This window comes from Pan troglodytes, chromosome 14 (genome assembly GCF_028858775.2).
Source record: "Pan troglodytes isolate AG18354 chromosome 14, NHGRI_mPanTro3-v2.0_pri, whole genome shotgun sequence".
Lineage (NCBI taxonomy): Eukaryota > Metazoa > Chordata > Mammalia > Primates > Hominidae > Pan > Pan troglodytes.
This window is the reverse complement of record NC_072412.2, coordinates 58,185,323-58,257,411: the sequence shown is the minus strand read 5'-3', so window position 1 is coordinate 58,257,411 and position 72,089 is coordinate 58,185,323. Positions and strand designations below refer to the sequence as shown.

The following is a 72,089-nucleotide window of genomic DNA, read 5'->3' as shown; positions in this document are numbered from 1 at the left end:
TCTCAGGGGTAGGCAGAAGAGCTGAATATATTAAATAATCATTTTTTAATTTAAGCTGGTAAAGCATTTGGGAATATCAATGGCGTGAACAATTCTCACAACAAAATAACATTCAAGGCGCCCACCACAGTGACTACTTATGTCTCAACACTTGTTTCTTTCCTTATCATTCCCTCTATTGCTTCAAGCCATAACTTGATGAATATCGGTGCCAGAAAAAAGCAAAACTTATTAAAATTGTGCTGTCAAACTGTTGTGATTTTACTTTGTCATGCATTCGACTGTTTAAAAACAATGTTCCCTCCCCAACCCTTGAGCCCTAAGCTTGGAAACAACACCTGCCTCAGGTTCTTCTGCTTCTTTCTTGCACAAACAAAAGTTTCTCCTGTAATATTGGGGTCTACAAAGATCTAGAAAGGGAAATCTCTTGTTGTTCCCCCTTCCTCTAACTACATGTGGGTTGTCATTACTGTAAACATGTGGCATTTTGAGATTGAAAAATTATAGCGATCAGAATTCTGCCATGCCATGCCCCAGGAGGAGCCCCTGGAAAAGGTCTGAGCAAAAGGCCCTGATCTCTATTAGATTTTTGTTTGTTTATTTTTTTGAGACAGAGACTCGCTCTGTCACCCAGGCTGGAGTGCAGTGGTGCAATCTTGACTCACTGCAACCTCCACCTTCTGGGTTCAAGCGATTCTCCTACCTCAGCCTCCCAAGTAGCTGGGATTATAGGTTTCTGCCACCATGCCCCACTAATTTTTTTATTTTTAGTAGAGATGGGGTTTCACCATGTCAGCCAGGCTGGTCTCAAACTCCTGACCTCAAGTGATTTTCCTGCCTTGGCCTCCCAAAGTGCTGGGATTACAGGCATGAACCACCACGCCCGGCCATCTATTGGGTTTTTACCACATCAAGGACCTGGGCCCTGCAAACGAGCTGAATGGAGGAAATTCGGGAACTCTCGAGGTGATCCTACAAGATCCTAGACCTTGGAAGGTATGGGGCCATCCAGTCTTTTTCAGATGAGAGAAGGCCATTGATCAAGGATGATGGTTTCTTCCCTGGAGACCTGGTGGCCACTGGTGAGTCTAGGCCTTTGTGACCAACTACACTAAACCTACCCTTATGAACCAGCCTCAAGAAGAAGCTGGTGAAAGTGTCTCTGTGAAATCATACTAGGAAATGCTGGGGAAAGAAACAAGCTGTTTGGGGACCTGGCCAGCAGTGGCGCCCAGACTAATTGGTGGCAGAACTTTTGTGAAACTAAAGTAAGGAATTCAGCACTCTATGATCACATTCATTTCCTCCCTCTTGTATTTCTGTATTGTCTGGTTTGGATTTGTTTTTCCAGTGCATTTCCTAATAAGATTTCCTCGGGAAAAGTCCAACTTTACTTCAACTGAACCATGGGCAGAAAGGATGCAGACAGCTGGACCTAAGTAATGAACAAAGATCAGTCCACCTCCCCACGTGGTGCTTGGAGGAGTGGTGACAGAAGCTCAAGTGGAAACAAGATGGCAGGCAGAAGATGGTGGGGTAGCCGGGAGAGAAAGCAAAATGTCAGAACCAGTGGCTAGAGACCCTCCTGGGCTCCTCCTGGGGTGCTCTCTCTCACCCTCTTTAGCTCCTCTAGACACTGACCTACACTGACTGCACTGAAGATCGTGGGCTACCGGCAGGGGAGAGGGAAGAATATTAAGAGCACGGACTTTGCACTCAGACATGCTTGGGCTCAAGCACTCGTGCTGCCACACTTGGCTGTGTAACCTTGAACATGACATTGAATATCCCTAAGCCTCTTTTCTTTTTTTTTTTTTTTTCTTTTTTTTTTCATTTGCTGAAAGAGAGTAACTAAAGTACCACTATTACATGGTGGGTTGTTGCTGGAATGAAATGAGATGACAGATGCAAACGTTGAGTGGAATTGTGTGGCTCAGCCAGCCCATCACCTCTGCCTCTTCTGGGAAAGCATTCCTCTTCTCTTGGGGAATTACCCTTCCTCCCCCAACTTCACCATAGCAATCCAAATGGGAATTGCTGCCTTTTTACATGACCTTGAAGACAGTGACAAATCAAGAGGTGATCACCCATTCCAAGTTATGCCAAGCACGGTACATGCCCCATAACTACCCTCACTGGTCGAGGGATGGGTGTGTGTCCTAAGCAAGTCAATGAGACTCTTCAAAAGGAACCTAGACAGCAGATATTGAAGCCCCTGGCTCCAGTCACCTGGACCTTCTGTAGTTTGGCTATACGCTAATTTGAATTGTGTTTATGGCCCATACAGGCAAAAGAATCTTGTAATAGCCAGAAGTGGGGTATTTAAAGTAACAGAACCTGAAATGTGGAACTGGCTGAATTAAGGTTATGGAGGTTTTAACAAACATCTGCAAATTCTTTAACACTCCTTCCATCAAGAGGTAGAATCTCTGTTCCTTCTTCTTGAAGTTGGGCAGGTCTTGGTGACTGCCTGGATTAACAGAATGTGGTAGAAATGACACTATATGATTTCTGAGGTTAGGAAAGAAACAGCCATGGAGCTTCTGACAGTTTTTCTTGGGATTCTCACTCTGGGAGCCTTCAGTCACCACGGAAGAAATTCAGATCCCCGAGGCTGCCATGTGGACAGACTGCGTGGAGGGGGTTGCCTGAGGAGCCCCAGCTATTGGAGTCTTCCCAGCTCATTTACCACCTTCATGGGTTGAAGTCTTTGCAAGAACCCCTCAGCTTCTGTCTGATACCATGAGTAAAGCCTCCCTTGCTGAGCCCAGTCAACCGCCAGAATCGTGAGCAAAATAAATGATTATAATTGATTTAACCACTGTTTTGGGTGATTTGTTGAACAGCAACAGATAACCAGAATAGCAAGTGAAGGCAGCCAGGACTCCTTCTTTCTGACAGCAATCTTTGGTGAGAGTCAGTTAAGCTCTTTGTTAAATGATTACCTGCCATGTCTGGGGACTCAGCCCACTGAGACTTTAGAGATTTGGGCAAATTGAGAGTACTTAAATATATCATATCATCTATAAATTGCAAGATCCTAAGAAGCTTCTCCTGGAACTGATGAAAAGGAATGAACATCACCAATGATGTGGTTGGGTATACAAGATATACATGAGTTAGACATGACTTTGAAATATTTCAAGATGCTGAGGAAATAAGTAAGCGTGTAATCTTTCCATGGGATAGTTCCATTAAATTGGATGAGACATTTCTGGAAATGCCTTGGAAGGAGTGTGTTTGTGTGTATGTGTGTGTGTGTGTGTGCGTGTACATGCACATTCATACCCAGGCACTGAATAGCCAAGGGTGTGGACTGTAATGGATCTCTTTTTCTCTTTGCCCTGCACTCTTTACTTCTAAATACAACCCTTTCTCTCTCTTCTCCTCAGGTTTACCCTCAGGAGAGCCATCCCTCCTGTCCATTCACTAGAGGATCTGAAGCTGCCATTATCTTAACATTATGGGTTAGGAGGTAAAACCTGGCCCATGCTGGGACTCCCAGAGGTCTTCCCAGGATTGCTCAGACCTGAGCAGGAAGGCAAATAGCGTGGTGAGATGGAGAGAACTTCATGCTCTCCACTTGAATCTGTAATAATGAAAGACCAAATCTGAGAGTGGAAACGGTCCTAGCCTCATGCAGGATGAAGCCAACACAGAAAGAAAAGAGTTGGTGGGAGACCAGAAAAGCCCACGTGGTGCTTGAGTACCTACCTTTGCCACCACTGACTTACATCAGCCAAAAATTCACGGCCAACACTGTTTGATTCAATCATCAGCAATCAACAGAATCTTTTAATACAGTTCCAGGGCCATAGAAAGCACCCAATAAATGCTTTTCAAACCTGTTTTCCACTGTTGTGCTTCAGCAAGAAGGAGAAAAGACAACTATGCATGAGAAATGTGTTCAAACCACACTCCATTAGGGCTCAGTGGGCCACGAAGTCAGCTCACTCCATCAGCCTCCTGTAGAGCCCTTAAAATATAGCAGTGCCCAGATCCCACCCCGGATCCCTGAATGAGAATCTTTAGGGATGGGGCCTAGGTGCCTGTGTATTGTTAAAAATTTCATGGGTGGACTTCTGACTAAGTAAACACAGGTGCTTATCTCCACTCCTTCCTAAAACCCCATAAAATGACAGCAAAAGAATTAAGGAGCTAAAAATATACAAAAGCAAAAAGAACAGGAGTAGAGCCAACAGCAGATGAGAAATGTCAATAACATTTTGTACCATGGAAACTGCATGGAAGAGTCAACAAAGAAAACCGAATCTAAGTGTCCACAGGAAGGCAAACAGAGGCAAGGCTGTTTGCACCACAGGACCCCAGAAAGGCCCAGGAACTGATCATAGGTACTAGGTACCCTGAAAGACAGAGGGGCAAGGTTGGGCTGAAAACAGGAGGATTGGTTACAACCCTGTGCAATAAGCAGTTTGTGCCTCGATAAATGTCCCACCCACATTGCCAGGCCACAGCCCTTCCTTCAATAGGCAGAAGATGAGGTTCACTCTCTAGTGGGGGATCAACAAGCCAGGTGCTGGAATCCAGGACTCAGGCACAGGTGAGAGCAAGATGAGATGTCCCTAAGATTAGGAGATTTAAAATATCGCAGGCTGAATGGAGAGAACCTCCATCTCTCTTCCCTTCCTGCTTCCCCAGTGCTGGAACTAAACTTAAACCCTCAAGACAAGAGCATAGAGAGGAATCCTCCCAGAGAAAATTGATAGGCCCAAGAGAAAGACACACAGGTAAAGATATTTGGGTGTCCCCAGCAAAAAGCCAAATCCCTACCCATTGACCATATCAGATCATGATCCTACCCACGCACTCCAGGCTTCTATTTAGCTTTTCAGGGGCTCACGTTTAGATATGAATGACAGCCAATGATCCCCAACACTTGTGAGGAAAACTACTTCAGGAAAAGAGACCAAAACCGTTACATGGGACAAAGAAGGCTGTAAGAAAAAAGGCAACGCAGGGAGTAAAAGAAAACTTCTTTAAAAACTGTAATTAATATGCTCACAGATAGGAGAAGATATTACAGCAATGAAACTAAAATAAAATGCTATTTTTAAGAACCTTTTGAGAACAAGAAAGATTATGGCAGAATAAAAGAAGTAAAAGATAAAGTCATAAAAAGCTCACAGAAATTAGAATTTTTTAATGGAAAATAAAAGAGAAAAGATGAGTGGCCATTCAAAAAATATTCCAAAAAGTGAAAGCATAGAGGAAAAATTTAACCCCTCCAAAAAAACTACGAGAAAAATTCTTAGAATTAAGAACATGCATTTCTGCTGATTTTATCTCTACAGACTTATATTCACAGAAAATACATGGGGATAATAAAATAATTACTACTTACTGAGAGCTTGCTCTATGCCCAGTGCTTGCTGTGTCTTACCTGCCTTATATTTCATTTAACCTTCATAGTAATCCTATGAAATTGGTGCTATTATTTTTCCTGCTTGCAGATGAAAAAACTAAAACTCAAAAAAGTTAAGTAATTTAGGGGCTACAATTCAACCCGAGACTGCCTGTCCTAACCTATTCTGCCTCCTGCCTGTTAATACAAACTGCATATATGTACACACACACACACACACACATCTTTACCTGTGCTGCCCCTTGCTCTTACCTCTTGGGTAGCTGCTAACCAGTTTTGTTACTTGCTTTCTTTTGTTATTTTACTTTTCAGAAAGACTTAATCCTTTTTGCCACTTCACATTCTCCATTTTTAACTACACTGGCCATTTTCTGCTTTTCATTTGGGAGCTTTGCACTCAGAAATGTGAAAAATAGCTCAGTCCTTGGGCTTGCTGTACCAGCTCATATGGCCCTTTAACCTCACAGTTATTCTTCGGAAGTCAAAATCCCCTAGAAAAGAAAAATCTTCCTTTTGTCCCTATTTGGTTAGGTAAGAGCCTGCTAAGGATAGACTGCAGAGATGCAGAAGAGTTCACATCCCCTGTGAAATGCAAAGACAAGCTGGGAGACAATATTGATAGATCTTGGGATAGGAACAAGACCGCCTTTCACCAAGGACTGCTTTATTTGAAAGTGTGAAGATAATGTCAACAGTGTCTGTCTTGGAGCTCCTTTCTAAAGAAAGGATATGTATTCAGCTGGGCTGAGCCAGCCCTCTCCGAATAAAGGCAGTGACAGAATCTTTCAAGGCACATTGGCTCTTATGTGAACATTATGGTACATTGGCACTGAAAGCTCATAAAATACCTCAAAGGCTACAATGTTACTGCACGGCAAGGAGAGGTTTTTCTTCAAAGATGCACACATGCAATTTCTTCAGTCCTGTCTATCTAGGTATTCTTTCATTTTTTAATTTTATTTATTTATTTATTTATTTTTGAGACAAAGTCTTGCTCTATTGCCCAGGCTGGAGTGCAGTGGTGCGATCTTGGCTCACTATAACCTCTGCCTCCTGGCTTCAAGCAATTCTCCTGCCTCAGCCTCCCGAGTAGCTGGGATTGCAGGCAGGCACCACCACGCCTGGCTAATTTTTTGTATTTTTAGTAGAGACGGGGTTTCACCATGTTGGCCAGGCTGGTCTCGAACTCCTGACCTCCAGTAGTCTGCCCGCCTTGGTCTCCCAAAGTGCTGTGATTACAGGTGTGAGCCACTGCGCCCGCCTGACCTATCTAGGTTTTTTTTTTTTTTTTTTTTTTTTTTTTTGAGGCAGAGTCTCGCTCTGTTGCCTAGGCCGGAGTGCAGTGGCACAATCTCGGCTCACCACAACCTCTGCCTCCCAGGTTCAAGCAATTCTCCTGCCTCAGCCTCCTGAGTAGCTGGGACTACAGGTGTGTGCCACCATGCCCAGCTAATTTTTGTATTTTTAGTAGAGACAGGGTTTCACTATATTGGCCAGGCTGGTCTCAAACTCCTGACCTCGTGATCCGCCCCCCTCGGCCTCCCAACGTGCTGGGATTATAGGCATGAGCCACCACACCTGGCCCTATCTAGGTATTTTTAATGTGTCTGTTTCCATAGTGTGTCAGAGGCTCTTCTGTTCCACAAAAACTGTGTGACTAATGCCAACTTTTTAGCAGGGACCATCTCTTCCAGATTCGCAAAGGGTGAAAGGAATAATGAGGGAACTAGTGTTGGCTCCCTAGTATGTGTCATCACTGAAGCAAATAGAGAAGTTAGAAAACAGACGATATCCACCACCAAAAGGAGAAAAGGTAGGTATAGTGAAGGGTCGACTTTCAAGAGGGGATTGTCTCGTAAGTAGTTGAAAACAATTCCATAGTAACAAGAGAACATCATTTTGCTAAGCCACCAATATAATTATGCCTTTGGCTATTTAAGGGATTATTAAAATCTTGAAAATCACCTGTAGATCAAATTAAACGAATGGCAGCATTCGACAAGATATAAAATCATCAAATCATCCCGAAGTTTATAATACTTAGGGCATTCCACTTAAATATTCTTAAATTAATTTGAAAAAGTTAGGCCAAGCATATTGGCTCATGCCTGTAACCGCAGTACTTTGGGAGGTCAAAGTAAGAGGATCACTTGAGCCCAGGAGTTCCAGACCAGCCTGGGCAAAATAGCAAGACCCTGTCTCTATAAAAAAAAAAAAAAGTTTAAAAATTAACCAGACATAGTGGCACCTGTAGTCCCAGCTATTCTGGACGCTAAGGTGGGAAGATTGCTTGAGCTGGGGTGGTCAAGACTGCAGTGAGCTGTGATCACACTGCATTCCAGCCCAGGGGATAGAATGAGATCCTGTCTCAAAAAGAAACCAAGAAGAAAAAGAAAAAGTTGTTAAAATAATATTTTGCAGAGTACACACTTTTTTTCACATCATTTTGTTTGGAGCTTTAAGATACATTTATGAGATGGATAAGCCTCCTGTTACTCTCCTCATTTTACAAAGAAGGAAACTAGGGCTCAGAAAAGCTAAGAGATTTGTCTGAGGTCACACAACTAGTAAGAACAATGGCTAAATTAGTATAGTGCTTTACAAGACACAAAGAGCTTTTAAATTCATCATATCCTGTGGAACTCTCCCTATAGTCCTGTTAGAACAATGTTTACTAGTAGGCCCATTTCTCAGAAGTAAACTGAGGCTTTGAGAAGTAAGAAAGTTTTCCTTTTTAAGGTCTCACCATTGCTAGGATTGGTCAATTCAATACCCACATCCCAGATTCCAAGTCTCACTCTCTTTCTACTAGAATTCAAATCCAGGTCTACTGACTACGAATCCATTGCACTTTCTGCTAAACCACCTGGCCTTGAAAAGAATAGAGAAATAAATCTTCTTCCCTCTTAACTGACATTTGTTGGGCTGGATATTTTGAAATCCTTAGCATCCTTGGGCTCCATGTTGATTATTTCAGCTCATTGGGTATTAGAGCAATTGTCTACCCAACAGCCCATTTAAACTGATTTACAAATAGAAGATGCCTTAGAAACTATAGAAGTCTTAACATACAGAAGTATAGCTATAGTTTGGATATTTAACCCTCCAAGCCTCATGTTGAAACTTGATTTTCAGTGTTGGAGGTGGGGCCTATTGGAGGTGTTTGGGTTACGTGAGCAGATCCCTCATGAATGGCTTGGTGCTGTCTTCACTTTATTAATTCCTGTGAGAGCTGACTGTTGAAAAGAGCCCGGCATCCCTCTGCGTTTCTCTCTCGCTTCCTCTCTGGCCATGTGATCGCTACACATGGGCTCCCCTTCCCCTTCTGCCGTGAGTGGAAGGAGCCTGAGGCCCTCATCAGAAACAGAGGCCGAGGCCATGCTTTTTTTTTTTTTTTTTTTTTTTTTTTTTGAGGCGGAGTATTGCTCTGTCACCCAGGCTGGAGTGCAGTGGCGTGATCTCGGCTCACTGCAACCTCTGCCTCTCAGTTTCAAGCAATTTTCCTGCCTCAGCCTCCTGAGTAGCTGGGATTACAGGCGCCTGCCACCACGCCTGGCTAATTTTTGTATTTTTAGTAGAGATAGGATTTCACCATGTTGGCCAGGCTGGTCTCGAACTCCTGACCTCAACTGATCCACCCACCTCGGCTTCCCAAAGTGCTGGGATTACAGACAAGAGCCACGGCGCCTGGCCTGGGGCCATGTTTCTTGTACAGCCTGCAGAACTGAAAGTCAAATAAACCTCTTTCTTAAATAAATTACACAGCCTCAATAATTCCTTAATGGCAGCACCGAATGGACTGAGGCAAGTACATTCATATATAGCACAATGTTTGAAATTTTACATTGAAACCAAGACCTATGATTTTAGAAGACCTCAGCATGCTTCGATACGCCATCACTAAGCCCTCCACCAGGTCAATATGTTGAATTGAAAGCATGCAGTAAGGTAGTTTCAAAGCAACACTGAAGCGGCCACCTACAAAATACCCCATTGTCCTGAAGACCCTAAACACTCCTCTTAGAGTAATCTAAATCAAGGTCCAAGTAGGAGACAAGAACGAATCTATTAACAAAGTCCAAAGGTTATTAGTCCTAACATAGCATTCTGTCACTTTTCTTATTTTTTTAATTCAAAGTTAACTTTATTTTGGCATTGATTTTTGTGTCTGGTATAATTTCATTTTTCAAGCAAAATTTAAAGACTGTCATTTCCCCACACTTGCACCCAATGAGAAACAGCTTTGGTGACAACTTTTTTTATTAAAGTTCCTCATGACCAAACAGTAGTGCTTCATTCATCTGAATTGAAAGACAAGGTTGTCAGAAAATCTGTAAACTGTTTCCATACAAATCCCCAAGTACTGTGAATAGTGCCTCTGTCCAACTTTTTTCAGAGGTCTGGCTTCAGCACAAAACTTGGCTCAGTAGGTTTCATAAAACCAATCTTCAGATGCCACAAATGCCCAGTGGGTTTTCTGTTGACTCTGAAAATACCATATACTGTATTTAATCTCTTCATGGGGCACGCTCATTAGTTTAGTTTCCACGTTTCTGATATATTCGAAGGTTCTTACAGGCTCAGGGTATAGTTTTGAGAAATCAAAATGGTTTATTGCTTTTTATGTTTTATACAAAATAATAGGTGCCACTTTTTCTTTTCAACATCTTTACTTTCCTAAACAAAGTGAAGGTAAGGATGAGGGAAAAAAAACTTAATAGTGTGTTACAAAATTCCATCATTTTTCTGTTTTCGTTTCTCTAATTCTCATGTAACTATGTAGATAGTCTTTGAATTAATACCGAATCTCAATGTCAGTGGAAATCTTGGTCCCAAGAGAACTGCCAGGGATTTAAAACAGAAAATAGCTCACATGGTATATGTAGCTGGCATCATTCTGAGAAGCCAGCTTATTAGGGAAGCTTTTATTTGAAATGCAGCACAAAAGGCTGAATTCATCGCTGCAGATGAGATCTTTCTTGGCTTAGCAAGAGAAGGTAGAGCAGGTGCCTATGGTGATTCTCAGATTACGTATTTGATTTTTTTTTTTGCAATTAAATGAAAAGTTAGGAACCTCTTGATTGTTCACATTTGTTTTTGCTACAGCTGCTCCCAGGAGAAACAGTATTTTTGCCATTTGTAAATTGGCAATAACTCCCAGCTTTTCCTTTATGTCGTGGCATATGTTATCAGCAGTTTTCTGTTTCTATGATATTGATATGCTCTTTTTAATCCCTGCTTAAAATTTACTTTTCCTGTGCTTCCATGTGTGAAAGCCCACCAGCTTGCTCCACTCGGCCACTACTGTGCGTCTTCATTTAACTCAGCACCTGTTACATGCTGGCCACTCTCACTGGGCATCTCCACGTGTTAGCTCACTTCTGTGCTCTCAATAATCTTCAGGGATAGGTGTTTTGGTTTTTTTGTTTGTTTGTTTCTTTGAGACAGAGTCTCATTCTGTCGCCCAGGCTGGAGTGCAGTGGTGCAATCTTGGCTCACTGCAACCTCTGCCTCCCAAGTTCAAGTGATTTTCCTGCCTCAGACTCCTGAGTAGCTGGGATTACGGGCATGCGCTACATGTTCAGCTTATTTTTGTATTTTTAGTAGAGACGGGGTTTCACCGTGTTGCCCATAAGGATAAGTTTTGATGTTCTGATTCTACAGATGACAAATCTGACATTCAGAGATATAAAAAGTAACTCGTTGGCCAGGCACAGTGGCTCACACCTGTAATCCCGGCACTTTGGGAGGCCAAGTCAAGCAGATCACTTGAGGCCAGGAGTTCAAGACCAGCCTGGCTAACATGGTGAAACCCCATCTCTACTAAAAATACAAAAAAAATTGGCTGGGCATGGTGGCACATGCCTGTATTCCCAGCTACTTGGGAAGCTGAGACAGGAGAATTGCTCAAACCCGGGAAGCAGAGGTTGTGGTGAGCCGAGATTGCACAACTGCACTCCAGGCTGGGCAACAGAGCCAGACTCCGTCTCAAAAAAAAGAAAAAAAGTAGGCCGGGCTCAGTGGCTCATGCCTGTAATCCCAGAACTTTGGGAGGCCGAGGCGGGCTGATCACCTGAGGTCAGGAGTTCAACATTAGCCTGGGTAACATGGTGAAACCCCATCTGTACTGAAAAAAACTACAGAAATTAGCCAGGAATGGTGGTGCGGTAATCCCAGTTACTCGGGAGGCTGAGGCAGGAGAATTGCTTGAATCCGGGAGGTGGAAGTTGCAGTGAGTCGAGATCGCGCCATTGCACTCCAGCCTGGGCAACAAGAGTGAATCTCTGTCTCACAAAAAAAAAAAAAGTAATTCATCTACAGTCACAAAGCTTGTCCGTGGGAGAATTGGGATTTGACCCCAGGGCTAGTGGACTCCAGAGCCTGGCCAGTCCATGCCAGCATGGTGTTCCTTAGATGATGTGTTACATCTGCCTGGAGCAGTAAAAGAGCTATGAATAACTGACAGCTTCTACATGTGTGTATAAAGGTCACACGGTTCATGAGTTAGACTCAGATTCAGCAGGTCTTTGAGATCATCTCGTTCAAACTTCTACACCCTAATAAGCAATTCCCTGTACAACATTCCAAGTAAAATGTTTCTCAGTCTGTGTTTGAGTTGTTTTTAAATGAAAAAAAATATATAGTAAATGGCTGTGAATATGATCACACTTACATATAAATATTCATCCCATGATTGAGTTTCTGCAGCAACGTTCTATTTGGGAGCAATTGTGCAAACAGCCATGCTCAGGGTGGATCAGAGAATTCCCACCAGCAGAGCCAGGCACCCAGGAGAGACCCAGCAATGAGGTATAATCAAGAATTGCAGTCCTTGTTGTTGTTTATCTGCCTTCCTGGGACTGACAATCTTGAAAGTTGTCCCCAAAAGGGCCAAACAGCATCCTTTTAAGATGGTACAAACAAGATCAACATAACACAAATTCAAAAAGAAGGGGGATCCCTTACAGTCCCACCGGCCAAACTCATCTGTTTCCATTCTTCTTGCTTCCAATCCTTGCCCACATGTAAACACGATTTTTAGAGTTGTAATCAAGTATACTTGCAATTTGCTATTCCACTCTGCATGTTTAACATTATATCATCACATTTTATGATGCTACACAGTCTGCATAATTACAATTTTTAGTGACTATATGGTAGTCCATCAAATTGACACAATGTAATTTACTTAACTACTCACTCTTAAGTTGTTTCTGGTTTTTCTTTATATGAATTACTCCACAATGATCATTTTCATTTTTATTAATTTTTCTCTTCTTTTGGATGATTTCCTTGGAGCCAAAAATCGGTATACTCTGTTGTTGTTGTTGTTGTTGTTGTTGTTGTTGTTGTTGTTGTTGTTGTTTTGAGACGGAGTCTTGCTCTGTCGCCCAGGCTGGAGTGCAGTGGCGCTATCTCGGCGCACTGCAAGCTCCACCTCCTGGGTTTGCGCCATTCTCCTGCCTCAGCCTCCTGAGTAGCTGGGATTATAGGCGCCCAACACCACGCCCGGCTAATTTTTTGTACTTTTAGTAGAGACAGTGTTTCACCGTGTTAGCCAGGATGGTCTTGATCTCCTGACCTTGTGATCCACCCCAGAAAGTGCTGGGATTACAGGCGTGAGCCACCGAGTCTGGTCTGGCAGCTCATTTTCAAATGATCCTGCCCCAGGCTTAGGAGTAGGAACAACAGTTACCTGCAAACTCAGATTCACCTGAAGTACTTCCAAATCTCTGAGCTCACCTGCCAAAAATGCTGCCTCAGGGGAGTCATTTGTGTAAGTTGACATGCCACCTCCCCATCAGCCTCTAGTTACACTGCAACCCACTCTTGAGTGAATGACATATTATTATATCATCTACAAGGTGGACCTGAGGAAGAAGCCACTGGGCTAGGGAGTCAGGGGACCTGGATCCTGGTCTTTGCTATGTTGTTATGGTAACTCCCTTGATCTTGCCCAAATTCAGTTTATTATCTGTACAATGGGGATAGTAATGACTATCTGCCTGTTTGACAAGGTTTCGAGCTTCATGTGAAACCTTGCATGTGAACTCTCTTTGTAAACTCTGATGTACTACAGAGAGGTTGGAGGGGTGAGGGAGAAGAAAGGGGAGGCAGGAAGCTGGTCATATCCCCAGCTGGATGGTGGATGGTAGAAAGCAGAGTCCTAAATGAATAGGATACAGGATAGGTAAATTCTGATGAGTCAGCCTGAAAAGTTGCCTTAGTTTGCTCAGGCTGCTGTTATAACAAAATTCCACAGACTGGGTAGCTTAAACCACAGATGTTTAGATCTCACAGTTCTGGAGGCTATAAAGTTCAATGTCAAGGTGCCAGCAGATTCAGTTCCTGATGAGGGCTCTCTTCCCGGTTTGCAAACAGCCACCTTCTCACTGTGTCCTCATATGGTGGAGAGGGTGGGCTCTGGTTCTCTTTCTCTTCTTACAAAGACATGAATCCCATCATGGGCTCTCCACCCTTGTGATCTCATCTAAACTTAATCATCTCCCAAAGGCCCCACCTCCAAGTACCATCACATTGGGGGTGAGGGCTCAACATATGAATTTTAGAGAGACACAAACATTCGGTCTATAACAAGGGCTAATATTTGAGAACAAAGCACTGATGGAAACAGACCTGAATGGGAGGCTGATTGGGCTTCAAGCACCCAGGACAAGAGGATGCCTGAGGATCCTCTTGGTGGTGAACAAGGTTATGAATCCTGCTTCTGTCACTTTCTAGAGTTGTACAACCTGGACAGGTTACCAACTCTGCTATACCTCAACTACCTCTTCTAATATGGAGACTCATTTATTCACTTGCCAGATATTTATTGAGCAGGTACTGTGTACCAGAAACTGTTCTCAGTGCTGGGGATTATAAAAAGGTGATTAAGACAGACTAAGTCCCTGCCTTTATGAAGCAAACATCCCCATGAGATGTACCAGTGCCCTGTGGGGGTCTCGTGTAATCTACATGGCATGTGCATAGTAAGTGCTCTAGAATTGCTAGCTGCTATTATCATCTATTTCACCATTTTTCCTGGGTCTGGCCCTGTTAAGATGCTACGTGAATAGAACAAATGCATAGAAAGCCGGGGTATTAACCCAGAGGTCCATTCATATATGGCATCTGTTTGTATTTGCTTTGTGGATAGAACTTCCAGGGTCACCCCTGCACTGCTCATCTCACTGGGTAGCCAATATCTGTGCTATTCAACCATTCTCTGGGCTCTCTTCTCCAATGAGTCCAGAAGGGCATCGTTTATTTAGGAAATGACATGTTCCAAGTTATTAATACATTCCAAATATTAAAATTTCAGTCGAAGCACTGGGAAAATCATGGCAGGATCATAATTTAGGGAGGCCAGGTGGCTAATGAATGCTTGGTGCCCAGGAATATCTTGATTCCTCTGCCCCTCTCTCTCAATTAACAAAAGCGCTGATGATCTCGGGGCTGTTTCTGGCCAGCTGGGATAAATCAACCCTCTGGCAGCTGCCCAAATGATGTATTTTAAGGGCACAGGCCATGTGGCTCACGATTGCAAAGCAATTGGGGTCACTGTGTTTGCATATGGATTAACTCACTGTGCAGAGATCCTACCCGCTTACTGTGCCCGCTGTGGGTTGACACTCAATAACTATTCAACAATGATAAAGAGGAGCCAGACCTAATGACCCTTCAGAATGCTCCCCATCTTCATTTCTCTCCATTCCTATTTTTATTACTTTCAGTACAGAGAATTCAGTCGGCTTTCCTATTTTCACAGTCCTAATTCTTCTTAGAAGTTTTCCACATTTGACAGAAAAAGGTATCTGGGTGACTATGGTTGGAAAAAAACATACTGATCGGTTGAAAATTATCGGCCTGGCCCATTCTCCTTGGTGATTCCAAGGCAAGTCACAAAAGTTAGAGTCGTTTTGAATAAACTATTAATTGGATGTGCTGTTCTCTGGGGAAATCCAGGGTAAGTCCCATTGATGGGCTTAGGTGGTAATTGCTCTGTTGTGAACAGTGTCTAGAAGTTCCCGAATAGTCTGTCTCCATTCCCCTGAGCAATCATCTGTGGCACCAAGGAGGTAACTGACTTAGTCCCTATTCAGCCATTCAATAAACATCTACCAACAATCTACTGCATTCAACACACCATGTTAAACATGGGTAAGTTCCTACGATGTAGAAGACAGTCCCCAGCAAGCCAGGAGCTTGCTGTCTTACAAAAGGGATCAGGATCAGGAATTCACAAAATAAACACAACACAGGTCATACAGTTTAGGCAACAACAGTTTCATGATCATTGTGATGTGTGATCACAGGTCCTGGATTTTCTGGGCTCATTCTAATACTTCATTTTCTCTGCCATTATCCCCATGAATCATTGAAATATTCCAAAAATTCCAATAGTCAAAAATCCAAACTACATTTCTCAGACTACCTCTACTATTTGAAAGCAAGACAAAAATCCTCTGTCAAAGCAGAAGTTCTGGTTTTCACCTAAAATGATGGCCACTGGTCACCTAAGTACTCTTACCATAGGTGACTGGCCCATTCATGATTCTGCAGTGGCCGTTTACAAGGAACATGAGCCTCTTCAGCAAGGTCTTCTGTACAATGACTTGGCACATGTTTTCAATGGTCCTTGCCCTGCTTTCTTTTCTTTTCTTTTCCTTTTTTTTGTTTTGTTTTGTTTTGAGATGGAGTTTCGCTCTTGTCACCCAGGCTGGAGTGCAGTGGCATGATCTCAGCTCACTGCAACCTCCGCCTCCCGGGTTCAAGCGATTCTCCTGCCTCAGCCCCCAGAGTAGCTGGGATTACAGGCACCCACAATCACACCCAGCTAATTTTTGTATTTTTAGTAGAGACAGGGTTTTGCCATGTTGGCCATGGCTGGTCTCAAACTCCTGACCTCAAGTGATCCACCCACCTCGGCCTCCCAAAGTGCTGAGATTACAGGCGTGAGCCACCATGCCCAGCCCGCTTTTCTTTTTCTGTATTAATTTACTCCATCTGCCCAACGAACAACAGTAAATAAGACACAGACCTGAACTCCCAGAAGCTTACATGATGGTCTGGTGGGTACAACAGGCAATTAAACAGGCCAAGAGGAAAGCAGGGAAGGGACCAGAGCTTCAGATGTGCTTCAAAGGCATTTGGACTTGACTCTGATGGAACTAGGAGCCACAGAAGGGTCTTGAGCAGAGGTGCGAGTGGATGTGAGTTGCACTTCAGAAAAGGTAATGTTGCTACAGGGTGAAGAGATGAAAAGGAGCAAGACTGAAGAGAGTGAGGAGGTTCTTGTGTCATCCCAGAGACAACTGCCTCATAAAGCTCCCCTGAAAGGGGTTTGAGTTCTTGAGAGCGGAAGGGTGAGATGGAGCCCACAAGCCAAGATACAGTCGCCGTGAGGGGTGCAGGGGCAGAGCATAGCTCCAATTATTTTTACATAGTCTTATATCACTATGCTCTGTGCAGGTCCTGCACACTCTGGTATTTGAGTGTAGACTAATATACTTTTAAAAGGCTCAAAATTTGCTAAACTAAAGGGAAGTAACCCTGTTTTGATGATTCCAAAAGGCAGATAATGAATGAATACCTGGTATTTAGCTTTGGAATATGACATTATTTTTTCTGGAGTGTATCTGTCATCAGTGCAATTTTTTTTTATTTTGCCAATGTAAAAATGTTCCCTGCAGTACCTCCAAATAGGCTAGATGACAGGAAGTAGAAAAGGAAAAGCAAATAGAGCCCGTGAGCCAGTTCATTGGCACAAGGATGTAGGGTCTGTAATAATGCACAAAAAGTTAATTGCCGGGCCAGGCGTGGCGGCTCAGGCCTGTAATCCCAGCACTTTGGGAGGCCAAGGCGGGCAGATCACAAGGTCAGGAGTTCGAGACCAGCCTGACCAACATGGTGAAACCCTGTCTCTACTAAAAATACAAAAATTAGCCAGGCATTGTGGTGCGCACCTGTAACCCCAGCTACTCTGGAGGCTGAGGCAGGAGAATCACTTGAACCTGGGAGGCAGAGGTTGCAGTGAGCTGAGATCGCGCCACTGCACTCCAGCCTGGGAGACAGAGCGAGACTCTGTCTCAAAAAAAAAAAAAGTTAATTGCCTATGACAGCCAGACATCAATGCCCTCTCACCTCCCCTCCATCTAAGTTGTAAACATCAGTATCAACATCTGAAAATTCTAGAGATGCTTCAGCTGCTTGACTGGAGCAATTATGTTAGTGACACAGTAGAATTCCCTTAAAGGCTCTCCTTTATCTTAAACCACTTGTCCCTAAGCACCCCCCTTCTCCTAATCTAAACGCCAGAGTGTTCAGAAAGCAGTAGTGATGGAAAGCTGTATGTAAACGTAACTACAATAACAGTGCCATGAATTGGAGCTCTCCATTGCTCCCTAAACCTTCTGGAAGAGGGAAGCTCTGTATGGATTCCCAGGAGACAAGGGGCTGTTTCTGGTTCTCCACTATCCATTCCAGGACTTTGTTCCAGGCCCCTCTATCTGCAAAATCTCTTCTTCTGACATTCACGCATCCATTCATACCACCTTCTTCTCTCTCTCATCTCTGGCTAGGGAGTTCCACAGAGAACATTCTGCCACTCTCTGTCACAATTTCTGCAACTCCCTCGCAGGTTTTTCGTTTTTTTCCCTGTCGGGTCCCTATCATGCCCACAGCAACTGCTGTGGTATAAATGTTTGTGTCCTCCCTGCCAAATTCATAGGTTGAAACCTAATCCCCAGTGTGGTGGTACTGGGACGAGGGACCTTTGGAAGATGGTGAGTCATACGGGCTCCTAAAATTAGTGTCTTTATAAAGAGGACTGAGGGAGCGTGTTTGCTCCTTCCTCTGTGTGAGATGCAGTGAAAAAGTTCCATCCTGAACCAGAGTCTGGAGCCCTCATTAGACAAAGTCTGCTGGTGCCTTGGTCTTGCACTTCCAAGCCTCCAGAACTGTGACCAGTAAATTTCTATTGCTTATATGTTATCCCATTTAAGGTATTTTGTTATAGCAGCCTGAATGGATGAAAACAGCAACTTCAAAATGCAGGCTAATTTCAACACCTTTCCTTCAATATCCTCAACTCCTAGATGTGTCATCAGCTCCAATCCTTTGTTAGTAAGTCCATACTTTAGACCACATTTTTACGCAAAATTGGTCCACCCCTAAAATCTCAAAGTCTGAGTTCTCCTTCTCTGATTACAACCTTCTTAGTTTCTCCCTCTCCTGTCCCATCCAGACATCATCATCATGCCAGTCCTTCCCTATTCCTGGCTCATGAACCCTTCCTCACTTCGTGGACTTTCCTTCCCAACCCAGATTCTAAAATCACCTAGCCCCTGACTCTCTCTCCTTCTCAAGACAGACTTCAATATCCAATACTCTACAGGGCACGGTGCCTCACGCCTGTAATCTCAGCACTTTGGGAGGCCAAGGCCGGAGAATCACTTGAGGCCAGGAGTTGGAGACCAGCCTGGCCAACATGAAGAAATCCCGTCTCTACTAAAAATACAAAAATTAGCCAGACATGGTGGCATGCACCTGTAGTCCCAGCTACTCAGGAGGCTGAGGCAGGAGAATCGTTTGAATCTGGGAGGCGGAAGTTGCAGTGAGCCAAGATCACGCCACTGCACTGCAGCCTGACAGAGCGAGACACGTCTCAAAAAAAAAAAAAAAAAAATCCAATACCCCCAACATCTTCCAGGTTCCTCTAACCTGCTCTGTTCGTGCTGATGGGGAGTCTTGGCTCCTTCATGTTCTCCAGCCCCAAATGGTCGCTGCTCTTATAAATTCTTTCTTGTATTCCTCATACAACTGATATCAACTTCTCCCACACTCCCTAAGCCCTGCTGGCTCCTCCAGCCTCTTTGTCTCAGCAGATGGTCTTCTCGGCTTATTTACTGGCACTATCAAGTACAACATCTGCACTTGAATTTTCACGGCTCTTCAACTTAACATGTCCAAAACTCATCCAGTGCTTTCTACATCTACTCAGTTGTTTGTGCTTGATACATGAGGTCATCCTGACTTCCTCCCTCACTCACCTCACACTCAGCCAGTCTCCAGAGCGTGTTGATTCTACCTCCAGCATGGATCTGAAATCCTAATGGACTCCTTCGGATTAATATTTCTTCCCATCTATATCACTTACAATTATTCTAGTTCAGACCAACATCATATCTTGCCTGGACCACTGCAAGAGCCTCCCAAAAAGTCTGCCTCTGGGCCAGGTTCATTGGCTTATGCCTGTAATCCTAGCACTTTGAAAGGCCAAGGGAGGAGGATCGATTAAGGCCAGCAGTTCAAGACCAGTCTGGGCAACGTCACGAGACACTGCCTTTACAAAATAAATACATGTGTATATTAATTAATCAGGCATGGTGCATGACTGTAGTTGTAGCTACTCAGGAAGCTGAGGCAGGAGGAACACTTGAGCTCAGGAGTTCAAGGTTACAGTGAGTCTTGATCCCACCGCTGCACTCCGGCCTGAGCAACAGAGCCAGACCCTGGCTTTAAAAAATTAAAATAAGGTCAGGCGCGGTGGCTTACTCCTGTAATCCCAGCACTTTGGGAGGCAAAGGCAGGCAGATTACCTGATGTTAGGAGTTTGAGACCAGCATGGCCAACATGGTGAAACCCTGTCTCTACTAAAAATACAAAAATTAGCTGGGTGTGGTGGCGGGCGCCTGTAATCCCAGCTACTCGGGAGGCTGAGGCAGGATAATTGCTTGAACCCAAGAGGCAGAGGTTACAGTGAGCCGAGATCATGCCACTGTACTCCAGCCTAGGCAACAGAGAGAGACTCTGTCTCAAAAAAATAAAAATTTAAAATTAAAAAAAAAAAAACTACCCCTTCTACTTTGCCCACTCCAGTTTGATTATTCTGCCCCACAGTGGCCAAAATGATATTTTTAAAATGCAAACCAGATCACACCATTCCACTGCTTTAAACCCCTCAATGACTTCCTGATACTGAGAGGAAATTTTTCAAAATTCTTAACATAGCCTAGAAGACTTTATTAGCCAAGGTAACTGTCTCTCTCTGTAGTGTCATCTCTGGCCATTCTTTCTTTTATTCTCTACGATCTAGCTTTCCCTTTTTCCAATGCCAAACTCTACCATTTCATGGCCTTCTAACATGCTGTCCCTCCACATTTCTCACACCCTTTCACCCATCTCCACCTGGAAAATTCCCCTTCTCTCGGTTTTCAACCTAAATGACACTTCTTCAGGTGCTTTCCCCATTTCCCACTCAGGGTAAATTAGATGTTATATGATCTTAGTGTAGCCTATGTTTTTCCCTCATACTGTGTGTTACAAATGCAATGACATCATATTTTGTGATTACCTGCTTAATGACCATGTTTTCCACTATTCTGTAAGCTCATCAAGAGCAGGGGCCATGTCTCATGTGCTCATTACTGTGTACCCAGACCTGGCACAGTGCCTGAGAGCAGAGTTGGGTTATAACTTCCAGGGAATGGCCTACAGGTGGGCCCAGCAGCAGAGTGGGTAGAGGAAAGCAAGCCTGTGAAAGGGGGCACCCCTTTGATTTCATTCTTCATGAGTGTCTAAGTTCATTTTGTGCTGCTAAAACAGAATACCACAGGCTGGTTAATTTATAAACCAAGCTTATTTGGCTTATGGTTCTGGAGGCTGGGAAGTCCAAGAGTAAGGTGCTGTACCTGATGAGGGCCTTTGTGGCAGAAGGTGGAAGAATGAGAGAACACATGCCCATGTGAGAAAGGGAAAGGGAGCCAAACTCATCCTTTTATCAGGAACCGACTCTCATGATAACTACCCCACTCCTGCAACAGTGGCATTGATCCTTTCACAAAGGCAGAACCCTCATGACCTAATCATCTCTTAAAGGTCCACCTCTCAACACTTGCATTGGGAATTCAGTTTCCAGCACATGAATTTTGAGAAACACATTCAAACCACAGCAATGAGCCTCCCAGTCTTGCTCCCTTACTGCTTTTTCTACTGCCTTTTCATTATCTATAACCATCATCATGTGAACACACTACCTTAAAATTGTTGAAAATATGCCACTTTAGGAGAATGTGCTCAGAGGAGGCAACTGATCTCCATACCCACTCCTCACCCCTCACGCCCTGGTCAGCTACTTTCTGTATATTATGTGTTAAAAATGTATGAATGAGGCAAGGTCTTGCATTTCCCCTGATTCCTCACCCTCTCTTCAATGTCTGTTTGGCCCCAAAGTATCCACTCACCACTCACTCCCTCCAGTCCTTCTCTCCTTCTCAAGGTTCATCAAGGGAAGGTGGTACCTTCCTTGATCCTCTAACTCCCCTCATCTAACTTCCTTACATTCATCCTTCTTCCCCTCAAGTTGAAAGTTGTTAAAAGAATTGTCTCCATTTGTAGCATTCACTTCCTCCCCACCTACTCACTGTTATTTAGTGCTTTATTCACTCAATTCCTGAATAGCTAATACGTGTTCACAATATAGAATTCAAAACATTTCAGAAGGTTCACAGTTAAGCATCTTCTTTCTACTGGTCTCCCCAAGCTTCACATTTTCCTCAGAGGCAACCCCCACTACCAGCATCTTATTTATCTTTCCAGAAAGCATATACTTACATTTATTCTTGTTTGTATTTCTTTATACAAATGGAAGCATTTCTATGCATTTTCTACCTTTTGCTTTTTTCACTTGAAGTATCTTAGAGAGTGTTCTATCTACATCACTACATCCAAAGCTGCCTCATTCTTTTAAAGGGCTGCCAAACCCCCACGGTGAGAATGAATCATAAATTGTCTACTCTGGACATTGAGGATATTACTAGTGCTTTGTTCTAACAAACATGCTGCAGTGAGCATTGTTGCACATGCAGGATTTTTCCACCCTTGTGAGTGCATCTGTAGGATAAATCCATAGAAATGAAACTGCATTTTGCATTTTGGAATTAAATTGTTCTCCATAGAAGTTGTACCAATTCACCCACTACAGTAGTCCATAAATTCGCTGCCCCTCATATTTTTCAACAGATTGTTTTAACAAACGTTTTTATGTTTTTCCAGTCTCATAGGTGAACCAGTCTACTTTTAATTTGCATTTCCTTGTATGAATGCAGTTGTGGCCGGGCGTGGTGGCTAATGCCTGTAATCCCAGCATTTTGGGAGGTCAAGGTGGGCGGATCACTTGATGTCAGGAGTTCGAGACCAGCCTGGCAAACATGGTGAAACCCTGCCTCTATTAAAAATAGAAAAATTAGTCAGGCATGGTGGCTGGCACCTGTAATCCCAGCCACTTGGGAGGCTGAGGCAGGAGAACCACTTGAACCCGGGAGGTGGAGGTTGCAGTGAGCCAAAATCACACCACTGCACTCCAGCTTGGGCAATAGAGCAAGACTCTGTCTCAAAAAAAAAAAAAAAAAAAAAAAAAAAAGGCAAAACAATGCTGTTGTGCATTCTTCTTACATTTAAGAGCCATTTCTACTTCTTGCTTCACCAACTCTCTGTTTCCATTCTTTGCCATTTTTTCTACTACATTTTTGGTCTTTTGGTTTTCCTAGGAAAACACTATATAAGAAAACTAGTTCCTTGTCTGTGGTATAAGTTGCAAATATTTTTAATCACTCTGTAACCCTTTGCAATGTGTCTTCTGTGCCCAGGGAAGCAAATGGAACTACTCTCTCGCTGGTTCCCATGGCCTCTTGGTTGTGCCCTTCCAAGGCCTTTCTCTGTGCTCATTTTTTTTTTCAGCATTTGACACTGCTGACCCACCCTTCTTGAATGTGCCTTTAAAAATTACATGTACTACTTTATATTGTACCATCTCCCACCTCTCTGACGGTTACTTCTCTTATTCCTTCACCAAAATTCCTGTGAACAATGCCCTTGTGAAAAGAGGTCTTTTAACTCTGCCTCAGCAGTGCCCCAGGGATGAGCCCTGGCTGGAGATCTTGCTGGAGTTTTTTCCAAGCACCTTAAGTCTAGTGTGATGTGCAGACAGCTGTTTCCATAGCTGATTCCAATGCAGGCTCAGGACATTTCCTTGGCTCTTTTACTTTTCATCCCCACATCAAGCTCAACATGTCTAAAACTGTTCCTTCCAACTTTTTCACTTCCCTAGGGTTCCTATCACTCTCCCAATCCTCCTAGGTCTGAAAACTCAGTTCCCACAGCCCAGGAATTGCCAAGTCCTATAGATTCTTCTGTGAAAGTCGTCTCCTCCACTTCTCCCCTCCTTCCCAGCCCCAGGTCACCATGCTTGTCACCTCACTCTTCATCACATGTCTTGGATGATTCTTCAACACTTTCTCCTTCTGCAGTCCTGCACATGCAATCTCCCGCTGCCCTTTGGGGAAGCCTCAATCCCTCCCATGCACTAGTGCTCCTCACTTACACCTCACCAGAGAGCTCTGCACAAAGCTAGAATCGAACGCAATTTAAGGAAGCCTGGATCCAAATGAAGTACCATGTATCCTGGAACTGGAAGATGGCATTTCCAAAAGTGAAAATTTTATATACATACATACACACACACACACACACACACATATTTGTGTTATTCCTTTGGATACATCAGTACTCTGTGTGTGTGTGTGTGTGTATGTGTGTGTGTGTGCTTTGCCATTGTTGCTTTTGTTTGCACTTATTTAATTTATTCAACCAACCAGCATGCACTTTTATTCTGGTCTCCCCAACTCCTTCCCTCCAGCCCTGCTCTGCTTAGCTCTCACTTTTGCTGCAGTTGTACCCAGACCCTAGAAAAACTGGTGGCAAGGAGCCATCCCTAAGACCCTGCTCTGTTTTCCAGTCCCAGGGGCCATCCAGCAATGCCAGGCCAGTGAGAAGGTGGCCTAACCCTTACACTCTTAGGCCAGTGTCCCCTGTCCACCGCATTCTGTTGTCTTCTCCTTCACCTTCCATGAGCCATCTTCCCCCCACCCCCACCCCAACACACACATACAAAGACCCTGCAGGAAATGGCCTCCAGCCAGTTGTCACAGCAGAGCCCGCTGACATTCTAAGACATCCTCCGGTGCATGGCTAATTGCTCTGGCACTTGAGTATTTCTTTGGGTCCCAGGATTCAGCATCCCGCTCTGAGGGATGCAACCACCCCCACACATTTCAGAGTCACCGGGATGCTGTTTGGGGGGCCAGTAGACAGGATAGAGTGAGGAGGAAAGGGGGCATCCGGGAGTGCAGGACGAGCTGCCCGCGGCGGGAGAGAGAAGGGAGGAGAGAGGTGAGGCGCTGGAAGGGGTGGGGACCGCTGGGCTGGCCCAGGCGGGACCGTGCACCGTGTGTGCGCGCGGCGTTGAAATGCCCTGCACGTCGGGGCAGCGGGACGGATCCCAGGGCGCCCAAGGAGTCTCCGAGTGCCTCACTCCTCCCGCCGCAAACATGACAGAGAACTCCGACAAAGTTCCCATTGCCCTGGTGGGACCTGATGACGTGGAATTCTGCAGCCCCCCGGTGAGTACCGCCAGGGATTCCACACGCAGGGCCCGGGTTGTGTGAGTATCAGGTTCCACAGTTCGGACTCAGGGGTGCGTGCCACCGAATGGGTGTGTTGGCGGGGGGATAAATTTGGGTCCCAAATGTGTGGGTGGGATGTCGCCCCACGCGTATGAGTGTGCAGGGGTCACGGCATCCACAGGCGGGTGCGGAGGGACGTCCCGTGGCCGGTAGAGGGTGCAGGTCCTGGGGCGAAGGCCCTGTGCTGTGGGGTTTGCTCATCCCACTTCCACGCCCGACCGCAAAGGACCCTCGGGAGGGAGCGCGGCGAAAGGGGCACCCGTAGGAGCCCGGGCGAGCTGTTTCCTGCTCGACTCCCCACTCCCTGGGGGCTACCGCGTGGGGCCCGGGTGCGCTGGGGGCCGCAGGTGCTGGCGGCACAAACGCGACGGTCCCTCTCCCGCCCCGGCCCGCAGGCGTACGCTACGCTGACGGTGAAGCCCTCCAGCCCCGCGCGGCTGCTCAAGGTGGGAGCCGTGGTCCTCATTTCGGGAGCTGTGCTGCTGCTCTTCGGGGCCATCGGGGCCTTCTACTTCTGGAAGGGGAGCGACAGTCACGTAAGTCCAGAGGGCGGCGCGCGGGGACCCCCGTGTCGCCCATGGTGCCCCTAGGGGGAGCCCGAGCGCGGGCCGGCGAGGGGCGCGCGGCTGCCGGCGGGCCCCTCGGGCCCAGCGTGAGCTCCCCTCTCCCATCCCACTCTGGCACGCGGCTTTCCGCCTTAGGTCAACGTTGTAGAAAAGCAAGTGAAGGTTTCACGGGAGACGATTGAAGCGTAGAGTAGGGGAGAATGTAGTGGACGGTCCGAGAAAGGCCGTTCTCGGCTCATCTCCCACTAAGCAGTGGCGCGACCGTGGGGAAGGCACGTCACCTTTTGGCCTCAGTGTACTCGTCCTGAAGGGAAAAAATGCAACTGGACGATCTCTAAGGCCTGTCCCTGCTAAGAAAGGCTGTGGGTGTAAAATCCAGGACAAAGATAGTGGAGGAATATTCAGACCCATATTCAGACCCATTGGGAAGGAATTTTTGCCTTTCAGAAGGTTTTTTTGTGACCTAGCCATGAACATTCCCTTCTCTCTCTGGAAAACAAAAACAAAAACAAAAAACAAACAAACAAACAAAACGTCTAACTTCCTTAAAGGTGGAAAATCTCTTTAACAATTAATTCTGGCCTAGTCGTCACATGTGGTTTAATAGTAGGTGTTTTACTAACTGCTGTCCTACTTTCTTTGTATGCAACTATTTATTTTAAAGCTCCACGGCTCTCGAGGAGTATAAAGACTGTTTCTAAGTTGACTGGGCAGAGCTCCAGTGTGTTCTCTAAATACTCTGAAAGTGTTCACCTATGTAAAAGGGGGCATTTTATCTTGATGACCACTGCCAGGTCTGGTATAAGCTTATTTCAACTAATGGAAAAGAATTCCATCTCCAGGGCACACACAAAGGGCTCTTTCATAATCACTATCCTCAGAGGATTGGTGATTGCTGTTTTTTCCTCTCTCCTACCATGAAATGCAAAGCATGAACGAATTCCAGTACTTACAGAAAATGGTGCTGAAAGCAATTCAACCATTTTACACATCACATCTTCTGCAGTCACTGCATAATTTGTATTTTTAACTCAAATGTCTAATGTAGATAAGCATGCCATTTAGCACCGAGTCTGTTTTAGAGACTATATCAAATTTACAAGCATCGATTTGTAAGATCAGAATTGCACTGTATTTTCTGGGTATTTGAAAAGTGCCTTAATGTATTTGTATTTTAAATATAGAAGGTGGGCCAGATGCTCATGTTTGAAACAGCAAATGTGAATAAGAGAATGATTTCAATATCTACATCTCCATTAATAGCAGGGTTTAGATTGTCATCTCTTTGGGAAATTCTGTGGTTTTAGAATGTAAATGCTATCTTTTAAATAACAAAGCCTCAATGGTATAGGTCAATGGGGGATAACAATAGCTATGCTTTTTTTTTGGTAAAGATTCTGGACATGATATATTTTAAAATGAATACCATTTGTCATTTAATTATTCAAGGTAAACATCACTAACTGACAGGCTTCTAAAAAGAGAGATTAAACAATCATACTGAATAAGCACAGCTCCCTTTTTTCGTATATTTTACTTTACTGCAAGATGGTTGGTTGTCTGGTTCAGGAAAGCAGTATTAAATTCTAAGAATTCAGAGGAATAGTGAATCACATTTTATTGTCAACAATCAAAATTATTGCTATATCCTATACAGACAGGAGAATGAAGAAAATCATGATAGTTTTTTTCTCCCTGATCCATATGACTTAAGTATGAAAAACAAATCACAAAATACTAAATAGAGTAACTTTGGCACCATCTAGGCATAGCACATGCACAGGTCTGCTTTGCCTGAATACAAATCTAAATAGCTCAGACAAAACGTAATCAAAAAAGGTAAGTCTTTGTCAAACAGAAAGACTTGTCAAACCAAATGGATTATCCACTCTTTGGGGATTATCTGTGCCTCGGCTCCTCTATATTGGTTTATAGAGGAGAACCAGCTGTAATTCACCTCCTATCCTTTTCATGTGGGTAAATCCCCTTAGGACAGGTTTACTGAAATTTAGCTGGAGGACTATGAAGCACCGGAGTAATAATAATCAGGGGACAACTGAACTGGGCTCCAATATTGAGGCCATTTTTCATCCACATTATTGTAAATGGAACAAGGCATTGAAATATGGGAAATTTCCACCAATATGAGATAACTGACAACCCCACCCTGTGAGATGAGGGAAGGAGATCATTGCTTGGGGCCTTTCCTCTCAGACTAATTTTTCTAGACATTTTCCCAAACATTATGTAATTAATCTTATAGAACATAGGCCTTATTAAAAACTCATTAGCAAATATCCTTGGCTGTAAAAGGCACCATATTGAGCAGAATTTTGGCAAATAATAAATTTCATCTTGTTTGGATAAAAATAGCCTTGGGTGTCCACAGCTCCATGGACTTAGAGCAGATAAGGTAATTGCTGCTCCAACAGCCCAGCCTCGTCCCCAGCTCAGAGTCTAGTATGTTAGAAACTGGACTGCCTCCTCCCCCCACATCCTCCCCTAGTAGCTTCAGGAGGGGGACAGCTTCACTGCTGTCCCCATGCAGATGGCGCAGTGCACATAAAAGGTGGGCTGCAGGCCAGGCGTGGTGGCTCACGTCTGTAATCCCAGCACTTTGGGAGGCCAAGGCAGGAGGATCACTTGAGGTCAGGAGTTCAAGACCAGCCTGGCCAGCATGGTGAAATCCCATCTCTACTAAAAATGCAAATAAAGGCCGGGCGCGGTGGCTCACGCCTGTAATCCCAGCACTTTGGGAGGCCGAGGCGGGCGGCTCACGAGGTCAGGAGATCGAGACCATCCTGTCTAATACGGTGTCTCTACTAAAAATACAAAAAAATTAGCTAGGCCTGGTGGCGGGTGCCTGTAGTCCCAGCTACCTGGGAGGCTGAGGCAGGAGAATGGTGTGAACCCGGGAGGCGGAGCTTGCAGTGAGCGGAGATTGCGCCACTGCACTCCAGCCTGGGCGACAGAGCAAGACTCCGTCTCAATAAAAAAAAAAAAAAAAAAAAAAATTAGCTGGGCGTGGTGGCGCATGCCTGTAGTCCCAGCTCCCTGGGAGGCTGAGGCAGGAGAATGGCTTGAACCTGGGAGGCGGAGGTTGCAGTGAGTCGAGATTGTGCCACTGCACCCCAGCTTGGGTGACAGAGCAAGACTCCATCTCAAAAAAAAAAAAAAAAAAGGTGGGCCGCAGCTGCACAACCAAGATGCCCTAGGTCAAGCTTGTCCAATCGGTGGTCCTGCATGCGGCCCAGGGCAGTTTTGAATACAACCCAACACAAATTCGTAAACTTTCTTAAAACATTATGAGATTTTTTTTTTTTTTAAGATTTTTTTTTAAAATTCATCAGCTATCGTTAGTGTTAGTGTATTTTATGTGTGGTCCAAGACAATTCTTCTTCCACTGTGGCCCAGGGAAGCCAAAAGATTGGATATCCCTGCACCTAGTTAGGGAGGCTTTCTGGGGAGAAGACAGCCAGGGGTAGTGGTGGAGGAATGTGAAATTCAAACCACAGGCCACTCTTCTAGTGTGACAACCTTATCTCCTTAAGAACTGCTAAGAATTTAGAAATGGTTATGTTCTTAAATGTTGCATTGCTTTACTAGTAAAAGCTTATGCGCAATGTTCTTTAAAAAAAAAACACAGAGAACCTCTTGTCACATGAGTGGAAGACACTCACATGGGTGTTTCCTGCCAGGCTCCTTCTGACAGTCATCACTGACCCATATGAACACTGGCTGCTCAGAGAGCACCGGACAGAAAAGAGCCTTCTTTCCAAACCTCACCTGCAGGAGTCCCGTCTCAGCCAAAGAAAACAGGTTTCCCAAACCTGGCTGATCATAAAGGCCACCTGAGGGGAAAGGGGAAAAGAGACTGGTGGGCTGTGCTCTAGCTCCACTAAATCAGAACCCCCAGGAGTGGTTCTTGTGATCAGGGAAGCCTAGGAGACAGTAAATTGCAGACATCTAAGTTCTTCAGAAAGAGACAGGGAAGGAGGGGCAATGAGGGATGGTTGAGCTGAAAAAGGACACTGGTATTTTCTGTCCTGCTGAATGAATGCTGTTCCTAAAAGGGTGCTGGATAGCAAAGCCATTTCTGTATCTCTGCTGATAATAAAATAGTGCACTGTGGGTCTTGTAATAATGAGTTTTCTTCAAGAAATGGATCCAACAATAACAGATCCTTTTTCCAGTGTTTGTGCATGTAGCAGTCACTCTTCATAATGAGGAAGAAAAATCAGACTTGAATTGGATCTGAGCTATTTGCAGTTTTGACTGGCTGACCTGACATTAAGTAGCAACAGTTTTTCATCAGTTCTCATTCCTCCACTTTAAAGATTTATATATATGTGTATATATACATCTATAATTTATACATGATATGTAATATATCATATGTAAGATATATAGATATACCTATGCATCTAAATCCAAAAAACAAAGAAACCCACCTCCTAGCTCTGCCACACAGAAAGGTCTACCAGGACAGCAGCACACTGAGCAGGAGCAGCGTCTGAGTTATTTTGAAACCAGTGCAGTAATCAGGTGTCTGAGCCCTTTAGGTCAGCTAATTAGTGGCAAACTTTAAAAAAAAATGTTTTAAGTATTGAAATTTGTCTTTCTAACAAAATGTTACTCAGAAATGCAACACATAAGACAGAAAAAGCAGAGCCACTCTGGTTAGACTATGGATGGACAGGAGAGAACAGAGTGCCACAGTGCCATCCTCACCTCTAGGCCATCCCCGGGAGATCCCAACAGTTCTAAGGACATAGATGAAAGCCACCTATGAGGTCCAACTTCATTATACACTCGTGGCAACTCACAAGATCCAGAGATGAGTTGTGTGGCCACCTGTTTTCCTGATTACTGGACCGATGCTCTTCTGCAGTGCCAGGTCCCTTCCCCTCTTCCACACTCCCCACACATCTCATAACAAAATGCCCTACAGCACCATGGGCCTGCCCCATAGAGTCGTTCAGGGAGTACTACCATTTTGAGCTGAAACAAACGTGCACATTGGCCTTCCTCTCCACACATGCTGCTCTATATCAAGCATACCCTGGTCCTGTCTGCAGTCCTTTCCATATACCTAATACCATATACCATATACCATATACCATATACCATATACCTGAGACACTGCATGCCTAATCTTGACCAAAGGATGAAAACAACTTGTGAAACTGAGGTGCCACTGCAGACGTGTTCAGCTGGGAGCCCAATTAACCTTCTGCCTCCTCAATTTCCATTTATCCATCAATAGTGCTCAACCCAGATGCATAATAGAATTGAGCTTTAGAAAAAGAAAGACCTATGCCCAAGCGCCCTTCCCACAGCTTCTGATTTGATTTGTCCAGGGTGAAACCCAGGCATGGTACCCAGAGAGTCTACCCAGATGCTTCTAAAGTACAGCCAGCATTGCAAATTATGGAGCTATTGGAATAGGTGTCAGAGGCAACCAAAGTCTTTACTCTTAAGGTATTTTTAAGGAAATCATTGCATTAACTGATTGTTGTATGAATGAAGTCGTCATATATAAATGTATTATTATTAAGGACTATCTCATGTATCTCTGAAACATATGGACGCTACCTCATACACTGCCCTTCTAAAGATAAGCCCTGAATTGCTCAAAAAAGAAAGCATCACTAACTCTTATGCTCACTTTCAGATTTACAATGTCCATTACACCATGAGTATCAATGGGAAATTACAAGATGGGTCAATGGAAATAGACGCTGGGAACAACTTGGAGACCTTTAAAATGGGAAGTGGAGCTGAAGAAGCAATTGAAGTTAATGATTTCCAGAATGTAAGTATATTTCATGCATTTAGAGAATTTAACCAGGCAAGCCTGCAGGACTTTTCTAATTCAAGGAGAAGCAGCGTTTCTCACACACATCCAAATGGTAACTGTTCTTTATAGCAGTTGTAGTGCCACTAATCCACTACATGTAGCATATTCTCTCTGAGAAAGGACCAGACTTTGTCCTTCATATTTGCAAAAGAAAAAAACAACACTTCAGTTGTAAAATACCAAAAACAAAAAGAACCACCTTTATTGAATTCATGTACATAAGGATTTAGCTGTTTTGAAAAAATTTTTTTACTTCTAGGAAATTAAAGGTATGTCCCTAGAAATCAAAATAAAACTTGATTTTTAAAACTGGAAGAAAAAAACCACAATACCGTAGCATTGAAAAGAGCAGGTTCTTCTTGGAATTATATAAAATCTTGGCAGAAAGACTTGAAGGAGCTATTTCTTTTCAAGCGGATTTCTGTAACATGATGAATAAAATGCTCAAAACAATCCAAGAATGCTGCAAGATTTGAAATTTAAATTTCTGAAGAAGAGGGAAATTTTAATGACCTAATAATCTCATCAACAACAGGTGGGATCTATTTGCATACTTTTCTCAATTCCAATTTCCTATTTAATCCAGAAAATGACCATGAGCAAATTCTCCTATTATAGCATATGTTTTCTGACCATAGCATATTACCATAGCATATTAGAGATAAAACATTCACATCTCCTTTGAAAAGGAGACTGTTTTGTTTTGATTTTTTAACAAAAATTTCGTTTACAGGCAATTTGAGACATTAAGCTGTGCAGCAATGTTTCGGTGTACATCTGCAAACCAAAGTGTCACTTCAAGCCAAATTTCCTGTTGGCCAACATAAATATTTTATGCTCTTTCATGTTTTACTATAAGGAAGAGGCATCACTATTTGTGTACTCCTGTTAAATCTGCAGATGGAGTAGGTGAAACTTCATAATGAAAAAAGCCTCTTGAAAATAATGTCTCTTCTGTTAGTTTATTGGTCCACAAACACCTCATCGACCCATCTTCCTCTGATTGATGAGAAAAGCTAAAGATGCTTTTCATTTGAGTGAAAGCACTCCTCTTGTTGGTACCAAAATATACCTCATAAGTCCATTTGAATACCCAACAGATGCTAACATTAGAGCTACTGGGATGTCAGATATTATTTGATCATGACAAGGACTATGTTCAGAATGGTCTCTGCCCTGGGGACAGCCTCTGCTGCTCTGTATGTGCCCAGATGCACTTTGTTTAGTCATAGCTTTGCAGATGATTCTGCTCATTGCACAAGTATAATTTCTCTGCACTTATTAAAGGCTTTTACTGCAAGACCCAGGACAGGGTAAAATCATTTTTTCTTTGTATTACTCAATATAAACTAATAAAATGTGACTCCCCAACACACATTATTCAATCCAGAAATTGAATGCCTGTGGTGTGCCACAATATTAAGATATGCAAAGGGAGCTACAAAGATGAATAAGAAAAGATTCATCTTTCTTGAGATGTTCATGTATCAAAAATATTCTTTTAACATATTTTAATCCCAAACCTATATTTCTGTTTTATAATCCTTTGGTTCTTTTCTAATAATGGTATCGATTGTGTTTTGTTCTCATAGACCAACAGGGCCATAGATATTTTATAAACTGATCAATTCTCTTTGATAGCTTCCACATTTCTCTAAGTCAGAACTGGTGAGTAGAACATTTTTTGGATGGATAGAACCTGTTATGGGTTTAAACAAGCCTGAACTTTTGAAAACACATGAATCAGCCACTATGGTACCTACACTATTACTTTCTCCTGTATTTTGAATCAACAGTCAAATTCAAGAAGCATTTATTGAGACATACTGTGTGCAAGGGATGATGCTAAGCAGGCGGAATGCAAAAATGATTGACTCTTCCCTCAAGGACCCTTCAGTTCAGTTCAGGAGGCAGACATACACACAGAAATAGCTTCCGGTTAGCTTGGAAAACGTGTTCCAATGAGTTATGAACAGAGAGGAAACATCCTTCCTGAATAGGGGACTGGAGCAGGTCTTACAGAGGTAGTGATGACCCAATCAGGTCCTGAAGAATAATTAGGATTTCAACTGTCAGACAGGTAGGGGAAGGCTCTCCAGGCCCAGGGAAAAATAGTGAACATGAATGTGCAGTGTCGCTCCAGGGTTCTAATTCTAAGTAGCCCAGTTCAGCCCAACTTGGGGAAGGAAAAAAGATGGGGATGCAGGTGGGGCTAGATTATAAAAGGTTTTGAATTGTAAATGAACAGTCTCCCCAGTTCGTCCAGGACCCCACCAAGATTTTAGTAGAACCCAGTGGAAGAAAACAACCCCCGACGGAGGATAGCACTGAAAAAAGTGCTCCAGGCTCTCCACCCTGAGAGATAGAAAACCCAAGTTCATTCATACTTTATGGGTTACATTCTAGTTATACTCTCACAAGCACCAGTGCTGTTGCTTTAAGCCAACCCCCTCGGACTGAATGCCCATTTATATAACAAAAAGCCTTAGAAATTGAAAGAATATCCCATCAAAAAGTGGGCGAAGGATATGAACAGACACTTCTCAAAAGAAGACATTTATGCAGCCAAAAAACACATGAAAAAATGCTCATCATCACTGGCCATCAGAGAAATGCAAATCAAAACCACAATGAGATACCATCTCACACCAGTTAGAATGGCAGTCATTAAAAAGTCAGGAAACAACAGGTGCTGGAGAGGATGTGGAGAAATAGGAACACTTTTACACTGTTGGTGGGACTGTAAACTAGTTCAACCATTGTGGAAGTCAGTGTGGCGATTCCTCAGGGATCTAGAACTAGAAATACCATTTGACCCAGCCATCCCATTACTGGGTATATACCCAAAGGATTATAAATCATGCTGCTATAAAGACACATGCACACGTATGTTTATTGCAGCACTATTCACGATAGCAAAGACTTGGAACCAACCCAAATGTCCAACAATGATAGACTGGATTAAGCAAATGTGGCACATATACACCATGGAATACTATGCAGCCATAAAAAATGATGAGTTCATGTCCTTTGCAGGGACATGGATGAAGCTGGAAACCATCATTCTCAGCAAACTATCGCAAGGACAAAAAACCAAACACCGCATGTTCTCACTCATAGGTGGGAATTGAACAATGAGAACACATGGATACAGGAAGGGGAACATCACACACCAGGAACTGCTGTGGGGTGGGGGGAGGGATAGCATTAGGAGATATACCTAATGCTAAATGACGAGTTAATGGGTGCAGCTCACCAACATGGCACATGTATACATATGTAACAAACCTGCACATTGTGCACATGTACCCAAAAACTTAAAGTATAATAATAATAAAATTTAAAAAAAAAAGAAATTGAAAGAATAAACTGATGGGCATATGGGGGTTCACTGTATAATCCTTTTAATTTTGTGAATATTTGAAATTTTTATTTAAAAAGCTAGAGAAAGTAAAGACAGCATAACCTGTCAATTCAGCCTCCAACTATAAGGTAAAGGAAAAATGAAATGAAACTAATTTATATTAAAAATATGGACTTCATATGTAAATGTTCAGCCAGATGCACTAGAAGATATAAAGTCAAACACTTATAGTAGTAGCTGAATGACTGTCAATGCCACAGCCCAAAATGCAGACAGACACAAGTGTGTGTTGGCAATTTAAATGCTATGTAATTTTCTCAAACAGTGAAGAAAAGTACTGTTTTCTCTCCATTTCACAGTAATTGCATTCCTAGGAAATTTGTTGTACATTAAGACTATGCCAAAAATTACTTTGTGTTTACATATAAAACAACATTGGGTTCTAGACACTGATATTTACAAACAGGTTTTTTTCCTCCAACCCGGGACAATTAGTTCTTCAGGACTGTCCCAGGCTCTGCAGGACCTGACATCCCTGGGCCCTGTGCAATAAAGGTCAGGAGTGCCCCCAATCTTTGTGACAAGAAACTTCTCCAAGGATTTCTAAAGTGCCCTCTTGGGGACACGAACTCCTACCATCCTTGGGAACCTCTGGTTTAAGCCATAGAAATAGATGAGATACCTTAGAAAGAAAAAAATGTGCAGCCAAGGTAAGATTACGTCACTGTTTTGAAAAAAGAATGTTAGATTCTTGGACTCTCCACTCATCACCCTTGCTAGCAAATTTCTTCATTACCACCAGCTTCTAAAGCCTGTTTGTTTGCAAAAACAGGAGGTTTGCTTGGCTTTCTTGTGCTTCTTTTAGTTCCCTCTGTTTAATCTCTTAATATATCTGGCTGCTTGATGTGGAGTTTTTGCTAGACACGGTGGTTAATATGTGTGAATTCTTTCCCACACTTCCTACCCCATGGGGGTTTCAGTTCTCCCTGCGGTGTGTCGACTGTCAGAACCAACTTAACACTAGATTCCCATTCAGTGCTGCGAATCATTCAGTAGAATCAGCTTTCCCCTTTGGGGATATGGTGACGGAGATGTTTGCGTTCCCTCCACACATCTCACATTCAGGGGATGTGTTTGAAGTTAAGAGAAAATGTCACATAAGAAGGCATCATCTCCCTCCCTGCCTTCTGTTTTTCAAACTGAGTCCTAAATTTACATGCCAAATAAGAGCAGCAGCCCTACAGGAGGTAGCATAAGAGAAAGCAGTTATTCTCCACGTGTATTCCTCAGGCTGCCAGTGGAGCATCACTTGGCTTGTTAGAAATGCAGATTTTAGGCCCCACCCCAGACCTACTGAATGGGAAACTGGGGGTGGGGCACAACACTGTTTAATTTAACAAGTCCTCCAAGTGAATTTTTTTTTTTTTGAGATGGAGTCTCGCTCTGTCACCAGGCTGCAATGCAGTGGTGTGATCTTGGCTCACTGCAACCTCTGCCTCCTGGGTTTCTCCTGCCTCAGCCTCCCGAGTAACTGGGACTACAGGTGCACGCCACCACGCCCAACTAATTTTTGTATTTTTAGTAGAGATGGGGTTTCACCATGTTGGCCAGGATGGTCTCCATCTCTTGACCTCGTGATCCTCCTGCCTCGGCCTCCCAAAGTGCTGGGATTACAGGCGTGAGCCACCACCCCGGCCCAGGTGATTTTTTAATTTGCCTTTTTAAAATTGTTACATAATATTTTATATATTTATGAGATATATGTGATATTTTGTTACATGAATAGGATGTGTAATGATAATGTTAGGGTATTTGGTTTTCATTTCTATGTGTTGGGAACATTTCAAGTCCTCTCTTCTAGCTACTTTGAAACATACAATACATTGTTGCTAACTATAGTCACCCCACTCTGCTACTGAACATTAGAACTTATTTCTTCTGTCTAACTGCATGTTTGTACCACCCACTAACCAACCTGTCTTCATTCCCCCAGCTCCACCCATATATCCTTCTCAGCCTCTGGTATCTATCATTACTTTCTGCTTCCATGAGATCAACTTTTTTAGCTCCCACATAGGAGAGAGAACATATGACATTTGTCTTTCTGTGCCTGGCTTATTTCATTTAACATAATGACCTCTGGTTCCATCCATGTTACTGGAAATGACATGATTTCATTCTTTTCTATGGCCAAATAGTATTCCATTGTGGATATATATATATATATACCAGTGATCCTTCTCCCTTCCAAGTAGCTGGGACTACAAGCACACACCACCACACCTAGCTAATTTTTAAAATTTTTTTGTAGAAATGGGGTCTCACCATGTTGCGCAGGCTGGTTGCGAACTCCTGGGCTCAAGCAATCCTTCTGCCTCAGCCTCCCAAAGTGTTGGGATTATAGGCATGAGACACTATGCTTGGCCCTTTTTTATTCTTTTTTATTTATTTTTGTCTGACTGGGTTATTTCAAAAGACTTCTCTTCAAGTTCTGAGATGCTTGAAATAGTCTATTGTTGAATCATTTTTTTTAATTTGAGACGGAGTCTGGCTCTGTCACCCAGGCTGAAGTGTGGTGGTGCCATTTCAACTCACTGCAACATCCACCTCCTGAGTTCAAGCGATTCTCCTGCCTCAGCCTCTTGAGTAACTGGGATAACAGGCGTGCACCACCATGGCCAGCTATTTTTTATTTTTTTGTATTTTTAGTAGAGATGGGGTTTTGTCATGTTAGCCAGGCTTGTCTCGAACTCCTGACCTCAGGAGATCCACTCACCTTGGCCTCCCAAAGTGCTGGGATTACAGGTGTGAGCCACTGTGCCTGGCCTCTATTGTTGAATCTTTTAAGTGTATATTGTATTTCATTCAATGAATTCTTCGGTTCTATAATTTCTATTTCGTTCTTTTTCATAATATACATCTCCTTATTAAATTTCTCATTCATATCCTAAATTGTCTGATTTCTTTGTCATGTTTTTCAGTATTCTCTTGTATCTCACGGAGCTTCTTTAATATCAATATTTAATTTTTTTTCTGGGATTTCATAAATTTGTTTTTGATTGTGATCTGTTGCTGGAGAATTATTGTATTCCTCCGGGAGTGTCATGTTTTATTGCTTTTTCATGCTTCCTGTGTCCTTGTGTTGATATCTGTGCATCTGATTTAATACTTGCTTATTACAGTTTTTTAAATTTGCTTTCATAGGGGTGGACTTTTGGTGTTGGTTAGGTAGGGCACTTCAGCTTTCATTCTGGGTGCATGCAGTAGTATAGTCTCTGTATGGTGTTTTGTTTTGTTTTGTTTTTTTAGCTGTAAACAGCATCAGTGGTGTCTGTGATTTTTCTTGGTAGCTTAAGGTGTGGTTGTTAATGAAGACTGTTCTGAAGTTTTGCTGGGGACCCAGGGGATTTTTGATACAAGGGAAGGTTTGTGAACCACTGATAAAAAGAAACTTGGGTCCAAAGGTTATTGCCATCACTTTAAAAGCTTTGTTACCTTGAACACCTTTCTCTTTCATATGGTAGTCTTCAACCCTGGCATCAACCCTTTAAATTATAAACACCTGGTGAGCTTTTAAGACTCCCAATACCTGGGCCCCAAAGCAAACCAATCAAATGGGAATCTCTGGGAAGGGGCCCAGGCATCTGTGTTCTTAAACCCTCTACAGTGAATTCAGGTGCAGTTAAGAGCCAAGCCTCAGCAGTAAGCCTCGGAGCTCCTCTTCTGTAAAGTGGGGATAATGCCCCTGTCTCTCTGAGTGAGCAGTAGTGCTGGGAGAAATCGGTGAAATGAGTTACATATGTATACATGATTAATTAAGCCACAAGACAAATAATAAAGAGCTTGAGGAAGAATGAGCCTTTTCTTCTGTGTTTTGCAGTCCTTTACTCACCAGCTTCTGTAGGGCTCCTGGCTCTGTGACTACATAAGGTAGAGCTATCCATGAATCCCCTCCAGCATGACTTACATTTAATTTTCTTCTTCATTGTAAAGGGCTGAATCTTGAGCCAGGATCCCTAGATTTTAAGTGTTTTCTTCCCCCATTCTTTATCACTGGCCCTGGTACCATTTCTATATCATTCCAACACTTGCCTCAACTCAACAGAGGACTGATAAGGTTCAGATTTGTGCCAGTATCTCCATTATTATACCATAAAAATTGTAGGCCTTTATTTTAGGTTCACTAGTCCTGACACTAACAGCAGCAGGAGGAGAGTAAACATTCTTGGGACAGAACATCCTGTTACCCCTCATGTCCTCTGTGGGTAGAATCGGGGCTGTGCTTTCAGCCAAGACTGGAGCTTTGTGGCTGATGTTTCCCTTGAGGCAGGTCCTAGGCAGACCAAGAGAAGATATTGTTTATATCTCTCAGGAGACAAAAAAAAAAAAACATCTAAGTCCTTGGGTAAGGTATAGAAGGAAAGTTCAGAACCAGGTGCTGTAGAAAGTTTTACTGTTTACTCTGGGCTCAGTAACCTAGGAAAATTCTGAATTCACAGAATTAATTAACTTGACCAACATCTTTTGAATAGCTTTGTGGGGTCACCAAAAAAGAAAACAGAAAAGATTCAAATACTGATCTCAAGAAGCTTATAACTAAGTAGGCTGTGTATAGTTGAGTAAGCATCCCAGTTGAGGAATGAAGACGGGAGGACTTATGGGAAAGCAGAGGAAAGACAGCTGCTTAGGCTGAGATGTTCAGAGAAGGCTGCATGGAGAAGGTGGCATTTCATCTGAGCTTGTGAATATAGATGGAATAACTAACATATTCTGTCCCAGCTCAAATATCATCCCCTCATTGAGTCACCTCCCCTGACTATGCTGTCTAAATTACCACCTCATCATTCCTGTCTTATTTTTCTTCTTAACAGTTATTACCTGACTTTATCTCTATTCTTGTTTGTTTGTTTGTTTTTATTTTTTTGAGACAGCCTCGTTCTGTCACCCAAGCTGGAGTGCAGTGGCGATCTTGGCTGTCTGCAACCTCCGCCTCCCGGGTTCAAGCGATTCTCCTGCCTCAGCCTCCCAAGTAGCTGGGATTACAGGAGCCCGCTACCACACCCGGCTAATTTTTGTATTTTTAGTAGAGACAGGGTTTCACCATGGTGGCCAGGCTGGTCTCAAACTCCTGACCTCAGGTGATCTGCCCGCGTCGGCCTCCCAAAGTTCTGGTGGCATAAGCCACCATGCCCGGCTGTTTTTGTTTGTTTTTTGTTTTTGTTTTGAGACGGAGTCTTGCTCTGTTGCCCAGGCTGTGGAGTGCAGTGGCGCGATCTCGGCTCACTGCAAGCTCCGCCTCCCCGGTTCACCCTAGTCTCCTGCCTCAGCCTCCCAAGTAGCTGGGACTACAGGCGCCCGCCACCATGCCTGGCTAATTTTTTTTTTTTTTTTTTTTTTTGTATTTTTAGTAGAGATCGGGTTTCACCGTGTTAGCCAGGATGGTCTTGATCTCCTGACCTCGTGATCTGCCTGCCTCGGCCTCCCCAAGTGCTGGGATTACAGGCGTGAGCCACCGCGCCAGGCCGCCCGGCTGTTTTTTATTATTGGTAAATAATGCTAAAAGGTAAGTTCCATGAGGGCAGTTCCATCTCTTTTGTTCATCCCTATCCCTAGCACCCGGAACAGCATCTGGAACACAGTAGACACTCAATAAATCGAATAAATGAACAAATGGATAGATAGATGGATACACTTTTGTTTCATAGGGCATCACAGGAATTCGTTTTGCTGGAGGAGAGAAGTGCTACATTAAAGCGCAAGTGAAGGCTCGTATTCCTGAGGTGGGCGCCGTGACCAAACAGAGCATCTCCTCCAAACTGGTGGGTACCAACGTGCCTGAGACAGTGAGACTGCTTGGCAAACATTGTTTGAAGGCACAACCCTTTTGGTTTTTATTTTTTGTTTTTATTTTTATTTTTATTGAGACAGAGTCTCACTCTGGAGTGCAGTGGCGCTTTTGGCTCACTGCATCCGATTCTCTTGTCTCAGCTTCCTGAGCAGCTGGGACTACAGGGACACCACCACATCCAACTAACTTGTTGTATTTTAATAGATACAGGGTTTCACCATGTTGGCCAGGCTCTTCTTGAACTCCTGGCCTCAAGTGACCTGCCTGCCTCGGCCTCCCAAAGTGCCAGGATTATAGGAGTGAGCCACCGCGCCCAGCCTAAAGGCACAACACTTTTGGTTTCTAGTATCTGGATAGGTTCATGACTAGATGGTAAATTCGATTTCTTCTCTGCCAAAGGAATTTAAACTGTTTTTGTCCTACTGGGGTCAAGGGATTCTTCTCACATGATATAGTATATTTAAACGTTTTGGGAAGCCACATTTTAAAGTGCATAAAGGGGCTGGGTGCTCATATGGCCTTATTTGCCTGAGGTTAGGGAACTATCTGATCTGTGGTTAAGACTCCACAATAGAGGCAGGCATGGTGGCTCATGCTGGTAATCCCAGCACTTTGGGAGGCCGAGGTGGGCAGTTCATTTAAGCCCAGGAATTCGAGACAAGCCTGGACAACACGGCAAAACCCTGTCTCTACTAAAAATACAAAAAATTAGCTGGCCATGGTAGTGCGTACCTATAGTCCCAGCTACTCAGGAGGCAGAGGTGGGAGGATCACTTGAGCCCAGGAGATTGAGGCTGCAGGGAGCTGAGATTGCACCAGTGCACTCCAGGCTGGGCAACAGAATGAGACTCTATCTCAAAAAAAAAAAAAACCCGAAAGAGACTCCACAATAAAGACAAAGGACTCCACAAGACAGGGTCTTCATTAAAGGGACCCACAATAGCGGATCACACAGCCTCTGCTGGAAAGCAGCCACAGGGCACTCATCCCCCACCCCAACACCAGCCAGCATCACTGAGGGTGGTTCTAATTGTTTTGCCCTACATTAAGCTGAGATAGCTCCTCCTACAACTTCTTCCCATTGGTTCAGGTTCAGCCCATTGAAGCTACACAACATATATCTAATTCCTTTTCTATGTGTCAAACCTGTGAGTTTTTAAAACATGTTTTTTTCATTTATTATTAATAACTTGCCTTTGAGCTTGATTTTTTTTTTAATTTACTTTAGGAATTGCATACAGAATTCTAAAGACACATTTAACAATAATACCTTACTTTTAATGGTAGTTTAGGGCTTACAAAATGGTCCCATTGATTATTGTCTTTTATTTGAGTTGTGGCAGGATAGAGTGGAGAGAAAATGGGCTTTGAAGTCAGAAAAACGTGGATTTACATCTCAGCTCTCATACTCCCTATGGATATTGTCATCTGCAAGCTGGGGGTATGCATACAGTGCCCATGGCCCTCAAATCTACTTGATGGTTGACAGATGGCTGCTGCTCATTGTTGTTAATTTTATTATGATCATCTTTGATCCTCCCAGTATTCCTGAGAGGGAGGGAAAGCAAGTATCAGCTCCCTCAAGGCAAAAGAGGAAAACTATATGGGTTAGCAAAGGCGCCTGGAAACTGCCTGATTGTTTGCCCCCATAGGAGCAGCTGCAGGCAGTGTCTCAAAACAGAACAAAACAAAAGCTAAAAAACAAACCCGTGAGTTTGTAAAGCTGACTACCATTTCCCGTTTTCTCTTTTCTACTCTGTTTCCCATCCATCCTGTGAGATGTATTCCAGACCTTCCTTGCTCTGGTCATTCTCTCCTGATGGTGTTCCAGCTGGTTCCTTATGAGCTGTGCTGTTCAGAATCAAAGGTCGTCTTCTCGGTGCAAGTTTGTTATACCAAGTATAAAAATGGGACCAAGACCTCCTTTGTTCTGACCCTTGAACTTCTCTTATTGCATTACCATTTTTTATAGTCATATCCCTCAGTTTCTGTCATGAAGACTTCAGTGAACTATAATCCTTGCCATTTTCCCTATAAATGGACCCAGAACTTGTTCTCCTCTCCTGCCTTCTACAAGGACCAATTCCCCAACAATGGCTGACCCAGATTTAATCATAAGTTTGCAGTATATTTTCTGAGTTTTTAAATACATTTTTCCCTGATTTTTAAAAACAATACTGTGTTACTGTAGGAAATTTGAGAGATACATAAAAGTATATATAGAGATGGCCGAATAGGAACAGCTCCAGTCTGCAGCTCCCAGTGAGATCAACACAGAAGGCAGGTGATTTCTGCATTTCCAACTGAGGTACCTGGCTTATCTCACTGGGAGTGGTTAGACAGTGGGTGCAGCCCACAGAGGGCAAGCCAAAGCAGGGTGGGGCATAGACTCACCCAGGAAGCTCAAGGGGTTGGGGAACTCCCCCCGCTAGCCAAGGGAAGTTGTGAGGGACCGTGCCATGAGGAACAGTGCCTTCCAGCCCAGATACTATGCTTTTCCCATGGTCTTTGCAACCTGCAGGCCAGGAGATTCCCTTGGGTGCCTACACCACCAGGGCCCTGGGTTTCAACTGGGTGGCCATTTGGGAAGACACCGAGCTAGCTGCAGAAGTCTTTCTTCATACCCCAGTGGGGCCAGGAACACCAGCAAGACAGAACCATTCACTCCCCTGGAAAGGGGGCTGAAGCTAGGGAGCCAAGTGGTCTAGCTCAGCAGATCCCACCCCCATGGAGCCCAGCAAGCTAAGATCCACTGGCTTGAAATTCTCGCTGCCAGCACAGCAGCTTGAAGTCGACCTGGGACACTTGAGCTTGGTGGGGGGAGGGGCATCAGCCATCACTGAGGCTTGAGTAGGCGGTTTTCCTCTCACAGTGTAAACAAAGCCGCCAGGAAGTTCGAACTGGGTGGAGCCCACTGCAGCTCCTCAAAGCCGCTGTAACCAGACTGCCTCTCTAGATTCCTCCTCTCCAGGCAGGGCATCTCTGAAAGAAAGGCAGCAGCCCCAGTCGGGCTTATAGATAAAACTCCCATCTCCCTAGGACAGAGCACCTGGGGGAAGGGGCGGCTGTGAGCACAGCTTCAGCAGACTTAAACGTCCCTGCCTGCCAGCTCTGAAGAGAGCAGTGGATCTCCCAGCACAGCACTCAAGCTTGGCTAAGGGACAGACTGCCTCCTCAAGTGAGTCCCTGACCCCCCCGTGTCTGACTGGGAGACACCTCCCAGCAGGGATTGACAGATACCTCATACAGGAGAGCTCCGGCTGGCATCTGATGGGTGCCCCTCTGGGACAAAGCTTCCAGAGGAAGGAACAGACAGCAATTTTTGCTGTTCTGCAGCCTCTGATGGTGATACCCAGGCATACAGGGTCTGGAGTGGACCTCAGCAAACTCCAGCAGACCTGCAGCAGAGGGGCTTGACTGTTAGAAGGAAAACTAACAAACAGAAAGGAATAGCATCAACATCAACAAAAAGGACATCCATACAGAACCCCATCCAAAGGTCACCAACATCAAGGAAAAACCAGTGCCAAAAGGCTGAAAATTCCAAAAACCAGAACGCCTCTTCTCCTTCAAAGGATCACAACTCCTCGCCAACAAGGGAACAAATCTGGATGGAGAATGAGTTTGACGAATTGACAGAAGTAGGCTTCAGAAGATGGGTAATAACAAACTCCTCTGAGCTAAAGGAGCATGTTCTAACCCAATGCAAGGAAGCCAAGAACCTTGAAAAAAAGGTTAGAGGAATTGCTAACTAGAATAACCATTTTAAAGAAGAACTTAAATGACCTGATGGAGCTGAAAAACACAGCACGAGAACTTCGTGAACCATACACAAGTATCAGTAGCCAAATCCATTAAGTGGAAGGAAGAAAGGATATCCAAGATTGAAGATCAACTTAATGAAATACAGCATGAAGATGAGATTAGAGAAAAAAGAATGAACAGGAATGAACAAAGCCTCCAAGAAATATGGGACTATGTGAAAAAACCAAACCTACATTTGACTGGTGTACCTGACAGTGACAGGGAGAATGGAACCAAGTTGGGAAACACTCTTCAGGATATTATCCAGGAGAACTTCCCCAACCTAGCAAGACAGGCTAACATTCAAATTCAGGAAATACAGAGAACACCACAAAGATACTCCTCAAGAAGAGCAACCCCAAGACACATAATCGTCAGATTCACCAAGATTGAAATGAAGGAAAAAATGTTAAAAGCAGCCAGAGAGAAAGTTCGGGTTACCCACAAAGGGAAGCCCATCAGACTAACAGCAGATCTCTTGGCAGAATCCCTACAAGCCAAAAGAGAGTGGGGGCCAATATTCAACCTCTTCAAGAAAAGAATATTCAACCCAGAATTTCATATCCAGCCAAACTAAGCCTCATAAGCGAAGGAGAAATAAAATCCTTTACAGACAAGCAAATGCTGAGAGATTGTGTCACCACCAGCCCTGCCTTACAAGAGCTCCTGAAGGAAGCACTAAATATGGAAAAGAAAAACCGGTGCCAGCCACTGCAAAAACATACCAAATTGTAAAGACCATCAACACTATGAAGAAACTGCATCAACTAACGGGCAAAATAACCAGCTAGCATCAGAATGATAGGATCAAATTCACACATAACAATATTAACCTTAAATGTAAATGGGCTAAATCCCGCAACTAAAAGACACAGACAGGCAAACTGAATAAAGAGTCCAGACCCATCGGTGTGCTGTATTCAGGAGACCCATCTCACGTGCAAAGACACACATAGGTTCAAAATAAAGGGATGGAGGAATATTTACCAAGCAAATGGAAAGCAAAAAAAGCAGGGGTTGCAATCCTAGTCTCTGATAAAACAGACTTTAAACCAACAAAGATCAAAAAAGACAAATAAGGGCATTACATAATGGTAAAAGGATCAATGCAACCAGAAGAACTAACTATCCTAAATATATATGCACCCAATATAGGAGCACCCAGATTCATAAAGCAAGTTTCTCAGAGACCTACAAAGAGACTTAGACTCCCACATAATAATAGTGGGAGACTTTAACACCCCGCTTTCAATATTAGACAGATCAATGAGACAGAAAATTAACAAGGATATTCAGGACTTGAACTCAGCTCTGGACCAAGCAGACCTAATAGACATGTACGGAACTCTCCACTCCAAATCAACAGAATATACATTCTTCTCAGCACCACATCACAATTATTCTAAAATTGGAAGAAAAACACTCCTCAGCAAATGCAAAAGAATGGAAATCATAACAGTCTCTCAGACCACAGTACAATCAAATTAGAACTCAGGATTAAGAAACTCACTCAAAACTGCAAAACTACATGGAAACTGAACAACCTGCTCCTGAATGACTACTGGGTAAATAACAAAATGAAGGCAGAAATAAAGATGTTCTTTGAAATCAATGAGAACAAAAACACAATGTACCAGAATCTCTGGTACACAGCTAAAGCAGTGTTTAGAGGGAAATTTATAGCACTAAAATGCCCACAGGAGAAAGCAAGAAAGATCTAAAATTGACACCCTAACATCACAATTAAAACAACTAGAGAAGCAAGAGCAAACAAATTCAAAAGCTAGCAGAAGACAAGAAATAACTAAGATCAGAGCAGAACTGAAGGAGATAGAGACATGAAAAACCCTTCCAAAAATCATTGAATCCAGGAGCTGGTTTTTTGAAGAGATTAACAAATAGATAGACTACTAGCCAGACTAATAAAGAAGAAAAGAGAGAAGAATCAAATGACACAATAAAAAATGATAAGGGGGATATCACCACTGATCCCACAGAAATACAAACTACCGTCAGATAATGCTATAAACACCTCTACACAAATAAACTAGAAAATTCAGAAGAAATGGGTAAATTCCTGGACACATACACCCTCCCAAGACTAAACCAGGAAGAAGTCAAATCCCTGAATAGACCAATAAGAAGGTCTGAAATTGAGGCAGTTATAGCCTCAATTTAATAGCCTACCAACCAAAAAAAGCCCAGGACCAGACGGATTCACAGCCAAATTCTACCAGAGGTACAAGAGGAGCTGGTACCATTCTTTCTGTAACTATTCCAAACAATACAAAAAGAGGGACTCCTCTCTAACTCATTTTATGAGACCAGCATCATCCTGATACTAAAACCTGGCAGAGACACAACAAAAAAAGAAAATTTCAGGCCAATATCCCTGATGAACATCGATGCAAAAATCCTCAATAAAATACTGGCAAACTGAATGCAGCAGCATATCAAAAAGCTTATCCACAACGATCAAGTCGGCTTCATCCCTGGGATACAAGGCTGGTACAACATACACAAATCAATCAACATAATCCATTACCTAAACAGAACCAATGACAAAAACACATGATTATCTCAATAGAGGCAGAAAAGGCCTTCAATAAAATTTAACACTGCTTCATGCTAAAAACTTTCAATAAACTAGGTATTGATGGAACATATCTCAAAATAATAAGAGCTATCTATGACAAACCCACAGCCAATATCATAGTGAATGGGCAAAAACTGGAAGCATTTCCTTTGAAAACCAGCACAAGACAAGGATGCCCTCTCTCGCCACTCCTATTCAACATAGTGTTGGAAGTTCTGGCCAGGGCAATCAGGCAAGAGAAGGAAATAAAGCGTATTCTAATAGGAGGGGAGGAAGTCAAATTGTCTCATTTTGCAGATTACATGATTGTACATTTAGAAAACTCCATTGCCTCAGCACAAAATCTCTTTAAGCTGATAAGCAACTGCACCAAAGTCTCAGGATACAAAATCCATGTGCAAAAATCACAAGCATTCCTATACACCAATAATAGACAGAGAGCCAAATCATGAGGGAACTCTCATTCACAGTTGCTAAAAGAGAATAAAATACTAGGAATACAACTTACAAGGGATGTGAAGGACCTCTTCAAGGAGAACTACAAACCACTGCTCAATGAAAAAAGAGAGGACACAAACGCATGGAAAAACATTCCATGCTCATGGATGTGAAGAATCAATGTCGTGAAAATGGCCATATTGCCCAAAGTAATTTATAGATTCAATGCTATCCCCATCAAGCTACCACTGACTTTCTTCACAGAATTAGGAAAAACTACTTTAAATTTCACGTGGAACCAAAAAAGAGCCCGTATAACCAAGACAATCCTATGCAAAAAGAACAAAGCTGGAGGCATCATGCTACCTGACTTCAAACTATACTACAAGGCCATGGTACTGGTACCAAAACAGGTATATGGATCAATGGAACAGAACAGAGCCCTCAGAAATAATGCCACACATCTACAACAATCAGATCTTTGACAAACCTGACAAAACAAGCAATGGGGAAAGGATTCCCTATTTAATAAATGGTCTTGGGAAAACTGGCTAGCCATATGCAGAAAACTGAAACTGGACCCCTTCCTTACACCTTATACAAAATTAACTCAAGCTGGATTAAAGGCTTAAATGTAAGACCTAAAATCATAAAAACCCTAGAAGAAAACCTAGGCAATACCATTCAGGACATAGGCATGGGCAAAGACTTCATGACTAAAATACCAAAAGCAATGGCAATAAAAGCCAAAATTGACAAATGAGATCTAATTAAATTAAAGAGCTTCTGCACAGCAAAAGAAACTATCATCAGCGTGAAGAGGCAATCTACAGAATGGGAGAACAAATTTTTGCAATCTATCCATCTGACAAAGGGCTAATATCCAGAATCTACAAGGAACTTAAACAAATTCACAAGAAAGAAACAACCCCATCAAAAAGTGGGTGAAGGATATGAACAGACACTTCTCAAAAGAAGACATTTATGTGGCCAACAAACATGAAAAAAAGTTCATCATCACTGGTCATTACAGAAATGCAAATCAAAACCACAATGAGATACCATCTCATACCAGTTAGAATGGCGATCATCAAAAAGTCAGGAAACAACATATGCTGGAGAAGATGTGGAGGAATAGGAATGCTTTTACACTGTTGATGGGACTATAAATTAGTTTAACCATTGTGGAATACAGTGTGGTGATTCCTCAAGGATCTAGAACCAGAAATATCATTTGACCCAGCAATCCCATCACTGGGTATATACCCAAAGGATTATAAATCATTCTACTATAAAGACACACGCATATGTATGCTTATTGCAGCACTATTCACAATAGCAAAGACTTGGAACCAACCCAAATGCCCATCAATGATAGACTGGATAAAGAAAATGTGGCACATGTACACCATAGAATATATGCAGCCATAAAAATGATGAGTTCATGTCCTTTGCAGGGACACGGATGAAGCTGGAAACCATCATTCTCAGCAAAGTAACACAGGAACAGAAAACCAGACACTGCATGTTCTCACTCATAAGTAGGAGCTGAACAATGAGAACACATGGACACAGGGAGGGGAACATCACACACCGGGGCCTGTCAGGGAGTGGGAGTGCTAGGGGAAGAATAGCATTAAGAGAACTATCTAATGTAGATGACGAGTTGATGCATGCAGCAAACCACCATGGCATGTGTATACCTATGTAACAAACCTGCACATTCTGCGCATGTATCCCAGAATTTAAAGTATAATTTTAAAATATTAAAACAGTTGAACTCATGGAGATAGAGAATAGAAGGATGATTACCAGAGGCTGGAACGGTTTGGGGGAAGGGAGGATGGTAACGGGTACAAAAAATAGTTATAAAGAATAAAAAATAGAAAAACTAAATAAGACCTAGTATTTGCTAGCACAGCAGGGAGACTGTAGTAAAAAATAATTATACATTTTTTAAAAAACTAAGAGTATAACTGGATTGTTTGAAACAAAGAATAAATGCTTGCAGTAATTACCCTGATGTGGTAATTATGCACTGCATGCTGGTATCAAAATATCTTAGGTAACCCATAAGTATATACCTACTATAGATCCACAAAAATTAAAAATAAAAAAAGAAAATAGGTGTAAGAATCTTGACTAAAATATTAGTAAAAGGAATATAGCCATATGTTGAATAAGTAACATGTCATGACAAGGTAAGGTTTATTTCAGGGATGTACAAATGGTTCAATACTGGGACATCTTAGGGAAAAAAAGTATAGATAATAAAATTACCTACAATTGCATAATCCACAAAAAGCTAATGCTAATGTTTTGGTGAATTTTCTCCGTGTGTGTGTGTGTGATAGTCTTTCTATAAGGGAAATTATCCTGTTGTACATGCTTATTATTGTCATAACTTTAGTTCTTCTAAAATGTAGATTATAATGGACATATGCTTTATCATATGATTATAATTTTAAAAGTCTTTTATTCTTAAACACTTCAGGTATCTTCAATTTTTCATTATTTCAAATAATAATTAAAAATAACTATTTTTAAATACCATTATTTACCATGGTAAATAAATTCGCCGTGATGGTGAATGCTTTTATATTTAAATCTTTGTCTGCATCTGATTCTTAGGCCATAGAGGTAGATTATTTGTCCTGTGTTTTAGTTGTTTATGTCATGCATGATGGATCCTCTAGTGGACAAAAACAAATTCAGACAATACATTTGTGTGAATTAGGAATATGTTTGGCTGTCAGTAACAGAAAACTACCCTTAGAGTAACTTACACAAATCGGGATCTGTTTTTCTCCACAGTAAGCAATGTGGAGGCAGGTGGCTGCAGGCATTGGCTCGGTGGCCAGCATTTCTGTGATTTTTTAAAATGTTGCCTTTCAGCTCCAATCATGGTTGCCACTGCTCAACCTCTTCCTGACTTCCTTAGTTGGCATTCAAGTAAAAATGTCAGGAAGAAAGACATTGAGCAATGCCAACCACGACTTCCCTTTAATCAGGAAAAGCAGAAGGCCTCCCAAGCCCTCAGCATACTTTGGCCTGGATCTCACTGGCTAGCACTGGGTCACCCGGGCACCCTGGACTGCAGGAGAACTAGAGAAAGCAAGTGTCTCTCCTGGGGCTGGGCTCATTGCTGCTTCCAATAAAAGAAGGACTATGTTACAAGGCAGGTGGGGGAGGAAGGAGATTGGGTAGGCAACCAAAAGTACATGCCTCAAGATTTATTTAACATTCTTAGCATGGAGGATGCATCTATATGCATTATCCCAATCACCCCACTCTTCCCCACACACTTTAGACTAAGATGGGGTAGATTTATGTACCACTTGCTTTCATAAATTTTTCTTCAGTTTTGTATAACTTTAAAAAGCTACAGTACTCAAAGAGCATTCATTTCCTGGATGGAGCCATTTAATTTAAGGTAAATAACTGGATTACCTGACTGTTAGCTTCCTCCAATAACTTTAAGTTGTTTTAATGCAGCCACAAGCCTGAGGGAGAAAGCACAAATGAAGTACTGCTTTTAGCTAAAAATTAGGAGAAAACATTTTAATTTCTCCAAGCTATTGCAGACTAATAAATACACGAAAGGAACAACCTGGCAGGATAAATTTGTCTCCTGGGTTATCAAACCATTCTCAGCATCTCACTGTGGAAGAAAATCCAGGGTTTAACTTTGAAATCTCAGTGGTGTGCTTGATGTGAGGAACATCTGAAATATGTGTTGTTATAGCTGGGAAATGGAGAAATGGTTTATGTTAAATAATACTTTGAACTGAAGACATTAAAGAACCAATCACTTGCTTTTTCCATTGTTGTTCAGAAGCTGCAGAACAAAACCCCACAAGATTTTCACTTCAAATGAAGGGTTCCTCTATCCTTTGTAGGATTCCAGGGTTCGTTCAATTGCTTTTCCTCAAAAACATCTTTGATCAAAAACATCAGATTAACCTAAATCTCAAAGTTGGTATCAAGTAATTTTCACTTCAACTCAGGGCACTTATATTCACATGGTACAGCTATCCAGAGGCAGGGCAACAGGAGGAGGCGTGCTGAATATTGTGAAAAGAGCTACAAAGAGAAGAGATTAGAACCTTAAAGTGCACACATGTACACACGCATGCTCGGAATTCTCATTAATTTTTTATAAGGCAAAATAACCTTTTAGCAACACATGACTCTTAATACAATTTGTTTCACTGTCCTCTTTGCTCAAATGCAATCGTTTTTACTTTCAGGAAGGCAAGATCATGCCAGTCAAATATGAAGAAAATTCTCTTATCTGGGTGGCTGTAGATCAGCCTGTGAAGGACAACAGCTTCTTGAGTTCTAAGGTGTTAGAACTCTGTGGTGACCTTCCTATTTTCTGGCTTAAACCAACCTATCCAAAAGGTAACATTTTAAATTATCTTAAGCTGTTTACAACTTTCCCTGTTCATGCATGTGAGGTTCCTCCAACCCCCTCCACAGGCCTGAGCATGTTAACAAGGAGGATAAATCAGGATGCATGTCGCAGTGTCTCAGTAATTAGCATGAGAGATGAAAGAGCAGGAAAATGACAGCCCGTGACTATTGAAGGGAAGGGAAGGAGCAGTAGGGTTAACAGGAGGCAGATCAGGAAGACAATGGCATGGCATTACCTGCAGCTTTTGTTTATGACACTCCCACTTCTTTCCACTCTGCCCCTTTATCTCAGTTGTTTGCACCTTCCAATTTTACATTTTTTTTATTTCTAAGGCATAGAATCAAGGGACTAAGAAACTGTCATACTGCCGAGTCTTTATTGTGTTCAAACCTAGAATTATGGGACAGCCAAAAGCTGCTATGGGTATTGGCTGAGATTCCTCTCAAGTTCAGAGCTTGAATATTAGCTTCCAAGTCCAGTGAAAGTAAGTGCAGACTCCCTGGGGTTCACAGCTAGGCTGGAGCATATCTTTGAGCTATTTCTGGGTAATGAAGGGCAAGTGAGCCCGGTGGGCCTCACTCTCCCTCCTGAGTTACTCCTGTCCCCTGAGTTGTCTCACTATTTCTACTGTAGTCACCACACTGGCCTCCCAAAGGCCTATTTTGTAGCTCTGGTTCAAGTGTGGGGGAAAAAAAGGCCTTTCTCCTAGCACAGCTGAGATAGGCTAATGTTTTCTGAAAGATTTTATGGAAGACTAGCAGACAGCAGCATGGAAATAAAGAAAATATAGGCCTTTAAAACCACTAGGCTTGGTGGGCACACAGGGAAAAAACTGGGCAGTTAGTGTTTAATAGGTACAGTTTCATTTTTTGCAAGATGAAACATGTTCTAGATGGTGGTGATGATTGCACAGCAATGTGAATGTACTTCATGCCACTGAACTGTACACTTAAAAATGGTTAACATGGTAAATTTCGTTATGTATATTTTACAATTTTTAAAAATACCCACCAGGCTTAGGAAGTACAGGTTTCTGATCTGCCACGACTAACTTATTCTTATGGTTCACAAGTCTCATTCTGTCCCAAAGCTGGAGAAGATGGCTCCTCTCCAGCCTGGGTGAGGCAAATAGGATTCAGTGACAAGCCACTGGCAGTAGCTGCCCGGCACAGTGGGCTGAGAAACAGCTGGAGACCACATACAGGCTCAGTAAGAAAGAATTCCGAACTCAGTCAGCAGAGGCTGGCTGGCTGAAGGGGGCAGGAGAGGGGCTGCCAAATGGGCTGTGCTGTTGCCATTCCTGCTCTTGCTCCTATGGGTGGTCACAACTCACAGTTCTATGATGGCTTGCCAAGTTCTGGCTTTCTGTTCCACACCTGCCACCACCTGGGTGGGCCTTCTTACTTTCTGTCGCCCAGGAACTCCCACCTTTTCCAGCTGAGGACAAGAGTCTGCAGTGTGCTACCAGTTAGAGCTCTCCCCAATCTCATTGAGGACAAGCCTCTTACCCAGAGAGTTCATTCACTCATTTGACAGACGTTCATGAGGGCCTAGCACGTGCCATAAACTTGTTGTAGGTATTTGAGGTGCATCCGTGAATAGAACAGACAAGAACCCGTGCCCTCAGGGAGTTTTGCATTGCAGCAAGGGGAGACAGTAAATAAACACTAAATTAAAATAAGAAAATTGTATAACATGATACAAGGTGCTATGGAAAATGCCAGTGCAGGGCCATGGGGTGGGCACTGGAAATCGGAACACAGCATTATTGGCAATGCTAAGACAACTGATAGGATGAGTAATTTCTCACTTGGGGAAAGAGCTTCTTCCCTACATATCCAAGATGTGGCTTGTTCCCTCCCAGCCCAATAGTGTGACCACATTTTAAGTATTCAATCACCACAACATCCATACAAGAATTACACATATTATGTACACAAGAAAAGTGGAAAACACCTCAATGCCCCCAGATTAGAAAAGGTAAATGTTGATTATATCCATAAAATGGAATATCATAGATATGAAAAATGGATTCCCCCATCTCTCATAAGTACAGTTATATTTTACAATACAATCAAGAAACTCTGATGATGCCAGGCTTCCTACCACCTAATTCTAATAAAAGCACCACACTCCAGGGTCCAGCGGCCCATGCCCTTGGATCTTGAAGCCAGCAGGTCATCAGTGTCACACAGCTGTATTATCAGAGACACGGGGAATGACAGCTGGACATAGGTCAGAGGGGAACGGGGAGAGCTGACACCTGCTGAGCTCTGTGTGTCAGGCATGGTAGTAGAGAATTACGCTTTGTCCTCATTTAATCTTTGCCAACAACTGTTGGGGTAACTACTCGTTCCCATTTTATAGATGAAGAAACTAAGGTTCACAGAGATAAGTAATTTGCCTAAGGTCATTTAGTTAGTTAAAAGAAGCAGAACTGTGATCAAATCCAGGTCTCACTGGTGCCTCTCCAACCATGCTATCTGTGGAAGCTACCAATGGCTTTAAAGCACATCTTAGTTCTCCTAAATAACAAAGCATGATATAATCCTCATCACCTAATAGTTCAGTGCTTATTATATGCAACACACTGCTTAAACCTTTAGACAGATTCTCATTAACCCTATCACTACCCTATGAATTAGATATTACTATTATCCCCATTTTACAGATAACGAAACGGGCTCAGAGAGACACCAAAATCCAAGCTGTGTGGTACTTTCTACTTTTTTTTGAGATGGAGTTTCACTCTTGTCACCCAGGCTTGAGTGCAATGGTGCAATCTCGGCTCACTGCAGCCTCTGCCTCCCAGGTTCAAGCGATTCTCCTGTCTCAGCCTCCCAATTAGCTGGGATTACAGGTGCCTGCCACAACGCCCGGCTAATTATTGTATTTTTAGTAGAGATGGAGTTTCACCATGTTGACCAGGCTGGTCTCGAACTCCTGACCTCAAGTGATCCGCCTGCCTCAGCCTCCCAAACTGCTGGGATTACAGGCATGAGCTACTGCTCCTGGCCTGTATTTTGGTTAATTGGCAGCCATCAGCCCTGCTGCAGGGCCCATGAGGCTATGTGGTAAACTAGAGCCAGGGAGTTCACACTGGGCACCTACCTATGCCACCCATTCTGTGATCTTGGCCAAGTCACTTGGCCTTTCTGAGGCTTGATGCCCTCATATATAAAAGCATTTGCTTTTTCTATCCCATAGGATTTTTAAAAAGAATAAACCAAGATATTTCCCTTGCAAACTGTAAAGCTTTATACTGATATAGTCAATCCATTAGAAATACTTAGGGCTACAATTAACAGAATATTTGATCAACAGTGGTTTCAACAAACACAGGTTTATTTTTTTCATATAGCCAGAAGCCTAGAGAGAGGAGGTTTTTGACACTATCAGCTACTCAATGATACCATCAAGTCTCTTTCCAGTTACCATTTTACTACCTGTAGCATGCTGGCTTATGGTGCCTATCACTTCATAGTCACAAGTTGACTCTCATAACTCCAGATATCACATCTGTGTTCAAGAAAGGAAAAATAAGACAGGGAAGCCTATCTGTCCCCTTTTACCGAGAAAGCAAAAGCTTTCCCAGAAACTGCACTAGCGTATTCTGCTGATGTCTCCCTGGTCAGATATGTCTCACCTGGCCACTTCTAATTGCAAAGGAAGCTGGGGAAATGAATGGTGTTTTATTTTCTCAGCCCCAGTAGTGAAGGCAGACCAAAAGAAAGGGGGGAGGTGGTGTTGAGGTTTGTCAGACCATCTTACAATGTCATCCTCAATTAGTATTACAAAACCAAATTCAGATTATCTGTATGTTTAACTATTAGCCCAAGACTCTAAAACATGCTTTATTATTACAAACATCAGTACAAAAATTTTAAGCCATCTGGTTATGCACAAATTTTGATATCCTTTTCTTATGTTTTTCACCCTGATAAACACAGATCTAATTTCCTTAATTATTCAAATAAAGGGATTAATTTACAGAAATTTTTGCAGAAATCCAGAGGGAAAGAAGAGAAGTGGTAAGAAAAATTGTTCCAACTACCACAAAAAGACCACACAGTGGACCACGGAGCAACCCAGGCACTGGAAGACTGAATAATGAAACCAGACCCAGTGTTCAAGAGGACTCACAAGCCTTCAATCCTGATAATCCTTATCATGTGCGTTCCGGTGCTTTTTGACATGATTAGACAAATGCATTAAACATAGTGCCAAGGCCGGGCGTGGTGGCTTACGCCTGTAATCCTAGCACTTTGGGAGGCAGGGGTGGGCAGATCACGAGGTCAGGAGTTCGAGGCCAGCCTGGCCAACATGGTGAAACCCTGTCTCTACTAAAGATACAAAAAATTAGCCAGGCATGGTGGCACACGCCTGTAATTCCAGCTACTCCGGAGGCTGAGGCAGGAGAATCGCTTGAACACAGGAGATGGAGGTTGCAGTGAGCCGAGATTGGGCCACTGCACTTCAGCCTGGGTGACAGGGCGAGACTCCGTCTCAAAAAAAAAAAATAGTGTTGAAATGGTGTTTGTACTTGAGGTTTCAAACGCGCATATAAGTATTCAACTTAGACTTTTATTCAATTATTTTAAAAATACATTTTCATTTGTTGCAAAGTTGTTTTTTTGTTGTTGTTTCACTGCCTGGGAATCGCCTCCCAGGTTCAAGCAATTCTCCTGCCTCAGCCTCCCAAGTAGCTGGGATTTCAGGTGCCCACCACCATGCCCAGCTAATTTTTTGTATTTTTTTTTTTAGTAGAGACAGGGTTTCACCATGTTGGGCAGGCTGTTCTCGAACTCCTGGCCTCAGGTGATCCACCTGCCTTGGCCTCCCAAGATGTTGTTGGGATCACAGGTGTGAGCCACCGCACCCAACCTTTTGCAAGGTTTATAATTAAGGGTAAGCACACTTAAGCATTACCTCTGTAGTGTAAAATCCTGATTGGCTGGTAACCCTTATTCAGTTGTTTTCTGTGCTCTCCTTTTTTTGAGTCACAGGCAAATTCATGAAAACAAATTCATATCAGGAATTTGATTATTTGAAAATGTTTCCTAGAGTGCTCCCTGGAGGCAACATATGGAATGGAAGTATTCTCTTTCCCCCTTTATATCCACTTTATTCAACAGGCAGTCATTTAGGCACCTGCTCTTTCCCAGGCTCTGTGCACAGTCAGGAGACTGTGCCCTCAGGGGCTCAGTCCAGTTAGAGGATAGACCCACACTTAGATGTAAAATGCTTTAGGCTGAAACACTGAAAAGTGATGTTTGTGAGGATGACACGAGGTGTCATCTGCCCTCAGGGGCTCTCAGTCCAGTTAGAGGATAGACCCACACTTAGATGTAAAACGCTTTAGGCTGAAACACTGAAAAGTGATGTTTGTGAGGATGATACGAGGTGCTAAAAACTCAAATCTTCCACAAAATACTTACCATTATACTTTTCAGGGAGTGAAAAAGTAGAATAGGTATTTATTTGTAGCTAGCTTTTAAAATTAAAAATACAGGCTGGGCGCAGTGGCTCACACTTGTAATCCCAGCACTTTGGGAGGCTGAGGTGGGCGGATCACCTGAGGTCAGGAGTTCAAGACCAGCCTGGCCAACATGGTAAAACCCCGTCTCTACTAAAAATACAAAAAATTAGCTGGCACAGTGACGTGCACCTATAGTCCCAGCTACTCAGGAGGCTGAGGTAGGAGAATCACTTGAACCCAGGAGACTGAGGTTGCAGTGAGCCAAGATCATGCCATTGCACTCCAGCATGGGTGACAGAGTGAGACTTCAACTAAAAAATAAATTAAATTAAAAATACATGCAGAAATTTTTTAAAAACAGTACAAAAGTATATATTAAGAAAAGTGTTTCCCTTCCACTCCAGACACCCTCCCCAAAGCAACCTATTAACAATGACTATTTGTCCAGTTTCTTTGCATAAGTACACACACACAGACACACACACATACACACACACACACTTTTAACACAAAACTTTTATACCTTGCTTTCTTTCCAGTTACAATATTTTGGAGATTGTTTTCCTACATAGTACCTCATTCATTTAATGACTACTATTCATTTAATAGTAACTCATTGTATACATAAATGTACAGAAATTTAGTTATGCTTTCATGGCTATAAATTACTTCCCTGTCTTTTGCTGTTTGCAAATACTGTTACAGGATACAATCTTGTACATGACTTATAGGATTATGAGGAGTAAATAAAGGTAATGCAGGTGGAGCTCTTTTAGCACAGGGCTTGAGATACATAGGTGAACAGTAACTTTCTCAATATTAGCTATTAGTATTGTGCCTCTTTGTACACACATGGAAGTCTACCTTTAGCATAAATACCGAAGCATGAGTCTGCTGCATCGAAGTAGATTTACATTTTAATGGGGGATACCAAATTGCTTTTCAAGGAATTACATCAGCCTTATGTCTGCAAACAGTAATGAAAGGACCCACTTCTTACCAAACTTAAAAAAAACTTTCACCAATCTCTTGGGTGTAAATTCTATCTCCTGGTTGTTTATCTTGCTTGTCTTTAATTATGTGTAAGGGTGAGCATCTTTTCATATACTAAGTCATTTGCACGTTTTTCTATGTAGCCTATTCAGTCCAACACTATTTCAGGTGTTGCAAATATATTTCCTAGTTTATCATTTTAAAAATATTTTAGAAAAGCTTGGAGCAAAAAGTATTTTCTAAACAACCAAAGGCTTATCAGAAAATTCAGGATGCCACAATACTTTACTACCTTAGCTTGAAGAATAATAAAAAGAATCTGAATAGACAAATAAAATTTAATATTGCTTATTCCCTAGAGAGCTGGGCTGGCTGAATCTGGCTCAAGGGGTGAGGGCATCAGCCCCTTTATAGACAGGCAGGATATGACTTTGCCTTGGATCCAGTCTTGAGTGACCTGTATCCCTTGAAAAACTCCAATTATATCAATTTTTTCCTTTATTATATGTTGGACTTTAAGCAGCAATGGTTAAAGCATTTATCTCCATGATCTCATTCAGTTATTCCTTTAAAAAAATGTATCTTAGGGTAACATGAGATTTCCTCCCAACCTTTCAATCCTAAAACTTTGTCAGGCCCTCAGATAAGGAAGTGCCTCAACTGACAGGCCTTTTAACTCTCCCTGCCCCATAATTAATAAATAAGGTTGTTGTCTTTTTGCTGTCCCAGATTAACCTATTCAAGAAATAAGGTAAAGAACAGATTGAGTCTGATGAATTAAAAAATGAATGCTTTAAGAGTAAGATAATAAATATTTTGATGACATAACTTGAATATAGGTTGTATCAGATCATGTTGTTAATTTTGCGATAATGGCAATCTGGTTGTAAATTTAGGAAAATATCCTTATTTTGGGGGGCACATTCTAAAGTATTTATGGAAGAAATGTCACAATTCCTCCAATTCTCTTTAAATTAACTTCAGAATTTACTTTAAAATACTAGTTTTGCTTTGATGGACATATAAATTATTTCCCTATCTTTTGCTGTTGCAGGAAGGGGAAAAGCAAATTTGACAATAGGTTAGCAATTGTCCAATCTAGATGAGTCTATTGGTGTTCAATCTATAATTTTCTCTACTCTCCAGTATGTTTGAAATTTTTTTTTTTTACAAGACAGAGTTTCACTCTTGTTACCCAGGCAGGAGTGCAATGGCACAATCTCAGCTCACTGCAACCTCCACCTCCTGGTTCAGGAGATTCTCCTGCCTCCTGAGTAGCTGGAATTACAGGTGTCCACCACCACGCCTGGCTAATTTTTTGTATTTTTAGTAGAGATGGGGTTGGTTTCACCATGTTGGCCAGACTGGTCTCAAACTCCTGACCTCAGGTGATCCACCCACCTTGGCCTCCCAAAGTGCTGGGATTGCAGGCATGAGCCACTGCGCCTGGCTGAGATTTTTAATAACTCCCCCCACTCCCCGACATCCCAAATTAAGATTAAAGACTTTGTTTAAACACCAGAATCAGCTAACTTTAGGAAAGAATCTTAAATTGAATCAAGAATTTAAAGATAAGGGTTTCTTGGGAATGCACTTCAATACCATATTAAAAATAATGCAGAATCTCCACCCTTAGAAGTCCCCAAAAAGGAAAACCAAATATGTAAACCGGGCAGGGTTGGAGGGATGGGAGTTCCTTCCAGTTCTGTAATCTCACCAGCAGTGAAAATGGAGATTTTTACTTCACCAATGTAATCTTGTGTTTATATAACTATACTTACATAAAAAACTAGAAGGCAAAGTTTAAGGCCTTGAATTTTACATGTTTTTGTGGAGTCTTTTCCTGAGACCCCTTTGTCCCTATAGAGATAACATCCCCATTCTGTTACTGAAATGAAAGCAGGAGAAAACTAAATGACTTGACAGTGTTCTCAGAGCCAGTGCAACTGGAATTGAAATCTGTCTTTAGCCTAGATTGATGAGTTTCAAAATGTGCTTCTAGAGCCCTGGAAGCTATTACTGCAAGAAGCCACAAGCATTCCACTGACTTAGAATTAGCAGTGGCAGAAATGCTACTTTTTATCATAATGCTTCCTTCTTGCTTTCCTACTTAAAACAAGCTGAGTTACTAAGTGGTAACCATAGTTCATTAAAGGCATGGAGAAACTTCAGGATATCGTTTTAAAAGACAAAACAACTTTCTAGTCAGTGACAGGTGAGGTAGGTGTAGATTCCTTGGTGTCAAAAGGAATTATGAATGACAGCAGTAAACATGAATTATGAATGACAGGGTACACAAGATCAAACCCTTTACAGATTACACCTTCCTGTAGCAGTGAAAAATTCAGAATCTTATTTAAAAATAACATGCATGCTATGACCTTCTCATTATGCAGTTATCACAAATAATTATCTTTTATTTCACAGCAGCAGGAAGGGGAAAGCATGACATTCGACCCTAGACTGGATCACGAAGGAATCTGTTGTATAGAATGTAGGCGGAGCTACACCCACTGCCAGAAGATCTGTGAACCCCTGGGGGGCTATTACCCATGGCCTTATAATTATCAAGGCTGCCGTTCGGCCTGCAGAGTCATCATGCCATGTAGCTGGTGGGTGGCCCGTATCTTGGGCATGGTGTGAAATCACTTCATATATCATGTGCTGTAAAATAAGAACTAGCTGAAGAGACAACCAAAGAAGCATTAAGGCAGGTTGATGCTGATGGGACCACAAAATATTTTTACACTCAACCTGAGCGGTTATTCTTGACACTCTTAACAGAATTTTTTTCAATTGTTTTCCAGAACTTTAGTATATGCAAATGTACTGAAAGGGTAGTTCAAGTCTAAAATGCCATAACCCCTTTATTATTTGTTATTTTTTATTTGCATTGCTTTGCCATAAGTCTTCCCTTGCTTGTATCTTCCAAAGCTATTTTGAAATAAACATGAAAATTTACAATTTGCCAAAAATCTCAATTGTACACTTGAGCTCCTTTTAATTAAGTCATGATGAAAATAAGTCATTGTTATTTGTATGGAATTCCTCAACTCTTCTTAATCTTTTTTGTCCCCAGAATTCCCAGATAAAAACACACAGAAAAAGGAAAGGATATATAATGGAATCTACCTAAAAGTGAACATTTTTAGCCTCAACCTGGAAGCTCATGGGGAATTATTTGAGTGCACTGGCATGTGACCTGTGTTAAGAGTCACCTCCAGGGAAACAGCACTAGGATAAAGAAAAATGCAGTCGAAGATAAATCAGACTTGTGGGGAGGAAGGACTTTATTGACATTCTGAAAAGCAGGTCTTCACACCTTTCTCAATCTGTTTTCAGTAAGTGGTCACTGGGCATGAAGAAGCATAATGATTTTTACCTTTGTAGTACAAATCAGGCTGCGGCTGTAGTCCAATTACCAATAAGTTACTCTCCTAGTTACAGGGCTGACAGTGTTGCTTGGCAGATACAGCTGAGGAGGAATAGCTTATTTATGTATAATGACATAAAGAAAGTCTCTCAGGAACAAGGACTGTCTTTAGAAATTGAAATATTAGATCAAGAGGATGAGCAGGTATTTTATATTTTTGACATTTCAGTTTTGCATCCCACAGTTTGATAGATAAACAACTTTCCTAAGGAAAATAGAAGTTTTCCAAAACACAGATTCTGAGACGACAGAAAGGTCTTGATGCCATGATCTCACTACACTCTCATATTCAGAATATACCTTATTATTGTGTATTCCACAGTAAATCCCTAATACTGGTGTTTTCCAATTAAAGTCTATAAAAATGATACAGAATTTTAAAAACCTGGTTTTCAGGTGAACACTCAGATCCCTCCATTTAATGAAATACACAGCAAGCCTAGGTCTCTGGAGAAAAGAGATGAAGGAAAGGCACCGTAATGACATGTAATGGTCACACTGTTCTCAGGAAGCAGCTACTTCCTGCAGTTATGAATTCTACGTTTAGTCTTTAAAACTGCTGTTACTCTATTAACGAAAGAAATATGCGTCAGTGGTTCTGCATATCATCTCCCAACCCCATGGCTCAGCAACCTGTACTGGGTTCTAAAAATAAAGAGAATGATTTAGCGATCCCAGCCCAGAAGAGCATATGGTCTTATGAGAGATACAGATAATCAAGGCACACCAGACAAAGCCTTGATAAAGATGGAAGCAATGGGCTTCTTGGAGAATGCCTACTCTCTAGATTTTCAAGGATGAGCAGGAGTTAGCCAAGTGAAGGTGACAGAAGATTTGCATTCCAGGCAGAGGGAGTTTGAGTAAGACCAGAGGTGTGAGGTGAAGCTGCATGGTACAAGCAGGAAAACAGCATTCAGGTCGGGGTAGGAAATATCAAGATGAAAATGTAGGCAGAAGCTTTAAGTGGCATGTTAATTTGGGGAGTGTGTGTGTGTGTGTGTGTGTGTGTGTGTGTGTGTGTGTGTGTGTGTGTAGGAAATAGGAAATGAAAAGTTGCAGGCAAGGAGGGAGCTGGTTAAGTTTTCACCTTAGATGAATCCCCCTTGGTAGCTTCCCATGTGAAAACTGAGCAGGTGCCATACAGGCCAAAGAGGCATCTTAATAAGGACAGCAGGTCATAAGGGAAGGCTGACTTTTGAAAAGATGCTCCCTTTCAAAGCTTCATAATTAGATGAAAATATAGGAGGTGCGTAATTTACTTCTAACAGGCCAAGGGATTATGTTGTGTTATGAAACGTCACTAAATACCCAAGGACATCAATTTAACAGAAAAAATCAGGATGATTTAATAACAGAGGAAAAATTCAAGGTTGGATTAAGGATAGGAATGACAAAGGAGACTTAAATTGTATTCAAGGATGAAAATAAGGGTCTACTTTGAAAGAGAAGTGGACAGATGAGCATTCAATAAAGGAAGAGAGGGCAACAGGGAAGAATTACAAATTTCTTCACAACTTGGTACTACTAATTTCTCAAATTACTTTTAACCAGGCCAGTCTAAAAGTTGCAAATACAGCCGTTTGCTGTGCTGAATCTTGACTGAAATGTTAGTATGTATGTATAGACTTATGTGTATTATTGGTACTTTATTAGATACTCATTTAATTCTCAGTAGTGGTACAAACCAATCCTGATGGAACATCTCAAGTTAGATTTCAAGGTCCTAGTTTGACTCGGAATGGAAGGAAATATGTGACAGCTGCCATTTAGTCAGCACATGGAAAATGTTTTCATTTTCTGGCTGCAAAAACTTGTGTGTTTTTACACCTCCCCTTCCACCAGCACCTCAAATAACTGTGACACTAAAAAAGTAGATAAAATACTAAGAATAACCACTTAACCCACTCAACAGTTTCTTACATCAGATTTTATTATACTGAAATACAAGCTACATTTTTACAAAATAGAAATTCTTTGTGAGTGGATTGACTTAATTTTATTTCTGTATAAGCTAAATATGTTGATCTGTTTTATGAACATGTATTTTATAAAAATGGTCACAATATATTTTTTAAGTTAACTGATTTATTGAGGGAGGAGGAGAGAGTTGACCAAAGTCTACATGCATAGACAGTCCTAAAAGCGTATCTCAAACATGAAGATGTAAATTTGAGAGTTAATGATACAAATTTCAGCAAAAACATTTTACAGGCAGAGAGTGTTTTGGTGTTTATAAAAGCTGAACTCCTTTTGAAGGGCTTTTGTACAAATACGCATGCTCATATACTATATGCATATATAGGTGTACTTCATTTTGAGAAAGTCCAGTATAATACTAGCATCAAATTTACAAAACAGGTTTAGTGTTGACTGACTGAAGAACTCACTACAGGTTTTACTTCAACTGCTTACATTCAAAAGTATTCAATTTACAAATTTTAGGTACTTACTGTGTAAGATAAGTACATCTATACATAAATACTTTTATGCAGGTATAATATAAACATAGCAAATAGCTGAGGCTATTTTCTAAGGTGTTTGGCTTAGTGAACCTTTTTTACGTCTTTATAGTTTTAAAGTCAAATACATAGCAGTCTTTATTTGGGTGTATGTTATCACAGAGGAATAAAAATCAGTAATGGGACTGGGAACAGTATACCCACTAAGTTAAATTAAGTCATTGGTTAAAACACCAAATTATTCAAAACCATTTAAGAGATATGCCCCACTAAATTCCCTCTGAATTTAGTAATTTACAGATGTTGTGTTTCGTATTCCTATTCTCACCTTTGTGCCTGCTCCTTTGCAAACATTCTTTTCACACCAAATTCTTAGAACTGAATCAGAACTGCAGAAAATCCAACACCTTTTCTCTCCTCTGCACATGGCTACAAAAATTCTAATAGTAACAAGATAGTGTGAAAGACATACCTCTATATACTTTTTACTAGCATTGCATTTGCAAACTTACTTGAAATTACTTTTTTAAAAAAACAGGATTTCTATGGCGTCCTGTCCTTCAGGGTTCCTTCTAGAATTGCTAAGAATTTTCTTTTCAGCTGCCTATATTTCATCAGCCTTGATAATTAATCATCTTTTATACTAAATTTGCCATATACTGACAAAGTCAAAGACCTGTAATAAACTAGACAAGCAAAAACTTTCTCTTAGCGGGACTAATGCTGTTAAAGGCAAGTGGTTTCCTTTCTATTAAAACCATATTCCTGCCTGTTAAGTTACTGAGGTAACTCCAAAAAATTAAGCAGTAAAAAAGATCTCCATGGGATGTGCCCTAACACAAATTCTACTCGGCCTATTCAACCAGCACCATAATTTTTAACATTCACTTAGCACCTATGGGTAATTAAACAGGCATCATCTGAGAATATTCCAGTTGCTAAATGGTACCCCATTATTAATTAGTACTATGCCATGGCTCTCTATAAGTATTTCTCTGCTCAGTTCTAGTAATATCTTAGCAGTGATAAAAGTGTTTTGCCCAAATAGTTACTCTCATTTTGTTTCACTTTGATTGAAACAAACATTTGATTTTCTTTCATCATGTGCTGTCATACGGTGATATGGATTCAATAACTTAATCATAATGACCCCCAAGATTAAGAAGAAAAAAAGCATCATTCAGCATCTCTCCTCTACCTTTTAATTTCTATGTTAAGAGGGAAACAAAACCTTCAAAGGAGCAAGCCAAGTAGCTTTTCCTCTTCTCTAAACTTTACTGGAAATAAGGCATTAGAGGTGATTAGTGCTAATCTCACTTCTGTTCTCTCCTTTACTCCTTGACATCACTGTGTTCTACATGCAGTCCTCCAGGTCACCTGCTTCAAAACCATCACTTCATTCAAAACAAAGATTTACTGGATCCTCTCTCAAAGGTACTGATTCAAAATCTCAGGAGGAAAGTAATGAAGGTCTACATTTTTAAAAATAAGCTTCCCAAGTGAGGGTTACTCACCAATAAGCTTAAGAACCACTACCCTATATATTATACAAAATAGCTGCCCAATGTTATAATTTTAGTTGTCTGATATCAGAACGTCAGCAGAGGATTAGGGTAAATCAGCTAAGCATGGTGGCTCACGCTTGTAATCCCAGCACTTTGGGAAGCCAAGGCAAGAGGATTACTTGAGGCCAGGAGTTAAGAGAGCAGCCCGGGCAACACAGCAAGACCCTGTCTCTACAAAAAAAAATTTAAAAATTAGCTTAGTGCACTAGTAGTGCAGTCCCAGCTACCTGGGAGGCTGAGGCAGGAGGATCACTTGACTCCAGGAGTTGGAGGTTACAGTGAGCTACTGTGTGCCTGGACAGCAGAGCAAAACCCTGTCTCCTAAAAAAAAAAAAAAAAAGATTAGGATAAATAAGTTTTAAAAGAGAGTCTATCACCAACGATCTGAGTGAGTTACATTAAAAACCTGTATGAAGAAAAAAGTATATGAGATGACAGCATTCTGGAAAAAGTGCATCTGTAAAACCAAAGGTTTGGACTACATAGTATTTAAGATCCATTCCAGCTCCAAAATCCTGACTTCGTTTTTGTCTCCTCATACTGACAGTGGATGAAATGCAAATACATGTTTGCATTCCAGGGAATAAGAGGTTCCAAAGCTACCTCTAGTCTTGTCAGATGGCCCATAAAAACATGCTCTGTTGATCTGATTTTAACAACTCTAAAATAAAATCCTATGCTACACATATTCCTAAGTCCCTGTTCACAACCGGTCATTCTATAATCTTGCCTTGGTACTTATTCTGCTGTAACTGTACTTATATTCCAGAACAAGAAATAGCTTTGCTAAACAAAGATTAGACTAACATATGCTATTACCTATAGTTTAATGTGTTAAGGAATAAACGGCAGACATAAGTTGAGTATTCAGGCTGAGGGCTTCTTTCCACCACCACAAGCTAAGTTCCATGAAGACAGGGAATTTTGTTTACCTAGTACCTAGCACCTAGCTCAGTGTCTGACGCGTATTTGGCAATCAATGAATATTTGCTGAGTGCATAAATGAATGAGTGGATGTCATGAACCAAGTTCTTTTTCAGATACCTGTATTATTCTATTACATACCTTAAAGTAAAGGCTCACTCAAAGAAAAAGCGTATGGCTTTTGACAGCAAAGACTTGAAGGGCCTCAACGGTGTTGATACTGTTTAAAAATAAAGTATACAACCCTCATCAAAGAGGGTTTTCTAGTATTCAGTATCTCAAAATTTCTTCAGGGATTCCAGAAAAAAAATGGACACGTGAGCAATTCAAACTTTTGTCTCCAAGAAGATTGGTAGGCTTATAAATTGACTCACTCTTTGTTTCCAGATTGCTACATATGCTCAAACCTAATTCCACTCCTGGCTTTTAAGATCTGGCCTCTCCTGTACTCTCCCCAAGACATTTGGGCTCATAATTTTGTATGAATGGAGGGCTAACCTAGTTAGAAAGTAAACTTCAGTCCGTTCAATTAAAACACAAAACAAAACAAAACAAAAAACAGCCGGGCACAGTGGCTTACGCCTATAATCCCAACACTTTGGGAGGCCAAGGTGGGTGGACTGCTTGAGCCCAGGAGTTTGAGAGACCAACCTGGGCAATACAGGGAGACCCCATCTCTACACAAAATTTAAGTTTGAGATGCCATTTTTTGGAGGGGTGTCCTGATTTATTTTATTTATTTTATTTATTTATTTATTTATTTATTTTTTTAGATAAGGTCTTGCTCTTTGCCCAGGCTGGAATGTAATGGCATGGTCGCTGGGAGTGGTGGCACACACCTGTAGTCCCAGCTACTCAGGAGGCTGAGGAAGGAGGATTGCTTGAGCCCAGGAGACGGAGGCTGCAGTGAGCTGCGACCATGCCATTACATTCCAGCCTAGGCAAAGAGCAAGACCCTATCTAAAAAAATAAAAATAAAAATAAATAAATAAAATAAATAAAATAAATCAGGACACCCCTCCAAAAAATGGCATCTCAAAATTAAATAGCAAAAAAAAAAAAAAAAAGTACTTGGATATCACACTGGTTTTGATTAGTTATATAACTGTTACTACCTCTAACAATGTAGTTAAAATTAGCTCTCGTGGCTGTGGGTTAAAAACCTACTTAAAAATTACAATCCTGTCAGAAACGGTGGTGCACGCCTAGTCTCAGTTACTGAGGAGGCTGAAGTGAGAAGATCACTCGAGCCCTGGACTTTGAGGCTATAACACACAATTATCACGCCTGTGAACAGCCACTGCACTCCAGCCTGAGCACCATAGCAAGACCTCATCTTTTTGAAAACAAATTACTATTCTATTTACATTGACAAATAAATGATCAACTTTAAGGGCTTGACATTTTTTAAAAACCCCAATTTTAAACACTATGGTTTGGGATGAGTAACTTCCAATATTTGAGTACATACTATGTGAAAGGCACTATGCTATGTATCAAAGATCCAAAGCTTAAGTAAATAACACTAACTGACCAAGACACACAAGGTAAAACAGACACAGCCGCAACTAACCCTAAAACATGTGACACCATGAAGGTGTCATAAATAGAGGCATAAACAAGGCACTCCCACATCACAACTAGAGTGGCAATGCATTTCAGTAGAGGGCATGGAGTGGGGAGTTCCACAAGAGTACTGACATTTTAATTGAGGTCTCATAGAATGAATGGAAGAAAATAAGGGCATTCTGTGCAGTGATAAGACCATGAGCAAATCCATCCAATTCTGGGAGCCTGTTCTCTATGTACCAGGTGCTACACACACAAAGATGGAAGCCAGACCCCGCCCTCAAGAAACTCAGTCACACGGGGGAAGAAATGAATCAACTGTAATGTACTGGTCTGACAAACAAGGAATAGATTAGCACTCTCAAGCATGCTCATGACACGTTGTGGTTTTGGTATGACTCCATCAAAGGATCCAGTGATGTCTCAACCATAAGCAAATAACCCAATCCAATGCCACGAAAGTCAGTAACAGAGTTGCAAAAGATTAGACTGCTTTCCTGGAGGTAGCATACAAACTCAGTTTTGACACATCAGTAGGAAACTGGAGATGCCCAGGAGGGGCAGAAAAAGGAATGAAAATACACGACATATTCAGAAACAGCAGATGTCTGAACACTAAAAACAAAGAATATGCAATAGACTGTAAGTGCCCTTTGCAGAAAAAGTTTGACCATGACTAGAAGATTCTTGTGTGTCTGGGAGCTTTAGTACACAGCAAAGCAGTGACAAGAGATGTGGCCAAAAATTTTGGCTGGGGTTGAATTCTGAAAACTCTTGAATAGCAGGTAAATGCCAGACTCACCCTCCTTTGAAGAATTTCAACACTAAACAGGACTGAGGGGAAAAAATAAATCAAGGACTTTACATTTAAGTAGCATTTATTGGTAACATAATTTGAGTCAGGACTTAGTTATTAAATCCTCACAATCCTGAGGGTTAATTATCATCCAGTGTTATAAAAAAGTTCAGATAAGTCACTTGCCCTCAAAACACACAATTATGAAAGTATCAGAACTGGGATTGTAAGGGTCTAGATTCATAAGTTACTACTCCTTCCATTACAAAACAACACCTCTCTCTGTGGTGAAGTATAATTTTTTAAAGTCAATTGTTTTGAAATAGCAAAATAATAATAATAATAAAGGAAATGCACTCAATTTCTTAAGCATGTTTCATCCCCCACTGGATATATATCCTCAGCCTAAGCTCATTACTTATGAATGTGTTCACTTTCAGTCACTTCAAGCCACAGAAAAAGTTTAGAAAACAGATAATCAGTAAAAAGTGGTAGTTGTGAGAACTCCCAGCTGACAGTGAGCCCATATTAATGTCTACACACTTGTACATGCTCCACACTGATTCATTTGGGGCAAGAATAATAAGATTGATGAATTAACTCTTATAAAAACATCTATCAGCGGGCTGGGCATGGTGGCTCACGCCTGTAATCCCAGCACTTTGGGAGGCTGAGGCGGGCGGGTCACAAGGTCAGGAGATGAGACCATCCTGGCTAACACGGTGAAACTCTGTCTCTACTAAAAATACAAAAAATTAGCCGGGCATGGTGGCGGACGCCTGTAGTCCCAGCTACTTGGGAGGCTGAGGCATGAGAATGGCGTGAACCGGAAGGCGGAGCTTGCAGTGAGCCAAAATGGCGCCACTGCACTCCAGCCTGGGCGACAGAGCGATAGAGCGAGACTCCGTCTCAAAAACAAAAACAAACACAAACAAATATCAGCTTCTTTTCACTGATGGGAACAACAAGACAATCTGTGGTTTATAAACTGCGTGATTTTGTACCTTGTATTTTTCACAAATCCTAATAGTTTTACCTTCTGTTTTGAGCTTTGAAATTGAAATGAAAACCAGAGAACTTCCGAAAGTTCCTTAACATTCTACATTTAGTTTATATTTTCTGCCACCATTTTACTTTACGATTCTTTATAAAGTGCTGACAATACTTACATAATTAAGCTCTGTTTAAGTAAAATTATTAAAAACTTTTCATGAATTCTTATGCTCTCCAAAGTACAAATTTTATAAATTACAGTAAAATTGTTAACTAGGTGATATACTTTCCTCAGACAGAATTCCACATCTTGAAAGACTGAACTTACAACACAAAAAAATCTTCTCTAGGATTTCCACCTTCCAGCCTAGGATCATCTGATGTTATCTGTCACATGAAGCACTGCTCTTTGCACTTCACACACATAGATACACAATTCCAAAACCCTCAGATGAGTTTTTGAAGTCAGAATTTTGGATTTTAGAAGATAATGCAATATAGATAGACTATTAATAGTTCCCCTTTATCCATGGTTTTGCTTTCCACAATTTCAGTGACCCACAGTCAACTGCTGTCCAAAAATAACTGTTCACCTAAGTTTTATTGCGGTATATTGTATATTCTATTATTAGTATCTTACTGTGCCTAATTTATAAACTTTATCAAAAGTACACATGTATAAAAAATGTACATACAGCATTCAGTACTGGGGGTCTTGGAATGTATCTGCCACAGTTAAGGGGCAACTGCTGTATTTTGTAACAATTTCAGCAGGATCAGTGCTAGCATTCTATAATTAAACATTTAATATTTCTGCTGCAAAATGTGACTCTTCATATTATAAATTCAGGTCACGTTTTATATCACTTGTCATACAGATGCACACACACACACACACACACACACACACACAAACATTAGTATTTTGAGCCTTCTGGATTAAGATAACTGTGGAGTTACATGAATTCATTCAACTAAGACCATGAGGCATGAGGGGGATCCTATTATCTCCTTTACATAGACGCAAAAACTGAGGCACAGAGACATTAAGCACCTATATCCATTGTCACACAGCTAGTAAGCAATGTAGCCAGGATGATCCCAAACAGGATGGCTTCAGAGTCCATGCATTTAACCACTATGCAATACTGTCTTTTCATGTACTTAACAAAAGCTCTAAATATATATTAATAGTATGCGCAATTGTTTATTATTTAGATCTTCTGTGGCTGCATTATAGGGTACAGTTTTTTAAAAAACCCTATATAGGTATTAAGGACCATTTTCCTAACTCCTTCTAAAGAAACTGAAAATTACCTTTAGGTAAATAGCAGTGTTTCTGAAACATCTTTTTGTATAACTGAATCCTTTAATCATAGGAAAAAATAAAGTCAATGATATAGGTAGAAGTCTCAATGTAAAAATAAAACTAAAAATCCAAATGTGAAGGCATACCAAATATTTAAGACTCCAGACAAGCCAAAATTCAAATATATATATATATACAAAATGCTAACATAAGAAAAAGGAAATAACCTAAAATATTCAAATTTTATTGGAGAAATCAGTGATACACAAATCCTAACATGTCTGTAGGAATAAAACCTTGAAACAATCTCAGCATTTGTACAACGGAACTGGTATGAGAGCTCCCAAGTTAAAGGAAAAAAAGAATTTCATTGGCATCATGTACCAGTCTTCTTACACATGCAACAGTTGTTAAAAGTACACTGTTTCTCTGTAATGATCTAGATTTGAGAAAAACAGCACCCTCTCAAAAATCAGACTACTTCTTTGCATTACTTCCAGTATGAGGCAAAAGATTTGGATTCCTAATAAGCTTTCCTACTTAAGAAAGTGAGGATCTCTAGGAATGTATCTTCCCAGCTCCTATATAAGAATTAGTTCTTGGCTGGGCACAGTGGCTCACGCCTATAATCCCAGCATTTTGGGAGGCCAAGGTGGGCGGATCATGAGGTCAGGAGTTCAAGACCAGCCTGACCAACATGGTGAAACCTCGTCTCTACTAAAAATACAAAAATTAGCTGGGCATGGCGGCCCATGCCTGTAATCCCAGCT

At 41.9% G+C, this 72,089-nt stretch overlaps 1 protein-coding gene across 5 annotated transcripts; it reads left to right on the top strand.

Annotated features, from left to right (window-relative positions):
* Positions 1 to 24,618: 24,618 nt before the first annotated feature.
* Positions 24,619 to 61,248, top strand: CNMD (chondromodulin). Of its 5 annotated transcripts, none has more exons than XM_009427019.5 (7): positions 24,619 to 24,843; positions 25,302 to 25,442; positions 31,147 to 31,287; positions 40,402 to 40,515; positions 51,633 to 51,786; positions 55,805 to 55,971; positions 60,702 to 61,248. In XM_009427019.5, the coding sequence occupies exons 1-7, from the start codon at positions 24,691 to 24,693 to the stop codon at positions 60,912 to 60,914; spliced, it is 1,083 nt and encodes a 360-aa protein (XP_009425294.3). In that variant the 5' UTR covers positions 24,619 to 24,690; the 3' UTR covers positions 60,915 to 61,248. The 5 variants fall into 5 exon arrangements, with proteins under 5 accessions (XP_009425294.3, XP_001136784.4, XP_009425293.3 ...); XM_001136784.7 differs by having other exon boundaries at positions 60,699 to 61,248; XM_009427018.5 differs by having other exon boundaries at positions 55,793 to 55,971; positions 60,702 to 61,006.
* Positions 61,249 to 72,089: the final 10,841 nt, after the last annotated feature.

What these genes read in the sequence shown, in the direction of transcription:
- CNMD (XM_009427017.5), top strand. Translation starts at nt 24,691, where the DNA reads ATGCCCTGCACGTCGGGGCAGCGGGACGGATCCCAGGGCGCCCAAGGA. An exon ending in AGAGCATCTCCTCCAAACTG is followed by an intron (nt 40,516 to 51,632) that starts GTGGGTACCAAC and finishes TTTTACTTTCAG; the next exon opens with GAAGGCAAGATCATGCCAGT. An exon ending in TAAACCAACCTATCCAAAAG is followed by an intron (nt 51,787 to 55,792) that starts GTAACATTTTAA and finishes ATTAATTTACAG; the next exon opens with AAATTTTTGCAGAAATCCAG.